Source organism: Sphaeramia orbicularis, chromosome 11 (genome assembly GCF_902148855.1).
Source record: "Sphaeramia orbicularis chromosome 11, fSphaOr1.1, whole genome shotgun sequence".
Classification (NCBI taxonomy): domain Eukaryota; kingdom Metazoa; phylum Chordata; class Actinopteri; order Kurtiformes; family Apogonidae; genus Sphaeramia; species Sphaeramia orbicularis.
In genome coordinates, this window is record NC_043967.1 from 40299542 (window position 1) to 40371630 (window position 72089).

A 72089-nucleotide genomic window follows, 5' to 3' on the forward strand; every position below is an offset into this window, starting at 1 on the left:
CCACCTCCAGCAGCTACAACAGGAACACGTTGCAATGACGATGACACTTCACTGTTGATGACACCAGCTATGATGATGAATCAGTCAGAGGGATTTTGCTATTAATACTCATAAATCATTTCCAAAATTACCTGAAATGTAAGGAGTTGGTCTCTTTGAACGCTTTTAAAGGGATTTTGTAAAACTCTGGAGGCAGAAAGCTATGACTGTAGGTGTTTTGTCTAATTTTTAATATTTAAACTAGTTCTTTGCTTGTATCATTTTACACTTGTCTTGTGTTTTTGTATGATGTCTGGGTTTATGTACTGTATGTTTAGGTGGGCTGATACTCTATAAACTTGTTAATTTTACTGCTGTTTAACCCTTAAAGAGCGACAACTATATTTGTGGTGACTTCTGAATTTATTCTTCTTTACATTTACCTGTTCCTAAGTGATTTATCACCATTTATTGTAATATTATCCTCTTGACTTTCAGTGAAAATCAAGTATTTTTTCTATATAGTGCTACTTTTATGGCAGTTCCCAACACAGTTTTTTCCCTCTATTTAACATTTCTTGAATGATTTATCACCATTTATCACAATATTTTGCTCTCCATTTGGCATTTTTTCAGTCAAAATCAGGTATTTTCTGATATTTAATTTACTGATCATGTCCTTAAATCATGATGCTGAGATTACATTTGAAGGTTACTATACCAAAAACAGAGAAAACCGAAGAAAAAAAGACTTTTTCAGTAAAATATATCATTAACTGAACATAAACCCAATGTGTCCATTCACTGTCATTGATCCAACTCCATGGGTTTTACTGGTGAATCAGTGTTGTAGAAGATGACGGTGTTTAGATGTACACTACGGAGATGTTCATTAAAGCTCAGAGTAAATTCAAAGGTTATTATATTAAAACAGAAAAAACTGAAGTAAAAATGAATTTCTCAGCAAAATATATCAATAACTGAACATAAATACAAGTCTCATTTGTCAGATTGCATGAGTTCTTATTGATAAATCAATGTTACAGAAAATAATGGTGTTTCCATGTTCACAATGAAGCCTCTGAACATCCAAATCTGATGATGATGAAAAGCTAAAAAAACTGCATTTTACTTGAATTATTTCCGTGTATTGATAGGATTAGTAGTACAACAGATATTAAACATTTTGGACCAGTAGATGTTACTTGAAATCTTTAATCTCAGTGAGTCTTTTCTGGTTCAATAGTAGATTAAATAAATAAATAAATAATGATACTTTTACGTTGGACTAATGGTATATTTCAGGGCTCTCAAACTCATTTTCTTTCAGGGGCCACATTCAGCCCAATTTGATCTCCAGTGGGCCGCACCAGTAAAATAATAGCATAATAACCTATAAATAATGACAACTCCAAATTTTTGTCTTTGTTTTAGTGCAAAAAAACCTCATTAAATTATGAAAATACTTACTTTTATAAACTATCCAATCAAAAAAGATGTGAATAACCTGAAAAAAGTGAAATTTCTGAAGAAAATAAGTACAATTTTAACAATAATATGCCTCAACTAATCATTTCTACATGTGCATTATGGATCAGATCTACAAAGACAGTACACACTGAGTAACAGGCAGAAAATGGTTAAAATTGTGCTTAATTTTCTTTCGACATTTCAGGTTGTTCATATTTGTTCAGGTTATTCACATTTTATTGTTACAGGATAGTTTGTAAATGTAAATATTTTCAGAATTTAATCTTTTTGCACTAAAACAACGACAAAAATTTGAAGTTGTCATTATTTATAGGCATAATGTAATATTTTTGTCAAATCAAACCAAGAAGAAAATATGGAGTCGCTATTTTTTGTCGGTTATTCTGCTGTTATTATTTGACTGTAGATCATGTTGGTCTGTATGTGGAACCTGAACTAAAATGAGTTCCACAACCTTGACTGTGGAATTTCTGCACTTTGCAAATTCATCCCATGGGCCGCATTGGAACCTTTGGCAGGCTGCATTTGGCCCCCGGGCCGCATGTTTGAGACCCCTGGTATATTTTGACATTACCTTTTCCTCTACTTCTTCATCACTGTACTGGGTGTAAAAAAAAAATGTATTTGCCTGCAAAATGTAAAGAGTGAAATGGAAATACTCAAGGGAATTACCTCAAAAATGCAATTAAATACAGTTCTGGAGTACATGTATTTCATTACTTTCCACCGCTGATCAAATCTAATTACCATAAATGCAGAAGAATTCGCCGTGCATTATTTAAAGTCCAGTAATTGATATATTTCACTGTGGTATGAGTCAAATGTTAAGAATCCACGCGCCCAGAATATCTTGCATCTATTGGAAACAGACACGGACGATTAAGAAACCACCCTGCAGTAAACCGACTGAGCGGTGGATCTCTGCTGGTCGTTTTATTCGTACTAATGATGCCACCTCTCCTTTCGGATCAGACTGAGGACGTTTCTGCAGCTGGGGCCTTTTTCAGTGTAAGAGGCCCCAGCTGAGTTAAGAAGCTGTAATTTCAGAGCCTGCAAATACTTTACAGGAAATGGTTGTGGTAAGCCGGGGAAATGACATAGATTCTCCAAAGCTGCTCTCTCTCTTTATATATATATATATACATACATATACTTTGTGCTCCTGTTGTTGGCTGTCGGTACTGCGCATTAACTCTCCCATGACCTTTCACTGTTTGTTTGCTCGACAGACAGGTGAGCAGCTGACTTTTTGATTGCCACCCCTGTTGTTGTGTATCACTGCAAATTTCCATCTCAGCAGTCCAACACCTGTTTGGTGTTTCTCGCCTCGACTAGACAGTATCTCATTGGGGAGACAACTGCTCTAGGGGATTTGGACAAAATGCAGCTTCAGCTTTCTGTCTCTGCTGCACCTTGCGTCGTTGTGCAATTGTGGTTAACCTAAACACAGCAATTTATGAGGTGTTTGGCACACTGCCCCGGTGACAGAAAGACAGACACACACACACACACAGGAGCTCCTACTGTTCAGCAGATGTGGATGGACCATAACATCTATTGAACATCCGTTAAAATCGATGCAACTTTATATTTCTTCTCCACATGCATTTGTTTGAATGCTATAGTGTTTTTTACCTTCGCCAGGAGGTACTGTGATCACTTTGCTTTGTGTGTTTGTTTGTGTAATTGTTTGTTTGTTAGCAACTTTACGGGAAAACTATTACAACCATCTTTACCAAATTGTCCCCACAGATAGGCCTAGGCTCTGGGACCAACCCATTACATTTTGGGCCAAGTAGGCCAAAGTTCAAGGTCACAGCAAGGTCACAAAATCTCAAATTTTCCTATCTCTCATCATTGAGCAATTTTAAAAAATTCATAAGAAATTCAAAACGACTCCGATTAGCCTCCAATTTGATCCACCCGTAGCTTATAACAATATCTTGTATCTGGCACAAAGTTGTCTACATCCACAGTGGAATGTGGACTCTGTGGACATGTACATTTAACACTGAAAATCCCATTTACCACACCTTTTTCACTATAAATGAATAAATAAATAAAAACAAACTACAGACCCCCTGTACTGAAGACCTATAGTTCAAATCTTTTAATTCAATTAAACTATAACTATAAAAATTTAAAACCTATAAAAATGTATTACCATGTTTGACCGCAATTTTTCTGTTGTATGGAACAACCTTGAAGCTGTTTAATTTAAGAAGAAATAGTTGATCCACACATGCACACTGTTCGGGGTGCTTGGCGGAGGTTTGCATTCTCTGAACACTTGTTTTTCTGTGTGTCAAGATTAATTTCATTTCATTTCATTTCTTTCTTTCTTTATTTAACCTTTATTTAGCCAGGAAGTCCTATTGAGATTAAGAATCTCTTTCGCAAGGGAGACCTGGCCAACGTAGCAGCCATACAAAGTCCGAACAACATAAAACACATACATGATACACAATTACTAAATAACTGATTTGTTTTGAGCAGAACAAAAAACTAAACATTTTTATGTGTACAAGGTACTAATATCAGAGCAAATACATTAATAAATAAGGGTGATCGAGACAATATAACAATTGTCATGTACACCAGTAATAACAAAATAAATTCAATATGTACTGCTCAAAAAGGAGTGGGAAGAAGAAAACTTATTAAATCCCACCCCTATCTCACATTTATTCAACATAACACATTACTTTTGCTTCCTTAATGATACAGAAACATCTGTTTACAGTCCTAATAATGTAAATAACCGATAGAAAACAGATTAGGAATACTGATGTATTACGCATAGTAGCTATCTAAATGATAGTCTGCATAACTTATAATACAATATATTTCAACAATGATCACATACCAACAATGGTAACGGAAGTGACACATGCCAACATGGTAAACAATGACAAGCACAAACCAACAAGGGTAAGAAAGAGCCATGATTAATTCATAAAGGCCCAAACATTTACTGGTGACCAAAACATTTACTGATATAAAATTTTTAATACCTGTTCCATTAATCCTATCAATACATGTAAATAATTGGTGTAAAATGCAGTTTGTCATCTTTTCATGGTCATCAGATATGACCCATTTGGATGTTCAGAGACTCAGTAGTTACCATGGAAACACTGTCATCTTCCATAACATTGATTCACCAGTAAAACTTATGGAGTTGGATCAATGACAGTGGATGGAGATGCTTTTTTTTCATTTAGTTCTTGATTTTTTTTGCTGAAAATGTGACTGTTTTTTCAGTTTTCTTTGTTTTTATATAATAAACTTTGAATGCACTCTGTTTTCATGAACAAATATAGTGTAAGATTCTGTTGAAAGTTACTGCCCTATAATTTAGATTAGATTGTCTTTATGTAAAACTTATTACATACATATTTATATTTGAAAGTACTCAGATATTATAATTTCACAAGGCCATTTGACCTTGACAGTGTAGGTCAAGGTCACCTATTTTCAATAGCCTTTTGCTCCATGTCAAGATGCATCCACAGTATAAATTTGGTGCAGATATCTTAATTTATTCTTCAGATGATGTGATTATGTCGTTGACTGGACAGATAGATGGACGGACAGATGAATGGACAGACAGATGAATGGACGGACAGACGGATGGACAGACAAACGGACAGACAGACAGATGACAAAACGATTACAATACCCCTTCTGTCAGAAGTTGGCCAAGGTGTAAAAACTATAACTGTTGCTAGTATAACTCCCAGTAACTAGAACAAACACCCATACAGACCAGGCCAGTGTTACAGACACATGATGATCTTATGCAATGTGACTCATTGGTGTGAGTTTAACCTTTTACCTCTACAGCTGTAAAATGCAACATACCGCAATAAAATCCGTCCAAACACATGTATCACATTAAAACACTGATAAGGGCTACGTTACTGCATAATAACCTTTTACTTTGATATTTAAAACACACTTTGCTCGTATTTCTTACTTTTAAGGAAGGCTCAAATGCTGAACTTTTACTTGTTTTGGACCATGTTATATTTTACTTTACTTTAGGGAAGGATTTGAGTACTTCTTCCACCTTCCACCTCTGCCAGGACTAAAATAAGTCTCTGATTCACCCCAGGTCTGAGACTATGTCTCTTCTCGCTTGTGAGATGCCATTATTAGCAGAGAATAAATCTGAAATGGATCTGACATCTCCTGATTTACCGTGTCTGTCTCTCTCATTCCATTACGAATTCCTCTCTTTCCAGTGTCTGCGGAGAGCGCAGAGTGGAATGTGATGGATAATAAAACAGTTAGATTGCTTGTAAGGAGGGGTGGAAGAAGTACTTGGAGCTTTTACTTAAATGAGGAATAAACTAACATAAAATGGAAACACATTATGTACAAGTGCCCCAAAGTTGTACTGGAGGAGTGTTTGAAGAACTGTTCAGATTCTTTACTTCACTGTGAGAAAAGTTGTGGATGGAAAATGTAACTAAAACAGTGCAAAATGGACTTCAAACATTAAAAAAAATCAAAGCATTACTTTTAGATTAATCATGCATCAATGAAAAAAAATGGATTTTACAGTTGTATCTGGTAGAACATAGGAATTTAGGGTAGATGAAGGATGGAGCAAGGGGGCGGGAGATTATCCTATCCTTCCTACTATATAATGCACGTTCTGTGTCCGATCGATCGATGTTGCAGCACAGGAGGGCGTTTGTACTGGTTTTCCTCCGCCGTCACACGCCCGATTGCCGCCAAACTCACCAAATGAATAGAAACATTACCTGACTATCTACTAGGCACAATTTTATGTCCATATTCAAATGTTGTGAGGTATGCTGGGCGATTTTAGCCTCTCTCTACTTTGAATTCTTCATTCCTACCGCCATACTCCATTTTCGGAAATGGTTATGCTGCCGTTCATAAAATTTCTACTGCTAGCAGACAATGGTACAATGTGAAGGCTGCAGTTCACTACTGCTGTATGAATTTAATAATAATAATAATAATAGATTGGATTTTATATAGTGCTTTTCTAGACACCCAAAGCACTTTACATTATTGATCCATTATTCATTCACTCTCACATTCTCCCTCTGGTGGTGGTAAACTACATATGTAGCCACAGCTGCCCTGGGACAGACTGACAGAAGCGTGGCTGCCAATTCGCGCCTACAGCTCCTCCAACCACCACCAAACATTCATACACATTCATACACCAGTGTGAGTGGCACTGGAGGCAAGGAGGGTGAAGTGTCTTGCCCAAGGACACAGCGGACTGACTAGGATAGAGTGGGATTCGAACCGCCAACCCTTCGGTTATTGGACAACCTACTCTACCACCTGAGCCATGGCTGCCCCCCAGTCATTAATCATAATCATTAATTAATCATGCTTAACAGGCCAAACAAATATATGCTCTTCCCTTCATGCCTTACATGTTAGCTCTAATTATTACCTGCACAATGCATGATTAAATGGTAGTTTACAAATGGATAGTGGTGGCAGACAAGTTCTACTTATCATGCTCTCGTACAATGGCACCACGGGTACAATGCCGCTAGTAAATTATAATAAATTAAACTCCATCCTGCTCCTTTTTGAATGGTTTACTTTCTTTTTTATATAATTCTTTTGTTATCTGATTTTATTGCAAAAATTCAAAATAAATTGGAAAAAAAAAGAAAGAAAAGAAGTGGAGCTCATTTTGAATCATTTTATTGCAAATGATTATTATATCCATGATGGATTAATCTGCTGATTAATTGATTGTATAGTTGGTAAAAATTCTGGAAATAATGAGAAATACTATCACAAATATTCAGAGAACCAGAGTAACACCCTCATATTGTTTGTTTTTTCCAATCAAGAGTCCAAAACTGAAATGATTAGAGTTATTTTCCAATCATTTAAAAGAAAAGCAGCAATTCTTCTCATTTGAAGAGCTGCAACTATGGTTTTACATACATGGTTTCATACTATGGTTTTACATGGAAGTATTTATACGCTTTGTGCAAAAAAAGTAAATGCAGTTGAGGAAATAGAGTGATATTTCCCTCTGAAATGCAATAAAGTAGGAGTGAAATGAAAACCCAAGTCTGTCGTCACCTTAATACCGCTGTTTGTGCTTGTGGAAGAATTTTTAATGAGTTTTTCTGATCGGGAGCTGGAAGGATTATTATTGTGGACATCTCCTCCACTCAGTCTCATCTATCTATCTTTAGAGCATCGTCTCCATGGGGAGAGTCTATATTCCACTCAGATTATAATGAAAGAGCGAAAAGAGGGGCAGGTGGAAAACATCAGAAGCATAAAAACTGCTTTTAGTTGAACGTTAAACTCCCAAACTTCCATTTTCCCCTGAGGATGGTACAGGAGGCGAATGTCATTCTATACATTTTACCAATTCACTACACTTTGAACCAGAGAAAATGTGCTGCAGCTGATAGAGCGTCTGGTTCTCACGCTCTACAGAACATGTGCAGCAGTGACTCGTCCTTTATTTGCCCCTCATTACTCTCTATATGTCATATCTAATGTTCCAAAGGCTAAGTGAAGAATAATTTGGCATGAGTGTCTCATCCAGCTGCCCTGCCCCGCTCAGTTGAAGTCCTTTCAGCCGATCTTTGACTAACCTCTTTCATGACGAGGAGCAGCTACTGTAGATGTGATCAGATTTGACAGGAGGTTTTTAACATCCTGCAGGACTCATTAGGACATGACACTGGTGTTTATAACAGATGCATGAAAAACCTAAAACCTGCCAGGATGTGTTATGGTGATGAGGGTTATTTTTTTGATTAAATATTTTAGATAATGATCATTCGTGTCTGTTTTGTGTTTTGTCACTTCACACTGTTTATACACGTAGAGTTTTGTTGGCACCAATGTTATTTATTTATTTATTTATTTTTTCAGTTTTGTACTCTTTGTTTACTTCATTCTTTCTCTTTTTTTATGGCATGTTAGTCTTCACTATAATTAACCCATAAAGACCCAAACATCCACTGGCAACCAAAACCATCCAATGATCTAAATGTTTAATACCTGTTGATCCACTGATCTTATCAAAACATGTAAATAATTGGTGTAAAATGTAGTTCGTCGTCTTTTCGTAGTCATCAGATATGACCCATTTGGACATTCAGATGCTCCATAGTGTACATCAAAACACCGTCATCTTCTACAACATTGATTCACCAGTAAAACCCACTGAGTTTGACAAATGACAGTGGATGGAGACTTTTGATTTTATGCTTACTTAATGATATTTTTGCTGAAAATGTCACTTTTTTCTGATCTGATCTAATAATCTTTGAATTTACTCTGAGCTTTAATGAACATCTACATTAGACGTGTCAAACATGCAGCCCAGGGGCCAAAACCGGCCCACCAAAGGATCCAATTTGGCCCATGGGATAAATTTGTAAAATGCAAAAATTACACTGAATATATTAACAGTCAAGGATGTTAAAATCATTTTATGTCAGTTAAATCTAAAGTGGGTCAGACCAGTAAAATACTATCATAATAACCTATAAATAATGAAAAAAGCTATTTTTTTCTCTTTGTTTTAGTGTAAACAAAGTGAAATTACACAAAAAAGTTTATATTTACAGACTGGCCTTTGACAAAAAATGTGAAAAACTTGAACAATTTAGAACAACCTGAAATGTCTAAAGAGAAGTATGTAGAATTTTACCAGTATTCTGACTGTTATTAAATGTTTTGTGTATTTGTAGATCCACTGTGATCTGTAAGCTGTAATGCACATGTATAAATGATAAGCTATGGTGCAATATTGTTAAAATCGCTCTTATTTTTCATAAGAATTTTCAGGTTGTTCATATTTTTTTCATGCTATGTTCAAGTACAGTTCGTAGATGTAAACATTTTCATTACAGAATTTTACTTTTTTCACTCAAAAACATAGAGAAAGCTTTGGAGTTGATATTATTTATAAGTTCTTATCCTATTATTTTACTGGTCCGGCCCACTTTACATCATATTAGGCTGTATGTGGCCCCTGAAGTAAAATGAGTTTGACACCCCTGATCTACACGATCAGTGACTCATAGGGTGGTGGGTGGCTGTGGCTGAGGACGTTGAGTGGGATGTCCAATAATCAAAGGGTTAGGTGTTCAAATCCCACTCCATCCTAGTCATGTGCTGTTGGATGGTGGCCATTGGGGCAAATTGGCAGCCACACTTCCATCATCTGCAGCTTACCACCATCAGAGTAAGAATGTATGAGTGAATGAATAATGGATCCACTGTACAAGCTTGAGTATGCATTCATAGAAAAGCACTATATAAATCTAATCCATTATTATTATATAGGAAGACACACGATTTACACTAAAAAAAACCTCAAAATACAGAGCATAATATTACAATAAATGGTGATAAATCACTTAAGAAAGGTTAAATATAGAGAAAAAAAATATTTGGGAACTGCCACAAAAGTACCACTGGGTCTTTATGTGTTTATTAACTCATATTACAGTAAAACTATCAGAAACATAGCTCCTTTTTACTTGTTTTTCATCAGCATCTCTTCTCTATATAGAGTTATTTCACATAAATGAAAAGACACAGTCGTTTGTTTAGGAACAATCCTTTACTTTGTGGAGAATCGCTCACACATTGACATTAACATGACGTACAAAGAAATCCACTGTCACACCCAGCAGTAGGACACATCCACGACATTTTACAGGTGAAAATGAAAAACAGGACATCTCATAAGGTGCTTCATAATATCATAATATGCAACAGGAATGTTATGAAAAATGTTCACAAAACCCTACAGAGACATCGATACTGCAGCTACATATATATTCATACCATAATATAAAACAATCTAAACAAAAATATAGCAAATATTTACAGAACAGAAAGACTATTTACAACATTCAAAACAGACTTAATTAAAGATGGGAAGCAATATATATATATGTATATATATATATATATATATATGGACTGTAAATATATATTCACGCTAAATTACTCTGCACATGGTGTCGAAATGTGACAAAAAACACGAGCAACGGAGCTGAAAATCACAAAGAAGCCATTTGCAGTAGTTGTTCTTTGAACTGCTGTGACTGATGTGACAGATCTGTGACTCTGTCCACCATCTCCTGGATGGCAGCCGTGTTGGGGTAGTTCAGAGCGGCCGTCTTGGTGGCAGTCACCACTGTTTTTAACAAGTCACACAACACGTTGCTGGAGTTCATCACCCTGTTGGCCACCTCTGGGGTCGAGGCCTGCCTGGACAGAGTGTCTCCGATGAAGACCAGTTTGTGGGCGCTGAGGATGACGAACTTGCTGTGAGCTACAAAGATGCGGGGAGGCTGCCCAGCGCTGACGCAGCTGAAGAACGCATCAACGGCGCTGAGCAGCGTGACGAAGTGTTGCTCGCACTGTTCGGAATAGAAGACGAGCAGCTGGCGGTCCCGGGCGCACACGTGTGTGGACGGGGAGAGGGATGATGAGGAGTCGGACGAGGAGGCCGAGATCCACTGTGTGATGTCGTTCTCCACGGGTTTGCTCACTTCCTGCTCCAGCTTCTTGAACTGATTGATCTGAGAAAAGCAGAAAGATTTAGATTATTCTCGAGTCCGGCTGATTTGTAGCCACTGGAACGGATTTTACAGAGATACTTCATTACTTTGCAGAGTCAGTCTGCACACATACCTCACCAATGTACATTTACCACACTTACACTATGTATGAAGGACTGCGACTATAAATATTTTGTCTTATGAGCAACAAACTTTTTAATGCTTTCATCACTTCAGCTTGTATATCTCTCAAGTGACTCTCCTATTATTAATATATCTGCTATTACCCATTATCTTAGGAAATAAAAATCCACTTGCAACATTGGTGGAAAAAACTTTTAAATTCTTCACAATCTCAAATATTATCATGAAATATTTGTGGGAAAATCTTGTTATCTATTTCAAAGGTATGTCTGCGTCAGACACAAATGGAAGTGTTTCATCATCTGCTGAAACATCCAGTTTTGAGTTCGATGGGATGGTGCATGTGCAGAAAGGAGCATGTGAGTTCAGTGATTTAAGAGGGACTTTTAATGCAATATATCACAAATGCATGGGGTGAACACAACCCTTTTTCCCACCACTGTATGTCATATTAATGTGAATATAGCTTTTAGGCTTTTTTTCCTTTCATATTACTGTGACAGATGACTTTTCCCTACAGGGATTTCGTAAATTGTCATATATTTTTCTACATAAGGCTTTGCATTTTAAAGAAGATTTACCAGATGTTAAATCTAAATAAACTGAACCTGATCTTCTTTAATAATCCCATCCCTAGTTATCTATTCATAAATGCATATCTATTTTGTTTTTTATGCTCCACTACTGACCTGTTTCTCTGTTTCTATGTATTAAATCTGTCCTTGGGATGATCAGTGGTGTCCTATATGAGGCATATAGGAACTATTATGGTGTGCAATATGTATTTTTTAGATTATAATTCTCCTTTTCAGGTGGACAGATAATCAAAAATCCAACAGGAGCAAACTTTGCCCGTTATGCAATACATTTTCCACTTTAAATATTTGGAATTTGTTAGACTATGAGATACCATCTGGATGAAACATGCTCAGAATGTTTGTGCAAAGAAAACCTGATGAAAGCTGAGCGAGTTCATACCCTGTTCATGTCCTAGATTAACATGTGTTTCATGATCCAAATATGGATGCATGAAATTTGACCTGAGGATGCATTGGCATTTGTGCACTCAGGACACATTTAGGACCTTCCCCTTTTGAATTGACATCCTCTTCTTAAGCTGAACTACTCTTAAATTACAAATGATTTTGACCACAATGTTTGAAAATCTCTAAAGGAAATACATTATATATTATTACATAAGTGTATCATGAATATACTAAGGAAAAGACCCAGATAAACATGGAAATAATGTCTGCATATAAAGCAGGGAAGTGAGATCTGATCTATTTAAGTGTGAACTGGTGCAGGTAAATCATCAAAGATGGATGTTAATATCAGGTGGGAATAAGCCTTAATCTCTGAACCAACAAGCTGTAAAAAGGTCTCAGCTGTGTGCATCTGACAGTGCTGTAAATTACTGTTTTAATATTTATGGCTCAGAGGAAGCCTCACCTGCTCCTGGCCCAACTGGACTTGATTTTGCTTGATAATATTTTCTTTCTCCAACAGCTCCTTCTGCTGGCGTTCAAAGTCTTCTTTGCCCTAAAAACAAACAAACAAAAAAAACAGTCATTCAGTGATAATCATGCACAGTCTCTTTTTTTTTTTTTTTGGTTTCATATTTTTATTGATGTGCATACAAGAAAACAAAAGGTACATGCCAACACCATGGCACACTGATGTCAACATTAACAAGGTTTGTAATGCACAGTCTCTTTAACCGTTTAGAAACATGTGATTACACAGGTTAAAGCTTTAACACTCATATATCTACAAACAAAGACATTAGACACATTTGATAGATTTTATAGTAGAATAAAGGCTTTAACATGATGTTCGTATATTTGTTTTATTTACCTGCAAATGTACGTAATCATAGTCCTCCATCCAGCTTTTAACACACTTTTCACTGTTGTTCATATTGTCTTTGTCTTGGCTGGAGGGCACAGGGAACGGTTTGGTCTGGCCTCCATAGTTGTCATTGTCTGAGGAGGGGGAGCTCAGCGGGTGGATCATGTTCTCATCTGGTGTGCTCCCGACAGAGAAAGACCCATCCATGGGCGTCCGCCTGAACAGCAGCTCTGCGTTGCTGCTGATTGTAGAGGCCAGCTGCTTGGCATCATCTGGCACAGTCCTGGACACCATGACGAAGCGGTCCACATCGTCGCTCTTGTTGTGGTGCTTTCCTGGATTGGATGAAGCCAGGGCGTTCAGAGCCCAGCTGCAGTTCTCCAGGACCTGGTAGATCTGTAGTAAGATCTGCTGGGAGTCCTCCAGGCGTCCCAGTTGCCTCCTCAGCTTACTGTGCAGGCTGCAGTCTGATAGAGCCGTCGCATTTGCAGCAGCTCCTCTACCAAATACAATAAAGTCCCCCAGAGCAGCTCGGACCCGGTCCAGCACTGTGCGGACGTCGTTAGCATGGCGTTCCATGAAGGGAAAAGTCCTCCAGTGAGGGGAAGCTGCCATTGAATGTAAAGCCCCTACTGAGGCCTCCACGGACTGCTGTAGGCGGTACAGCCTCTGCACGGCGGCGTCCACGTCCAGAGCGAGGCGTCCCTCAGAGCTGGAACCTGTAGACGAGGAGGACGTCGACATGCTGCTGCGAGTGCTTCCGGTGCTGGAGAACGACAGGCGGTTCACGCCGTCTGTCACGTCTGCGACTGCACGAGCGTCCTGAGCCGGGATGTCGTAGATGCCTTTGCTCCCGTCTCGGTCGATGGGTGAGGTTCTGTGCTGGGACACCTGCATGCCCCGGGGGATGTCGTATATGTCCCTCTGAGACCCCGCTCCCGAATGAACGGTAGGTGGAGGGACGTCGTAAATGCCCTCATTGCCGTTTGTGTTCTGGTGTTGGTGATGTGCAGAAGGATCTGCACTGGGCGGGAAGTCATAGTTGGACTGGGAGCTCTGTGTGGCCTTTGTGAGGGCAGGCGGGGGTACATCGTAGATACCCTCCTGTTTGTGTTTGAGTGGCTGTGGGAAATCATAGTTTCCTTCCTGGAGGGCAGGGTTGGTCCTGCAGGGAGGCACCGAGTAGACCTGTGGACGAGGACAGTCATTAGTCTCACATCGACACATCCATACCCCCTCCCAACACCACTAATCTGAACTTGTCTCCTCTCAGCCGAAGAAATTCATGTATACTGAGACAAATTCTAACATTTTGCAGGCTCTTGAATATAATAGACAATCTAAAGCAGAGTGGAATAAGGTCACACTTGAACGCATTTCACTAGATTACTTGATACGCATTTCTTACAACATAGCAGTTTTTCTTCCTATATCAGATTTCAGCTATTTTTACAAGAGGCTCTCTTTCCCACAACTTAAAGTGGTGGTAAATATGTTAATTTTTGATGCTGTAAAACTGCTTTGAGAGGAAAAATACCAGGGTGCTGAGACATAAAACTAAAGAATTGAAACAAGTAACTTAAGCCAAACCATGTTGTGGTAAAAAAAGGGGCTTAGCAAAAATGCTAAGCTGGAAAATAAAACTTTGTATAGCGTATAATGTAATTTTCTTTTTATTAACATGAGAAGTTGGCATTGCTAGATCTGGAATCAAAGGCTGCATTGTTATGTTGATTTCTTAAATGATGCACTGCCCTTAAATAGAGCTTTAGATCAGTGTTATTCACCTCTCTCTACATTTTACAGGACACTCTTTGCATGCACTGCAGAGTTGCAGTTACACATACAGGAAGTGAAAGGCAATCTGGCCGCATGTAGATACTATATTTAAAGCCTTAAACTTTCTGCCTTTTGATTGTCAGTGCAAAGCAAACTGCAGGGTCTTGACAGAGCAGAGTGTGTGATGTGACATACATGGCAAAGAGCATGATGGGAGAGCGGCAGGGTAAATAAGATGGTGGCCTCTTAAGTGATTTCCATGCAACTCTTTCTACTGTTAAGACGGGCCAGCCCCAAGTGTAATTAGGAACGACGCAAATAACAGGTCCCAGCATATTTCAGGTTATTACAAACAAACTGATGGCTCTTTGCCTGGCTCGTCTGGCAGTCTCGTGAAATCTTAGAGGGTCTGGAAAGTGAAGAGTTATGTCCTTGACTTTCTTTTCCCGCCGGAGGGTTCAGACACAGAAACATAGTCTTAGAGTTTTGGTTAAACTCCGCTGGCAGGCAAAGCTCTCATTTAGAACAGCCACAAGAATGTCATAAATATGACATTTGACGTATTATTCATTTATTACAGCCAATTAAGAGAAATACTAGGAACTGTATCAATAAACATAGAATAACATTTTCCGGACATAAGCGGCTACCACTTCCTTATTTCAACTGTGTCTGACTGATGTGTCCTTTCATTGTGGTAGAAGTTGAACTAGATGTTGAAATGTTCTCTTACTCCTTGTGAAGCAGGAGGGATGTCATAAACGCCTTGTGTCCTGTGATCCATTTGAGACGGCGGGACGTCATAGACCCCCTGGTTTCGGGCGCTGCAGTGCTGTCCCGCGTACGCTGACCCCAACATCTGACCGGGTGGAATATCGTACACCTGGGAAACAACAGAGCATACAGTATTTATACACAAGCCTGACACAACTGCAGCCAGTTTGATCATATTTGATGTTTCTTGAATACACAGTATCTCCATACATTCATCGTTTCCTGATGAATATTTTCACAGTCATCATGTTTTCCTCTTTACTATGATGGCACTTCCAAGCCCTTTTGGTTCTTTGAGTTCATTTTGGTATGTACTGCCTTTTGAGTTCCTGTTATTTTTTTGTGAATGATTTCATTGTTAATGATCTGGATTACATTTGTTTGATCTGATTAATAAAATCCTTTAAATCATTTAATTACCGTGGTGTCCTTCCTTTATGTTGGGGTCTCCTTTTCTTTTGAGTCAGTTTGCTTTCTTATTGTTTGGAGACCGTAACAGTATCTAATAACTTCACAGCAGGCCACCTTTGATAATATTAGTAATCCTATATACTGCAGCTGTAAATAGTGCTACTATGCTACATGCACTATTATGCATTTTTAAATTTGCTCTACTTCTGTTTCCGTGGTGTAAAATCACCAAATTAGGTCAAAATCACAAATTAGCAGAGTTCTTTAACTTTAACTAAAACAATGAAGGGGATTCGGAACACAAATAGTGATGGAATGCTTTATTCAGTGAGTGATACAGTTAATTCACTAGTGGTTTTGGAAGTTGTAAATGTGTTCTGGTTCACAAATTCCCCCTGCTGTTAAGGGTTTGAAATGTCAATAACCACATAGAACCCCTTTAACTGTTTAAAACCTCACGTGTCATCGCTGACACACCTTGTGCATATGCAGTTTGGATGGCAGTAACTCTTTCACTGTTTGTGCAATTGGAAAAATTCCAACGGTTTCTGAAATCTGAGACATTACACTTTATAGGCTTTATTGGGTCATTACAGTAATTTTAGTCACGAATGTACTAGAAGCTGGAAAAGAAGCCGTTTTAGCAGAATTACAACATGCAGTAAATTGTAAATGACTGCTAGATTTTGAAAGATGTAGAAAAAAATGTGCTCTGGAAAAATGGGCAAACAGACTCACTCACAGCACAGCATATTTTCTAACCTTTTTATAGTCAAAATAAGAAAAAAAGTCCAAGCAGACCATTTTAGACTTAGGGTTTAAAGGGTTAACTCAGTATGGAAACATTATGGAGTGAGTGATTAAAATTAACCCTTCCATTACCAGCTGTAACTTTAAAGATCAACACATTTAATGCATCCACTGAATAATTATAACCCAATAATACATATTATTCTGTGCTTTTATGTATTTTTTTTTTTTTACACTGCAACTATTACTTTTATTCCTTTCACTTGCTCCCTCACTGGAGGTTAAGATAAGGTGACCAGGCTGAACTTCCGCTGTCAAGGACCCTTTCTGTGAACACGAAGGACTCTTCAGAGAACAGGAAATGCAGCAGATAAAAACAGAACATACTGTAGATCAAAAGAGCAGCTTTTGTCATTCCACTTAAATCAACCTGCGCTGTGTTAACTATTAACATTTATGTGTGACGGTGCATTTTTAAGAATTTGGGTGAAAACATGACATGGACAAAATGTTTTCAAGTACACTGTGGTATTATTTTCTTTACTTCACTGTATTTATGATTACAAATCTCCCTATGAAAACCGAACATAAAGCCGCCGAGTGATTATTCATATTATTATCGGATGTTTAACGGGTCATATGGTCGTACTGTGGAAATCGGAGACACCTACCCCCTGTGATCTGCTGGGTGGGACGTCATAGAGGTCCTGCTGGTTGTGCTGTCCTGGGCTGTAGGTGTAGGACTGTCCCACTCTGGTCGGGGTCACCACCTGTCAGATCACAGCAGGAGAAGGGATAAACAGTCAGAGCTGCTGTCTGAAGACGACACCTGGGGCTCAGCAGTGCTCCACACAAATGCTCACAACACAAAGCACAAACACACTATACATACCACCCAACAACAACCAAGTAAACACACATTTTGGATCCGGAGAACACTTTTATATTCTTTCTATTGTTGAAAGTAAAGCTGGAAAATGTGGCCAAAAAGTGAAATCTTGATTTTCTTTAGTGTTATGGAAGACTTTTGATTCCAGTCATTGAATTTCTGGCCATATGAACTGAATAATACACTTTCTGTACTACAACTATATGTCATATTCAACTGAAGAAACAAATTCACAATTAATATATTCCAAGAAGATAAAAGCAAACAGAAGCAAACAAGAAAAGTCTCTAGATTTAGAAATTTAGTGTACAAGCAGAAATGTAATTAATTTGATATATCGCTAAGCCTGAAGGCCATACGACTAAAGTAAAATAAAAACATGAACTAGAAATGCAACCCAGCCCCCAGAAAAAAAATGCTGCTGTTGTGTATTTCCACAAATAACAGCTAAAGATCAGCTACTTTTGAGTTCAAGTCTCTGCTCTTGCACATTTTTAGTTGTAAGACATAAAAGCCCTTGTGTTTAATTATTCCTAAATGCATTTTGATTCATTATTTAGACTTTTTCTTGCACGAAACCATGATCTGGGGTTAATCGCATCTCTGTGTATGTGATATCAGTGCCTAAAGCTAATCACAAAAAAAAAGAATAAATAAAAAAAATCACTTAGTATCTAAATGATATTAATTTCTTAGAGATGTTGTTAAAAAGCACAATGATTAATTAGTCCTGATATATTGAAATGTATTTCTGGGGGGGAATTTTTTTTACATCATATGTATGTGCAATGGAAACTTTCTCTGGGTTATGGGCTGTAATTTAAGTACTGGAAAACAGTCAGAATGTGTCACAGTTCTAACTACATAAAAGCCAACTAAAACATTAAAATCTATGTGGTTTGGTGGGCAGTAAAACTGGCAAAAGTAAATCTGTTTTTGATGAGTTTTGTCTAAAAGGCAGGTTATTTTTATCCAATGTGTTTCAGGTTTCATTTAAAGGCAGGATCTTTTTTATGATTGAAGAGTTCTTAAGGAGTTTAAGCATCTTTTGGCTGGACTGTGTGTTTTTATATCCAGAAATCTAAGAACTGTGTGAAACAATCAGTAGATCACAACGACACAGTGAAATCCAAGCATTAGGATTTAACACATCTTTAAAATATTTGCACTGTATGGCTGAGAAACTGCAGTATAAGGGTGAGTTTAATGCTTGGAAAAAACAAAACAGATGCCAATGCTTCACCTAAGGCTTTGACATTTTCACCTCTGTTAATTTTTTACCACATTTTCCCTCCTCTTTTCCCGTCAGTACTAATCAGTCGCTCCACACCTCCTGTTGCCAGCGTTTCCGTCACCCTCCCCCCTCTCCTGCCACCTCGTATATCCCCTAAAAGCAGAGCTGCAGACCTCCTTGCTGCGTCAGACAGACAGAGGAATGCTGGGAATGTCCTTCCCTGATCCTTGTACTCCTCCTCTGCCCCCATGCACCACTATCACCACCACACTGGAGCGAGCAGGGTTCATTAACGGGGGTTAGAAAATAGGAACCATACGCATGGCTTCCCGTCAGAAGGAAGGGTCTCCAGGGAGGCCTAAGACGTTTAGTCCCAGGATCCAATCTTGAATCACTCTGCAGCCAAGTCAGTATCTTAATACTATCCTGATCTAACCAAAACTTCTAATCTAAAATCTAGCTGTAATGTCTTACTGATCTGGTTTTCACAATAACATTCTATGCAGGAGACTGTTTTAAGAATCTTCTGGTAGTAATTACTTGAGTTTATTTTAGCTCTGGTTGCTTGTAAATGTATTGGCCTTGTGTACAATAAACTGCCCCTTGTGGGATTAATAAACTTATTTGTTTTGTTTGGTATGGTATTTACATGCACATCAAGCTAAATTACCATCAAACTGCAAAAAAAGGAAGAAACACTAGGAAAAAAAAGGCAAATATCCACAAACAGATTGTCTTGTATGAAGCAAAAAATCTCCTAATGCAACAATTTCTATAAAACAGAATAAAACTCTAGCAACTGAAAATTGGATAAAATACCAACATTTAATCTTAATCCAAGCAACAAAGACACACTTAATATTCTTGAAATCTACAGTTCTGTAAATGTGCACACTCCTAAAATAAGGAACACAATCTTATTTCTCTGCTGGGATCTCTTTTTAGCTTGTAACTGCAAAATCTAGCTTTCACCTTTAATAAGACAAACTTAGACATATTCTCTTAAAATAAAACTACTTTTATAATGAAAAACACGCTTGCTTGAGTATTTGATGGGGTGTTTTTGGCTTGAAATTGCTTTTTTGCGGTGTAAGTGCAGAGTTGGCAGTTAGATCCTCAAGTCCATTAACTATTTAGCTCTGGTTTTAACGTCCTGTCACTCGAATTAAGAAAGAAAAACGGATGATGTGCTAGTTTTGAGTTTATCTGACTTCAAATGGATGAGTGTTAAACTACTTTCCCCTAGATTTCTTTTCTTGAGTCAGATATTTTCTTGTCTAAGCGTCTTTCATTTCATTTGGTTCTAGTCTGTATCCTGCCAAATCTTTTTTTCCTTATATTTACTTTGATTTTTGCAGCGTGAGTGCAAAGTTAGCAGTTTGATCGGTGGCTCCTCAAGTCCATTTACTATTTAGCTCTGGTTTGAAAGTCCCATCACTAAAATTAAGATATACAACAAACACAAAATGGGATGCGTTTGTTTTTTTTTACTTCATTTAACTTAAAATAGATGAGTGTTTAACTACTTTCTTTTCTGCAGTCTCATATCTGTCTGGTATAATTATCCCCCACTAGTTTGTATCCTCCCAAATATTTATTTTTTAAATTGCTTTTTGCAATTTGCGCCTCTCTCATGGATGCTGTGGAGACATTTTTCGGAGTGTGACCAGTAGGAGCTGTAACCTCAGCCAACTCTGGATGGGATTAATGTTTCTGAGGGAGAAGCAGAAAGGGGAGAGGAGGCGGGGTTGGTTTGTAAAAGAGATTTATGAAAAAATGTAATCGAGGGGGAAGACGGGAAAGTGAGAGGAACGGAAAATGAGAGTATGTCGCCTAGTATGGAAAGGAATGCCATTCATCTGAGTTGGAGTAACCAAAGTGGGTCTGACTAACAGTAGTCCATATGGTTCTCATAAGCCCAATCCGAACAAGCCCTTGGTGATTTAAGGTGTTCATTGTTGGCATTCCTGTCCGTGCATACATCATCCCAACAGTGCCTGTGGGGTCAGAGCTGAAACATACACTACAAGGCTTTGAAATAAACCAGTGGAAGAATAAATAGACTGGCTGCTCTCTGGCTCTTCTCACGCACTGTCGCTCAAACACTGAGGGTTACTTTGAAACTGTATTTCACTACAGATTACAGAACACATGACCTTAAATGTCATTTGTGGCATTAGATTACTTAAAGTGTAAATGCATTTTAAATAGAAATGAATGATTTCAGTTACTGCGAAAGGATGTAGAGACGCGGTCAGTGTATGTTTTGGTAATTGGATTTTCTTTTCAGACACAAAAGAAAAACTAGTGGTTAATTGATTTTCATTTTAAAATAGAAGAATTAAAGTTGAATTTCAAGGCGTTTTTCTTATTCAGTGTCAAAACAGATAAACCAGATTTTACAAACAGATTGTTTTCTCTTTCTTATAACAAAAAAGAAAGTTACTACCTGACAGAAATGGAAAAATGGACCAAAAATGGCTGTTTTTTAAAATTTTCTAAGACTGGATGCTGTCATTTTCAAGGAAAGCGCGCTAATGCCATCGTACAAAATCTGGACATCGTAGACATGCTCCCTCCATGAATGTCTACAAACTCCAGATTTCGTACGAACTGAAAATTCGTACATACGCATTGTTCATAAGAATCTTTGTGACCTCGATGGATTTAGCGCTCCTTCCTTGAAGAAAATTAATCTGTTTTTTGACAGTGAAAAAGAAAAACACCTTGAAATTCAATTTTAATTCTTCTGTTTTAAAACGAAAATCAATTAACCACTAGTTTTTCTTTTGTTTCCGAAATGAAAATCCAAAAGCTACACTGACCAGACACAAACTAAGAAGCAGTGTGGTGTTTTATCTGCATTTTGTACTGATCTTGTAATTTACTGCAGCATCAAAGCACAGGGATGATAATAATCTATTACTATATGTTACATTTTATTTTCACATTATTCCATCTAAATCACAACAGTTTAATATTGTAACATACACTGCAAAAATAAATATCTTACCAAGTGTATTTTTTTCATTTCTAGTCAAAATATCTCATCACACTTAAAATAAGTCACAATCACCTAAAGAGTAACTTGTAAGTGAGATATAAGAACTTATTTTTAGACAGCAGATCTTAAAAAAGATAATTTTCACTTGTTCCATTGGCAGATTTTTTTTTTCTTCATTCAAGATTTTTTTTGCTTAATTCAAGCAAAAAAAGTGAAAATTATCTTGGTAAGATTTCTTGAAGTAAGATTTTCAAGATCTATTGTCTAAAAATAAGTTCTTATATCTCACTGAAATGTTACTCTTTAGGCGATTATGTCTTATTTTAAGTGTGATGAGATATTTTGACTAGAAATGACAAAAATACACTTGGTAAGATTTACATTTTTGCAGTGTATGCAGACAACCACAGTTCAACCAAGTTAGTCGCTGACTCCGTAGGTAATTTGATCAGCAAGTGTTCAACTGTAGGTGGACAGAAATAAAACTTCACCTCAATTCAACTTTAAAACACATTTAAAGACGTGTGTTGGTCCTTACAATAAATAGTGATGCGTTTTGATTTAGTTCGGTCTTATTTATAAAGCATTAAACAGAATACATGACTATCTCATGGCAGTTCAGGGGCAATTTCAGGATGAAGAACGCTATTGAATCAACTATTTTTAATAATGTAACCCTACTCTGAATACCACCCATAGTAGTTACTCATATTTTGTGTAATGTATTCTACTTGAGGCTGTTAAAACCTCCCACAGTGTATGCAGACACTGCAGATAGCGAGCTACTCTTGTGCAAAGTAACATCTAAGTGATCCTCAGTAAAGGTCAGTCCATCCCGGCTGCTGTCCCCGAGGGTCGAGTCTGTTCGCTGACGATAAGTGAAGAGGATGTCTGGCCTCGGCCGCCTCGTGCAGATGGCAACGAGGTGTCTGTCAAAGACCTCGGTGACCTTTCCACAGGTACATGTCACTGTTCTGAGTAGCACTTTTCCCATGAGTGGCTCCTCTCAGCGTCTGCCAGATGCACGCTGCTCATTTATTTCCCATCTCCGCCTCTGTTTATCCAGCAGGCTGTTGCTCGGCGCTGCTATAATTGCTGCTGGGTAAATATTTACCGCGTCCAATGAGGTTGGCACTAGCATGGCGGCGGCAGCGGCTCTTTCAGAAAGGGAAAAAGAGGCGCAGGGAATGACATCATAAGAGCGGGGCAACTGGGCAAACATTTGTTCCCACTCAGGTGATAGGCTCTTAGGATTCCTTCACGGAAAAGAGGCCGAGAAAACTGAGTGACTAAAGAGGGATCAGGTTTAAACTAGTGCCCTGAGGAGCCAAATAGACGGCTTGTTAACGCGCCTACGTGTTTTGGTGAGTGACTCACGGCTCTTTCAGCAATACTATGTTTACTTAGCATCCTGGCAGGCTCAGGTAGGACTTTTCAGCTTTACTTCAGAGTCATTTGAGAGGTTTCATCATAATGTCAACAACTACCTCATAAGATGGTTAAATACTTGTTTAACATTTTAAGTCCTGCTTGGGCATGATGCTGTGTTAGAAACTATAAATTTGAACTGCTGGTTTGGACAGAACTTGACTCAATTAAACACTAATGGGGAATTTTGGAGCAAAGTGTTAAACAACGCTCTACTGCATGATCTAAATACCATATGTGGCTTGTAGTATTCTTGTACAATAAATACTTACAGTGTTATGTACTTCAATTACAAAATAAATGTACCTGCAAATATGTAATAAATACACTTACAAATCAGCATGTTGGTGAATACAACAGGGTTATATCTGAATGTAATATTGTCAAGTAAAAAGTTGTGTAGAACATTCAGTCTGTTGCAGGGATGCCTTCATCTGGCAGATTTATGGACCAGACAAGGTCATCTGAGGGGTAGGATGTCATACAAGGAGCCGTCTCCATGTCTAGACCGGTTCTGTTCAGTCGGTGGTGTGTTTTTGATTGATTCTGACCATTGTTTGTGAATGGGTCTCTTGTTTTACTTTCCACCGCATCTGATCTGCCATTTCATCAATGTGCTTTGGTCTAAACCAGTGGTTCCCAAACTTAGGCCCATAAGAGAAATGTGGTATTTTCTTGAAAAATTTCACTACAAACTGTCATAACATCCACTGAAAATAAATCCATGTATCAGAGTATTTATATGGTTCTTCAAATGTAAAAAATAAAAAAACAAGACGACATTAATCAATATGAACACAATAAGAAAAATCAATAAAAATGAGCAAAAAAATTAATGAAATAATTAAGAAAATGGACAAAAATGACAAAAATATGCAGTAAAATGCATACAAATTAGCATAAAAAATGTATGTAATGCCAAAAAACAACCAAGCCAATGAACAAAATAATCAAAAAAATTACCCAAAAAATGAGAAAATGACTAAAATATCAAGTAAATGAATAAAAATAATCTAAATTATTCATAAAATTTATTCAGCTTTACAGTGTGAAGTGTGTTAAACTGCAGTGACAGTGCTGTTACCAATGAAATGCATGATGTAAAAGGTATGTTAATGTCTCCACAGTCAGTTACATTAAAAAATCTTCCTCTACAAATGAACATAACAGGACAGAGGCTCTTATTTATAGATGTAAAATACATAATTTATCTCCATATTTTGCTTTCTGCCCATCTAGAAGGCAACATATATTGGTTTTATCTCCAATCATGCTTGAAAAATGATAAAATGTTATGTTACTTAAAAGAAATAACTAAAATAGTCATATTATTAGTTAATTTTAATAGGGTAATAACAAGTAAATCATAATCTTCACATCATTGCACCTTACTAGCAAATATTAGTACAGCCATCTGTTCATCTATCTACATCAAACCGTATCTAAAATCAGTTTTATTACATTTCCATGATGCTAACTGGTCTTACCGTGGTGCATTTTGTAGCGTGTGTGGCCCATTTTAATCTCTTAACAGGAAGTCATCTTTTCACAGCTTTTCATTGGTTTCATAAGCACACACACCACCACTTCCCTCAATAAATGACTCAAATCAACAACCCTAATGCGTCTTTTCACCAAAGCTCAGGTTATAATGACACTGACAATGACACTGCCAGTGAAGTGTGCGACTGGACTCTATTGAATTTCACCCATCCGTCTCCTTATTCACACCTCCTCATCTCCTCCCTTGTCCTGCCGTCACCACTGCCCTCTTATTCGTTGATCTGCATGTTGATAACGTTGACCTCAGTCTGTTTTGTACCTACGCTCACGGAGCACTTTACAATTGAACGACTAAAACTGGGCAATGAGGGAAAATAAAGAGAGTCAGAACGCTGATGTTTTATTCCCTGGTTAAACTTTATAAAGTAATGCAGGGTTATAATAATGTTTTTCACAATTCATCAGTGAAAAAAAGTACCACTTGCAAGCAGAAGTCTCTTTTAACTTCCACGTTTAAAGTTTTAATCAGATGCGTTTCCATGAATTAAAGTACGGTGGTTTTTCCGATAAACATTACATCCTGTTTTTATAAACCAGGGCAGTCTCTTATCATGATTATGAGAAGTATAAATATGCTAACTGGAGTACAGTGGAAAAAAACACAATTAAAAAAAAACAGGATGTTGGAGTTTGACAGCAGTCAAGACATGCAAACAATGGACGCAACAATGGTTTCTCATATCTGGAGCAATAAAGAAAAAGAAAGCGGGTTTGATCTTTTGGTGCTGACGGTTCAGATGAAGAAAAGGCATCGAACACTGACCTATTCGCATCTGTAAACAAGCTACAAGATGCAAATTTAACAGCATTATCAGTAACTCACGTATTCAGGGATAGGAATAATTAGATTCCCCTTGTTCCAGGTAAATGTCAATCCTATATATATATATGATCAGAACAGAATTAGCCTCATAGCTGGGACACCGGTGAGCATGGAAACACAATCCAGTCTGTGGAAAATGTTTACGTGCAAACTCTGAATTTATGACAACTCTTCGAATCCTATCATTCTATCGGCTTCAACATGACAGCCTTTATACGGTACATCAGGCAAGTTTTTTGTGTGATTAATCGCTAAATGTCAGTATTTTTTTTTGAGGAGCTGTTTGTAACATAAGTACTTTCACACAAGTGGAGAATATTTCGCGTTTTATTTTTATTTTTTTGCAACCAGGTCGATTTTTCCAAGCTTTCATTGTATCAGTAAAGGTATCAACTAATCATTTCTTTTTTTTTTTAAACTTATATTTTATTGTTTTATTTTTGAAATTTTACAACACAAACATTTAGAACATAGTGTCATTTGTCATCCTGTATATTGTCCATTTTTTCCATCGATCTTCACATGTTGCTTGCTGTAGTCTTATGATATAAAAAAGTCTCTCCATGTTGTGAATTTCTTCCACAATGTCTCTCCAGTTATTTAGGGTAGGGGGGTCCTCTTTACACCATTTTTATGTGATGGCTTTCTTAGATGCTAACAAGACGATTCTAATCAAATATTTATCCTTCCTTGGTTTGTCTTTTCCTGTTAAATGATCCAAATATAGCACATTGGTAGTTCATATCCCAATATTTTCCCAAGTTCTTCACTGATATTATTCCAATATTGACATTATTTTGTGCACTGCCAAACAACTAATCATTTCAATGAAACAGACATCATGTGACAACAATGATGGAGCAGAATCTGTTGACTTCTAGCCATACTTAGTTTAGTATGAAAGATTAAAAAAAATGATAAAAATGAAGTGAAGGATTGTGGATTATCAAGAATCTGGTCTAGACCACCTTATAAAGTGTTATGAGATAACTTGTTATGATTTGGCACAATATAAATAAAATGCATTGCCTTCGCCCATAAATAGCTGGGATAGGCTCCAGCGACCCCCTGTGACCTTAGTGAGGATAAAGTGGGTTCAGATAATGAATGAATAAATACAATTTGATTTGATTTCTATGGATTTGTGGAGCAGCATCGACAAACAACTAGACCAGGGGTGTCAAACTCATTTTAGTTCAGGGGCCACATTCAGCTAAATTTGATCTGCAGTGGGCCGGACCAGAAAAATAATAACATAATAACCTATAAATAATGACAACTCCAAATTTTTGTCTTTGTTTTAGTGTAAAAAAACTCCATTCAAATATGAAAATACTTACTTTTATAAACTATCCCAAAAAACAAAAAAAAAAAGAAACTGAAAAAACTGAAATTTAAATTAAAAACATAAGAAAATTTAGTGCAATTTTAACAATATTATTCCTCAACTTATCATTTCTACATGTGAATTATGGATCAGATCTACAAAGACACTAAACACTGAGGAACAGGCAAAAAAATTGTTCAAATTATGCCTAATTTCGACATTTCAGGTTGTTCATAATTGTTCAGGTTATTCACATTTTATTGTTACAGGATAGTTTGTAAATGTAAATATTTTCATAATTTGTTATTTTTTTGCAATAAAACGAAGAAAAAAAATTAAGTTGTTAATTCCAGATTTTTTTTGGCTTAATTCAAGTTTTTTTTTTTACTTAATTGAAGATTTTTTTTTTTTTTTGCTTAATTGAAGATTTTTTTTTTTTTTACTTAATTGAAATTTTTTTTTGGCTTAATTGAAGATTTTTTTAACTTAATTGAAGATTTTTTTTGGCTTAATTGAAGATTTTTTTTACTTAATTGAAGATTTTTTTTGGCTTTATTCAAGATTTTTTCCTTAATTCAAGCTATTTTTTTTGGCTTAATTCAAGATTTTTTCCGTAATTCAAGCTAATTTTTTTTTTGCTAAATTCAATTCAAGACAGTGGAATTTTTGCACTTGGAAAAAACATCCCAGGGGCCGAACTGGACCCTTTGGCAGGCCGCATTTGGTCCCCGGGCCGCATGTTTGACACCCCTGAACTAGACTATGAGGATAAAGAGGAGTTTCGTTTATGTCATATGAAACAAATACAGTTATCAGTGTGTCCTTTCACCTGGACATGGACCCAGAGGACCAGCAGATACTGGATCAGATCCACAGGCTCCAGCTGATGTTGACGTCAGTATTATTCATGTCAAATGACAAGAATATAGTTGAATGTTTTTACTGAACAAGCACCATGATGGTTGCAAACTCACATCGCCGCTGGTGTGAATAGTTGTAATTTTATGAATGTTTTGCAGATTTTATGTCATTTTTTCCTTGTGCCCTTGGTGCGTAAATGCAGCCTTGTCAAACTGGCTGCATTTAATATATAATACAGAATTCTCAGGGTTGCCAGTAAGCACTCTTTTTGTCAGCGCTCTCCATAAAAGTAACATGTTGAGGTTAAATATGAAGATGTGCTAGACATTAACCTTGCTCTCGAGTAAGAAAATTGTCGTATTTTAGGTCAGGGTGGCATCCGACGACAACTGCATTTGATAAATGTAGGGTGTGTTCCTGCTCTGTAATAACCTGCCCTCCTCTGTTTTGCTGAATCACAGCATAAAGCTTGCTCTTTTGCAGTGTTGTGAGCCATTTTCTCCCAGCTCCTCAGAACTGCTCTATAATGCTCCCCTCCGCCACTTGGAGCTGCACAAGCCTATTAAAGAGCTAAACTAATTAATGCAGGTAATTAAGTCTTGAATCCTGCGAGGCCCTCAGTCATCTCCATAACACATCGGAGTGGCTAAAAACCCAAACAGACAGCGAGCTTAATGAGGAACATTAAAAGGGAACACACTGATTTTAGACTAATAAGGATCATCTTTCATCCTCTCTGATCAAAGCGGCCTGTTAATCCGGTGGCATAAATATCTGGAAAGACATGGATGGATCTGACATTTAGTGTTTACTTTCTTAGAAAAAAGTATCACAAGAAAATCCCATGAAATCAAAAGGTAAAAAAATGGAATAATGGGGAAGGATAAACGTCCACGGTGACCCATAAAGTATTCCCTGTCGTCTCTTCTCCTATCACAACTTCTAAAGAGGAGAAAAAAGTATCAGTATGCAAACGGCAGAGCTGATACAACTGATTTATGACCTTGCCCTCCCGGTCAAAACTCAAGGCCCAGCGATTCATCACAACTGCGACAATGGCGAGCATCTGAAGGCCTGCTCCAGGAAGAAATAACTCACTTATCTGCTGCTGAGATTGTCGTGCACATGATTTAGCCGAGAAAATACAGCCAAGGCAAACAAACAAGCCATTCATTACACATAAGGTGGTTACTTCCAAAAGCAGGAGTTTTATCAAGGTAGATGGCAGTCAAGCTCATAAACAGTTATCAGAGTACTTCCTGGAGTTGTATGGGAGTTTATTAATCCTTTTGTTGCACCCCCCTACATCTTTATGGCACCAATGAACAGATTGGATCTATGGCTATGTCAAAGCGAACGCAGGAAATGCCCATACAAGGATCAGACCTCATAAAGCAGGAAGTGAGGAATGAAAAGGCCGTCTGGTGGGAGTAGATAAGAAGCTCTGCAGAGGCCTTTGAACTCTGAACCCAAACCCGTCTTTGAATGCATCGCCTGAGTCAGAGGGGGAAACACAGACACACCTTTCACAGAAGACGGCGGCGAAGAAAGCGGAAATCAAGAGCAGCGGAGGAGGAACAAGATGATAAAAAAATGGGGGTAAAGCTGCTCCTGGTCTCTGTGTGAGGAGACTCTTTGTGTGGCCGAGAGCTCCAGGCATCTGTCCCACACGGGCCCGGATCGGAGGCCTTGAAGAGGAGGAGGGGGGGGGGGGGGGGGGGGGGGGGGGGGGGGTTTGTAGTAGCTGTGGAGCGCTTTAGCTCACCCTCCGAGGCGGGTCACCCAAGGACAAGGCTGCAGCATCAAACCAAACAGCCAGAGAGGAAAAGAGTGCCAAGCCTCAGTGTGCCTTTATATACCGAAGCCCCACACCACATGAAGAGAAAATAACCAGTCGCCAATCTGGATTTGCACTGAGAGGATGGCATGCAAACCAGAGGAGGCATTCTGCAGGATGTGTGCAGACATGAGCGCATGCATGAAGAACTGCGTGCACACACACGTTATTATTGTTTAGAAATGTTCATTCATTTTAGTTGTAGTTAGTTACTTTTCACAAATGTTTGAGTCTTTTTATTTTGAGTAACTGATGAGTTTTGTGTTTTTGTTTAGGTATTATCAGAAAAGCCTCGATGCAAAACAATGATACTCAATACAATCAGCTGACTAAGGAAAGTTTATTGCACATAACTAAACAAGCAAAACTAAATCTATTAAAAAAACTATAAATGAATGAATAAAAGTCAGGTAAAAGTTATAATCACATAAAAAGAGTTTTGTAACAAATGGAATTCATATTTTGCTTTTGGTTGGTACTTTTTCTTTGCATTTTCTCTTTTTTTTTGTCCCACTTTTCTCTGTACTTTTATGTTAATTCTATATCATCATGTCACTTATTTCCTCCTTTGCAATCTAAATAATAATAATAACAACTAGACAAAGAAGAAGAAAAAGAGATGAAAATGAAACTCCAGCTGTATTTGATTTTAGTTTTCAAATTTCTTTCAGCTGTCACCTCTACTTTTATTTCAGTTAACCAAATTAAGTTTTCACTTCTCGTTTCACTTTCAGTCTTAGTTTTTATTAACTATAATAAGCCTGACCCCCCCCCCCCCCCCCCCCCCCCCCCCCCCCCCCCCCCCCACACACACACACACACACAGGAACCACTGACTGTAGAAGGGGATGAAGGCTTTAGAGTAACATGAGAAGGGATTATCAGTGTGGAAGCCTGCATCAGCCTCCATAATCGTTTGGAGAGAGAGTGTGTGTGTCTGTGTGTGTGTGAGTTTGCGTGCGCTTACATGCACATTTGCACTTGACAACAAGAAAATGGCTGTTTTCCTTCAGCTCTATTGGCTCTGTGCTCATTGAACCGCATACAGCATGAGTCAACGCTCAGAGTCTGTCATCAATACCACTCGTCAAAGACAGTCAGTAGTAAACAGGACTGAGTGGTTTTTAAGAGAAAAAGGTCAAGGTTTTTTCATAACAACAAATATCATCACTATAGATACAGTTTAATAAGTTCCGTAAATGAGAATGAACATTTTAGGCTTCGGCTTTGTAAAAAAAATGGCTTTAAATTGTGGATTTTGCTTCTTTTGTTGCCACAGGAAGCAACAAAGATAAGTTGGAGCAACGTCAGCATACTTTGTCACCCGAAAGTGAAGAAAACTGACACATCATAGGTGTTTAACTGCCCAGACATGTGCTTTAACTTGTAATATCTGCATTTCTTTTGCAGAGTTTAATGGATTACAGTTAAACGAGGTGAGACCCACGGATTTAAGAGAAAAAAAAAGGACTGACATTGTGAAAAAACCCCAGAAAATTAACTTTTACTTCAGCAGCCCTGGGCAATAACTACCACCGCTTTGCTTCTCTTCTACTTCTGCTGAATTCGCCTTTTGCAGTTTCACTACAGTTATTGTCGTTTGGCTTTAGCTGGACTGACTGCGGCCACAGGGACTGAGGCTGGTTCTGTCCAACGCTCAGACGTCACTGGAAAACAACAGAGCTACTCATGAGAGATGAATACAAATACATCACACACAGTTAAAATCTCTCTGTTTAACATACAGGAACAACCACCCAAAATTGCACCACTTTGATAACCACAGATCGGAGGGAAAATTAAACATCCAAGACTTAATTTAATCTCGCCAATAACATGATTACGGCACAAAACGCACTTTCATTAGCAGCACATTTAATTTTCCATGTTATCACCAAAGCTTTTTTTTAATACTACTCCTTTTGCTAAGCCTCGCGGCTCGGTAGCAAAGAGGAAGGTGTTGGTTATTTGGGCGGCTGTGTGATGTTATGTGTGTGTGTGTGTGTGTGTGTGTGAGTTGATTGACAGCTCACTCCTCTCAGCCTGCTGGCTCCGACTGACTTATCGCACTCGTTCCCGTTCAGCGTATCACGCAAAGTCCTCTAAGCTCCAGGCGCCTGCTCCCTATTTACCTACTAAAATGCACACCTTAGCTCATTTCTTTGATGGCTGGAGCTGATTTGTTAAAAGAAAATCACCCTTAGGACGTCAAAAGCTCATTCAGCATGTAATTACTATCCGTCTCCTGAAGGGATGAGCTCTAGACTGAGGTGCTAAAACTAGTTAACCGGTTGAGTAAACAGGAATTTTTAAGCACAGGACCAAAGATCATTGCGCCAGGCGTCAGCAATCTTTATCATCTAAAGAGACGTTTCTTAGCCAAAGTGAAAAAAACATCTGTTTGGAGCTGCAAAAATATATCCAAGTCTCTGTACAGTTACCACAATATCATTTGGTGTTTTAACTTTGCATTTCCATGACAATAATGTAATGTTTTTGATGACATTATACAAGTACAGTAGAGAAAAAAGTGGAGATTTTTGAGGTCTACATAGAAACAGTCTACCTAGGGATGGGAATCGATAAGAATTTAACGATTCTGATTCCATTAACGATTTTGCTTATTGATCCGATTCCTTATCGATTCTCTTACCGATTCTCATTGGGTGAGGGAATAAAAGAGTACAGATGGGTGCATTTGCATTAACTGCCTTTAATATTTCCATCTCTACACAGGAAATATAGCATATACAGTATGTTCAAATAATAACAGATGACGCTGGCCCCAGTGGTGGTGTGGGGAGTGGGGGTGGCGGCATTGTCGTCCAGTGAAAGTGAAACTAAAAACGCTTTACTAATTCCTCTATTGCCGCATATGCAAAAACAAAAAAAAAACAACTAAAAAAAAAATAGTTAACCGGTTGAGTAAAAAGGAATTTCTAAAGATCATTGCACCAGGCGTCAGCAATCTGTATCATCTAAAGAGACGTTTCTTACTCAAAATGAAAAAAAAAATCTGTTTGGAGCTGCAAAAATATATCCAAGTCTCTATACAGTTACCACAATATCCTTTGGTGTTCTAACTTTGCATTTCCATGACAATAATGTAATGTTTTTGATGAAAGTATACAACTACAGTAGAGAAAAAAGTGGAAGTTTTTGAGGTCTACATAGAAACAGACTACCTATGAACAAATGCATATTAAGTTTGTGCTGATGAGTTTGTCTTAAAAAGGAACCAGGTCATTATGTAGTGTCTGACACACATTTTAGGTCATGTTTTTATTCTGTGTTACAGGCTGTACATTTTTACAGTTAGAGTAGGGATGGATTTACACTGAAGAACAATGACAGCAAATTGATTATTAATTAATTTCTGGACAGAAGCTGAGGAGTCACATCTGATCCAGCATTTTTTTTTTTTTTTTGTATATTTACTGCTGTAATCTCAAAGTATCCAATTATTTCACTGGGTCAAAAAACACAAAATGTAAATGTGTATCAATGAATCAGGTGTTTATCAAGAACATGAGAAGACTGCAATTAGATTTTTTTAATCTTTTTTTTGTAATTTTTCCCTCTTCCCATTTCTAAATCTGCTACAAGGGCCCTAATCTTACTAAATCTGCATTATTCTGACACTTTTAGATTTTAGATAAATTAAAGACTGCATGTGCCTATATAATTTCTCTGTATGTACATGAGAATAGATGTGAGACTCAGCAGAAAACTGTGCTACAACAGCAGTTTTACGCTTTAAATGATACACAATCCAGCCAATAAAGCAACAAATACACATAATAGACATGCTCACCGGATTTATATATATATATGTCCATACTGTAAATGGTCATGCCAACTACTTTGGGTTTGCATTTTACATTTAAATATAGCAAAAAAACCCTTTCAGGCAGCTGGACTCCACCAAAATCCAAAAACCAGCTCAGTACTGTTTGCTTTTCCACAAGTTCTTCCCATATTCACTGCCCTTCTGTGGCTTAGACTGGCTCTGCGCCACACACTGTGCCAGTATACAAGCAGAGCCAAATAGAAGCCCTGCACAAAAACACTACCCTGCTCTGTGGTGAGAGCCAGGCCCGGCACACCCAGTCCACATTTCACATCGCAGACCCACAATCTCTCCGCCGGTCCCTGTGCAATCACTCCGATGAGCGTCGTGGCAGTCTGGCCGGATAACAGGTCACAGTGTAAATGTGTAAATGCCATGTCCTATCACGTCTAATACCAGACCACACCCACCCGTTGATGTTAACGCTTTAAATCCGCTCTGATCCCACAGGACTATCTCCAGAGGTCAGAGACTGGAGCAGTTTTCATTTTCTCTCTCTCTCTCTCTCTCTCTAAACCCACTGTTTTTCTTCTATTTCACTCCTTCATACACCAGACCCTTTCTGTTTTATTTGAAGAGTAATCCTTTTTGAGATCATTTTCACTGATTTTTCAAAACATGTATTTCTCTTTTTCAGGCTTGGGGATTTAAGAAATTCAAAGTTAATTTAGAGTGATTTTTCTCTCTTCTTTTTTTTTTTTTTTTTTTTTTTTTTTTGACTTTTCTGTAAATATGAACCAGTCCCACAGTACCACAATACATCTCATATCATTGCTGATGCCCCTCCTTCCCAATAACACTGTACATATTGTAAAAAAAAATACAAGTGATGATTAGTCAGGGAGTTATGTGGGTTAACATGCCAACATTAAATTTAAGTTTATACTTCTTCCTACTCCTTTTCGCTCATGTAAATTTTGAAGCTTATGATACTGCAGTTTTAAGTTACCATTTCGTTTTGTTCTCATTCTCTTGATTATCATTTATTTGCATTTCTGTCTTTAAATTGTCATTTACATGATCAAAACAAAGATATCAATCAATCAATCAACATTTTATAACAGTAATATCTTAATCTGACACAGTATCATGTGGTCTGACCAGTTCCCAGTAGCTCAGTTCCTTGGAATCGTTTGTCCGCTTGCTTAATGATTATCTTTATCGGCTCATGTCAAATGCATCCTTCCATCATTTATGTATTTTGGTTCAGAAGTGCTCTAAAGTATTGTTGTATTTCACCAGTAAAGACACTAGAGTAATTTGCAACACTTGTAGAGCTTCCACTACGATAAAGACGGAAATACCGCCAACATGCAAAAACATTTAAACACAGTAATCCAATTAAAATGCACCACTGTAACGTCTTTGATTGGCTGCTTAGTGATGGTGGCGGTGACCCTTGAACCCGAGTGTGCAGCAAGGTGTCCTCTGTCACAGCCGGTAACATTAAACTCCTCCAAGTTCTATCCGTACTGTTAATAATAGCATCATTTCAGTGTGTCAACCTGCTTTTACTATTGTTTATGAATAATCTCTATGTTCTTTAATTTACATTTAGATGATGACGAGGCTGCAACAGTTAACTCTCACACTCCTTTAACTACACCTTTATGAGTTTTATTAGAATCAAATGCAAAGTGTTAGTTCATGTTTTAAATCAAAGAGTTCATTTAAGTCACTTTATCCACCTGCTGAACAAGATTGCACTGTAAAAACCCATTGATTTTCTCCACATTGTATATTGTATATTATATATTTTGCAATATTGATTGTCCACTATAAGTCTATCTTACTTGTTTATTTATTTTATTTTTTACAGTATGCTTCTCACCTACTCCATGTTCTATGTATGCACCAAACCACTGAAGCAAATTCCAAGTAATGTGGAGTCTGTTTACTTGTAACATGATTCTGATTCTAATGTAAACAAATATAGTTGTACGATAGTTTATTCCCTAATCCAATGTGAGAATCAATTAGGAATCAAACTGATAAGTGATATCGCTAAGTTGTTATCAATTCCCATCCCTAGTTGTGAGTACAGTACTAATTTGTATTCTGTGAGGATATTAAATCTACAGTGCAGGTCCACTCTGTCAGTATCTCTCACCTTGCTTGGTGTGTTATCTGCAGCCAGAGTGCTCCTGGGTGGGACTTGGTAGACGTCTTGTCCTGGAGGAACCTGGTAGAGGCCTTGCTGCTGTGGACTCTGCAGGGACTGTGGTACCTGGTAGAGCCCCTGAGCCCCCGACCCGGCCTTCTGCTGATAGGCCGAGCCCTGTGGAGAGGACTGGGCTGCAGCGGCGGCAGTGGCGGCAGTGGTAGCCGGCGACTGGGTCTCAAACATGGGTCCGATCAGCAGCTTCAGGCGGTTGCCGGGGGCGATGCCTTGGCGTCCGTGCAGGGAGCAGAGCCACCAGCCCTCCAGGCCCCCGGTGTTCTGCTCGATGACGGTCAGGATGTCCCCTTTACGGAAGGCCAGCTCCTCTGGGGACTCTGGAACGTTGTCATACAACGCTTTGGCCATTAGGTTCTGCAAAAACAGAGGATTAATTACAACTATTAGATCATTTCAGCAAGTTTTACTGCTTATAACAGAACATAAATAGTGATAAGGGATGGATTATGACAGCTACTTTTATACTGATCAGAAGAAAAACATTAAAATGTACTTGTCGTGGGGTTAATGTGCTTGCCTTGAGGTAAAGAATGCAGCAATCTGTAACATTAGTCTATTAGACAAAAATCAATGTCCACCAAAGACTAGGGGTGTAAAAAAATATCGGTTCTGCAATACATCACGATATTTCATTTCACAATACTGTACTGATATTAAAAAGCACTGTACCAATATTTTTTGGTATTTATTCAAATGTAGATATTGTGGAGGTTCATTTTTGTTTTTTTGTTTATATTTTATTTATTATTATTTAACACTCTTTTAATAAATAATGTTAGTTCCTTTGTTGAGATTCCACAAAAATAATGTTATGATGTTAATTCTGAACGTATAGAATATGAACATTTGAACAGGATCTTAAACTGTAGTGTCTGTAAAACATAATTTAAGTTATAACACAGGAACATGCTGTGATATAGCATTGGATCCTGTTCTGCTCAAATAAAAATGTGTTTAGTATTTGTGCATATTTCTGGTGTAATTCGATTCTTCTAGGAAATAATCATTTAAAAAAACAAACAAAAAAATTGCCTTTTTAACAGTTTCATGATATATCGTATCATGATCCTAGTATTGTGATTTGTATCGTATCACCAGATTCTTGCCAATACACACCCCTACCACGGACTGAATTTATCCAGCAACTTATATAGTTTGTTTTGTTGCAAATACACAACTTTATGTCCATGATAATAGTAAAGTCTTTTAACCAAAGAATCACAGTTGTAGCCAAAGACTCGTTTTCAGTTTAAGGCTTAATCAGACGAGACATTAGTGAAATCTCAGGATGATGACCTGTTCTGTTCACTCACACGTTGACATGGACATTACACAGACTGTGCAAGCTGAGTAGTCTGTTTAATGTCCAACCCGACTGATTTGGACATTTGCGTTCCCTCTGGGTAACGCCCGAAGCGTTTCAGGGTAGCGACATGTGAGAAAGGGCCTATTAGTCTGAAGGACCAGGAGTCAACAGGATGCATTTAAGCTTGATATAAGATGCAAATAGAATCTGACTTCATGCTGCATTCAAAGACTGGTACTTTCTGAGCCTATTTACGAGTGTTGATGATGACAGAGGAGTTCAACATAAACAGCACTTTGTTAAAATTGCTTTTGTGAATGAGATGCTGGTGAACTTCTTTCTGCACCTTAAATTACCATGCAGGACTACATTAGCCCCCAGCCCCAACACCAGATGTCTTTCAAACCAATCTGAACTTGATGGGATTTTCTCAGCTCGCCCGCTGCTTCAGGGCACAGTTATCTAAAGGGCCAGTGAGGGTTGAGGGATAATGACTCCAAACCGCAGATTTTAGAGATAGGAAAGCCCTTGAGTGCGCCACTGCTGTGTCTGAGAGAGGCATTTACGACTAATTGCCTCAGTAAATGCATCAATCTTTTCCCTTTAGCCTTTATTCAACCAGGGAAGGAGTTAACTGAGCATGAATAACCCTTTTCAAAACCAAAAGTAGAGACAAACATGAACTCCTGGGAGCTGCCCTACACAAAAAAAATACACTGCACCTTCAGCCATGTAAGCCCCATAAAACAATTACCGTTGCTCAAAGGCACCTCAGCATGTGATACTGAGGAAGAACAGTGTCTTTGTTGATACTTTGCCTGTGTTCGATCCTGTAAAGACAGTACATATAGTCATGGATAAGTAATTCCTCACATTTCAGATTAAACTACAGATTTGGGATTAGTTTGACACTGAGTGAAGCCAGTTCTGGTCCGACTTAAATCTACTTTTCTTCTTCATAAACTCTCATTTAGCAACACTATGAGCTGCAGCGGGGATGAAAGCCACTTGTATCAGATAAAATGAGCCAAGCAGAGAATAAAACAGGATTCTTAATCCAACTACATGAACGTTTGGATCAAAAGCAAATACATTTAATGAGGATTACTCTCAAAATGTTTCCATGATTTAGCATTTGTTAATTTGTCCTTCTGAAATAGTTTACTCTCATTTTAATGAGTTTTCTTGACATTTCCATTTTTGTATCCTGATCCACTTAAAAATGTAACCTTTTTTAAATTGCTTTCCGCCTTACATTGGCCACTTTGCAGAATAAATAAAAAAGAGATTAGGTTAAAATTGATAAGAGGACCCTAATTTATTAGCATTGTTAGCATTTTACACTTCATGTGTTAAGACTACAATATGTTTTAAAATAGCATTAAAATGTTAAACATCTACAAACGAACAGGCCTATACATGTTGGTGCTTTGTGTATTTACATCACATCCAGTAGTCTATATCTAACAATGTTGAATTTTAGAGAAATCTGTAATTTTACTCAGTAAACTCCTGTTTCATTTGGGATTCCATGACAAATGCTCACAAGACAAATACCCACAACCTCAATGAAAAAAGAGACAAATGCCCTCAATTTGTACAATATGAAGCATGCAAATACTAACCCCTAACCCCTAACCCTAACAATGTATATAATTTTGTTACTTTTGTGGCTACTAAAATATTATGAAATAAAGTTGTGGACATTTGTCTCTTTTTTCATTAAGGCTGTGGGCATATGTTTGCACACCTTCATTTGGTCATCTGTTAATAGTGTTATATTATTACTAACATCATTTATGAAACAAAATTATAAATGTGCTTAAAGCGTTAATGGACACAGGAAACCACTATTCTTTTTATTTTATTTTGACCAGTAACCTGCTAAATATTAACAGTCAGACTCCTAATCAATGAAGGAAAAATACAAACATCTTCTCCAGGATTATTAGAAATATGTAAACAAACGTCAGCTGTTCCAAAAGCACACAGTCTATCAGTTTCACTTGCCTTAGTAGTATTTTTTCTTTTTTTTTTGTCAGTGCCCGTTATTAGCGCCCCACTCAACAGAAGCTCACTGTGGGAATCAGGAAGCTGACTTGTGTTTGAGGCTTTCTTGAACCGTCTTTGGCCTTCCTCTTTCCTACTGAGTCTGATTCAGGCAGTTCCCATGTGAAACTCTCTGCTACTAACATGGTTATCTCTCACTGCGGGTGTGGCCTCCCTGGCTATTGTCTACTGTCAGAGCCATTTAACCAGCAACACCCGACGAACAATCGCATCCATACAATCACCCCCCACCCCACCACCACCAACGATGTCCCACTGGCTCGCAACACGTTCGATAGTGACCCCTGAGGTCACTGTCGACCTATCAGAGTGGACCGGAATGTCTGCTTGTTTCAATAATTTGATCAAGGCTGGCAGAGTCATCCATGAGGAAACAAATGCTGATTACAACCGAAGCCCCAATTATAGCATGAATATATTTGCTCTGAGAAATGAAGGACAAGTTTTCAGCATCCCACTGAACACAGAGAAGCTGAGGAGACTCGTCTATTGTGGTGAACTGCTTTGTATTTCATGCTCAGGCAAAGAAATTGAATCAACACACAGACAGAATTGCAGATATCATCGTCCTGTCTTCTCCTTTGTCTCTGCTAATTACAGTCATGGCTGCAGCCGAATCAAAAATGCCAGTTTCACTGACTATATGCACACACATTCATAAACCCACGCGTGCATCAACACACACTTAGCTGGTACTGAAAGCCACCTTTATACAAGCAAAGCGGTAATTTCAGCCGGCTGGAAGAAAGTGTGAGAGCAACTGTGATGCATCCGTCGACTAAAACCACACTGAGGTGCTGCATACGTCCCACAAATGTTGTCACTTCAGTAGCACACAAACATATTCACACCTTTTACAAGCCACAGAACATGTTTTAAAGGTTCACATGACAGTGGACAGCAAAATAAAATCAATGTGTTTCCAAGAACTAATAGGAAACATTATTTAAATCTTTACACATATGTGATGACTACAATGCAAGGCAAGGCAGGTTTATTTATATAGCATATTTCATGTACAAGACAATTCAAAGTGCTTTAAATAAATCATTAAAATCATTACAGCAGGGAAGTAATAAAAAGTATAGGCATGAGAAAAACAAAACAAAACAAAAAAAACCCCAGATAAATAGATAAAACAGATAAAAACTTCAAGCTTAAAAGCGACACAATTACCAACAAATAGGAGGCACGTGTACCGCATGTTAGTATTTCCATTATATGCATCTTTTTACTTCTACTTCTTGGAAACAAATATTGCCATTTTTTCCTCCACAGTTTTTGTTACTTTGCAGACTGCAATTTTTTATCCCCTTTCCTATCATGTCAAAACAATTACATCTCCAAACTGATTATAACAGTTTGTGATAATGTAAAGAGTTTAGTTTTAACTCTCCATTTCTTAAAACAAAAATAAATGTTTTAAAACCTTCTTAAATTTGCTGGAAAATATACTGGTACAAAGTCACAAACCAAGCCTGTTTTGCTAAACTCATGAAAAGTTGAATTAAAAAAAAAAAAAAAAAAAAAAAAATAGATGGCTCTCAGTAACAGCAACAAGATATGATAATTCTATAAAAATGAGTCAAATTGAGTCACATTAAAGTAGAAGTCAAATGAATGACAATGAAAATAAAACAGAAAGTACATTAACCTAAATATTCCCACATATCTAAATAAAGTTACAAAAGCAGAACCTACATCTGTTACTATGGGCAACCACAAACATAAAATACTAAATACTGGAGTAGCCAGGACATTATAGGTCTATAATCACCATAAAATTCACTTTAACCAACTAATCATCATTATCACTTAGTCAGTCCATATGTAAGCGATTCGGCAGAAATCTGACTTCACTCTGACACTGAGGGAAAAAATGCTGCAACAAACATGAGCACATACAGAGTCATTCGCTGTGGTAGATTAAGGGACCACAAAGATCCCAAAAAAGAACCATTTGACACATTTTCACACACTTAACCTTCTTCCTCAATGTGGTTTTGTTTTACTAGGGCTGAGCTTGTGGGTAAATAAACATCCAGGCGATATAAATAGAATCACGATCATATTGAAAGGCAAACAGGGAAGACTGAACACATAAAGATGGTTATTTCATTGTGATTTTTTTTAAAAGAAATCAGCTGCAGAGACTGTTTGAAACACAAGACATCACCTCTAATCATATTGAGCAAACAGGTTGTTATCCGTAATGGCTAACAGAAACATGCAGACCCTTTTGAAGTGATGCAGGGGGAAGACTCAGCTCCTGTTGTGTTGATTTTGTTTGCCTCTACAGCATATCATCAGAGCAGGTGAAACTGACTATTAAAGCGGGCGTCAGATCTCTGGCATAAACACCGGTTAGTCACAACACGGTGACTCCATCACTTGCCATTGATCCTCCTATAAACACATGTGTTAGCCATTTGTTAGTGGGCAGGGAGGCAGCTGGGAGGGCCCGACTTCACCCACAGATGAGTCCCGCTTCCAGGAAGTTATCAGTTATAAGTCGGTGAGGCGAGAGGCGATCTGCTGGTTCGTAACGTCTGGTTTGGTTCTGACCTCAGATCGGAAAATAAAATCTGGCAGAGGTGTTTGAAATGGAAAAGAACGGCGAAAACAAACTCTAATATCAAGGTTGTGCTACTTAGTCTGATGTAAGTCTGTACATTGAGTTTTTTCCTGGGATAAAGTCTAAAAAAATGTCTAGACAGAGGCTGAAGGTTTGGAAAAACATACACAACTTTATTAATCATTTATTCTGTGTTAATTTCTGTATTTATTTTCCTTTGACTTGATTAATATTTACCTTTTTTTTGACAGACTGCAGGCTTGTACCTTTATGCAGTCATTGCCCTCACTTTAGGTAAGATAAGATAAGATAAAATAAGATTTATTTACTTATTTTAACTTTATTTAACCAGGAAGTCCCATTGAGATTATTTCTTTTGCAAAGGAGACCTGGCTAAGGTAGCAGCCATACAAAGTCCAAACAAAATAAAACAAATACATGATACACCATTAAGAATAAACACAATAACAACTATTCAACCATAATGGCATCAAGAAAAACAGTGACATTCCTCCTTCACTGCATTTTCCATGATACTTTTAAAATCATTATATCATAAATCAAAGATAAGATAAGATAAGATATTCCTTTATTAGTCCTACAAGGGGAAATTCCAGGTATGATTACAGGTATGATCTGAGATTCAGGGGAAATTTCAGCACATATTGATGCCAAACTATTAATTTGAAGACATTTTATACTCCTGTCTTCGTATACATAGTCTTAAGGAGTAGGGGTAGAATTTTTGTGACTTCTATTTACAATGACATGCAGCAGAAACTAAGTCACACCACCCTTAACCACCCAGTGATGCCTTTTACTGTGGAAAACATCTGAAAACTCCCAAAACGGTATCTTTTAACACTAATTTGGCCTAAAAAGGGCAAAAATAGCCTTAAAACACATTTTTCCCTCTCACATTTAACTCTCACCTCTAACCCTAAACATCTGCGTCATTGTTGCCCTGTGTCTCATGTTTTTGTCATTAGAAAGCTGGAATCGTGCAAAGCAAAGTGGTCCAGACCCACACCTGGAGGGCGATATATACAGCCTGCAGACCCAGCTGTCTGGCCCCCTGAACCCCTCTCTGCTCTGGGAGACGTTGATGACTCACAGCCCTCGACATCAGCGAGGCATTTTCCACCGGCGTCTCGCCTGAACACAAACAGTATTAACGTCCTCTCATTTACGTGGACTGTTCCAAAAATAAAAAAAAGAGAGGCCCTTATGTAACTTCACCGCTTGCTGAAAGGGCTCCACCTTTAGCTTTCAGTAAGAGCTCTCTGGGTGGCTTTGGCTCGGCGTCTGTGGGGTTCACATCAGTCTAATAATAATGAAGGTGGCTTTGGCTTAAACAAGCTTGCAAATGCTTAAATTCCTCCCAGCTACTGCATTGACAACCACACTATAGAGCACAAAGCTAAAGACTGCCAGTCTGCTTCCAAGGAGGCAACACAAACAACCTGCTCCCGAAAAAGTGGTACGCTCCGGCTTCGGCAGCATCATGCAGCGCTTCATGAGAAAATTAGGGCCGTACTACCTTTACATGTGTCCCGGGGTGGTTCGTAGAATGGGTGAACCAGCATTTGGCCTCATTTTTGCACGGTTAAATATAGAAAATAATTATAGTAATGACGATAATGAGGACCTGATGACTTTTACGAGCCGTTCCTGTGCTGTTGCGGGTGAGAGCCAGTTCAAATAAATGGGCCGTGTGAAGGGTTCTGGGTAGGAAAGGCTCATGGGAAGCAGTTCAGAGCTCAGAGTACATGGTAATTTCTTCATTTGGACAGTTTTCAGGAAGGTTGACCCACTGATTACAGCCTCCTCATGGGCTCTGCCAGTGGCCGTGCATTAACATAATTACACAGCGGGCTCGGTATAACTTCACCTCTGCTGTTTACTGGGGAAGAAAAATTAAAAAAAAAAAAAAAAGTTTGTGGAAAACTACCATGTTGCAAGTTTAGAGTTTTCAATTTAAGCCCTAACATGCAGAGAAACAGTCCTAACACATGCACTGACTAATTCACATCTTATGCAAGCGGTCGTAAATCAACATTTACAGCACAGTTAAAGTGGCTTGTGGTGAACTGGAACTAACTATAATCAATCAATATCATTATTCAAGCCTCATGGTCATCTGACTAGCTGTGGGACCAAATATTGATACTGGAATATAATTCTAGTACTTCCTCTAATGATACTGATAGAAAAGCACCAAATATCAATATTGCAAATGTCTTGGCTCCACATTATTCTGATTTGTCAAATTCTGCTAAACTGACACAACAATGCAATGAATGACTAAATACATAATTCAGGGGTATTTTCCTTTTTTTCTAAACAGACATTATGATGCATTCTAAATGATCAAAGTGCCACAGAACCACTACATCATGATATTGCTAGTGTGAGCACAGTATTGTAAGTTCTGTCATATAACTGCAATTTGATGTTTTTTTTAAGCTGAATGTCACAAAAAGAGGTTAAAAGCTCTCCAAAGGATGGGTATCTCTATTTCTTTTTTATCCAAATAGCACAAAACCTGAAAAAAAATCCAATTATTCACATGTTAAGAGCTAAATAAAGGTAAAGGTGAACAGTCAGCATTTTATCCCAGAGTCATTACATGTGACAAATGCTTGGAAAACGCCTGAAAAGCCTGGCTTCATTAACCAGCTAATCACTGAACCTTAACAGTGGGATGGATCTATTCAACAGGATGACATTGACAACAATATGGCTTGTGACACTAACACTGCAGATGTGATCAAATTCGCACCACTGAATCCGACAGTTATCTGGGCGAGTGTGTGGCCGATGCATCCAAGGCTCCATTTGACAAGTCAAATACTCACATGCATGCTAGTTGTAAATTCAATGCTTTTCCTATACACTGTGGTCCAGGTAATCTGTTGTGATGTGTACATAGGACAATAACAATGAAATTATCAATTATCAGTCAGTATAGTAGTAGTAGAAGTAGTTTATTCGGCTGTTAATTACTTTAATCAACAATAAAGAACAACATATCCATTGTTCCATATATAATGTGGCCAAAAGGGTTTAGGCTGAAGTTAAGACTTATTTTGCCTAACCTCTATTTACAATTAACACAATGTTTCCACATGAAAAGAAAGAAACAAACAAATTTTCAGTGTTATCATTGCCTGATATACAACAGAAGACAATACATATTTAATTTAATTCCGGTAAATCATGTCCTCATCTCAACTACCAATAATGATCCTAGTCTTTTAAACAAGTATTTTCTTTAGTCAATCCTGAGCTCTATATTTTTAATGACAGTTAATTTGCACATCTTTTTAATTGTTTTAGACTGTTTGAATCGATCTTCCATACATGGCATAGTTAAATATTTGTTCATAAGAGGCCATGACATGTGTTTAGTGGGTGTTTTTTTGTGCTTTTTGTTCTTCTTCCTGAGAGGATTTTCACTCAACCACAAATATCAAGATGCAGTGTAAAAAGCTCCTCTGAGACATGGCTGACATGGCTCTGTTCACTCTGCCCAGTGCTGCATAAAAGACTCTTGTATCCCCTGTGTAAATATGACACCCACTACCTTCCCTCTTGCTCTCATTTGTGATTCACAAACTGCAGCACTGCGAGAAAATCTCCACACCCTAAAAGATCAGCAGCAACAGCATGGCAACCGTCTTCAACAGGATATGATGTGCCATGTTGCGTCTAACCACAGTCTTATCTGTGTCACACCACTAATGCTGTTGCCCCATTTCCAAGGTTTGTTTAGTGAGTGAAAATCTATGACTAAATCGTTGACATTATCATGGGTTTTCCCTTAGAACATCACATAGAAATATCACAAATGAACCCAAAAGCATTAGAATAAGCCTCGGGCTATGAAGTTGTAAAATGTATGATGTAAATCAACTGCAACACAATCACCCTCTGATTCACAGGAAGTACTTTGGGTAACTTCTACTTTAAATGTCTGTTGTTTCTCAGCTCCTCCTTACTCTGTCCACTCATCGCCGCCGCTTTATTTCTCGTAAAATGCATGGAAACTTGACATAACACCCTGCTCAGTTTGCATCACACTCCTTAGCTTGGAGCACTTCCTGCCTCCTGCAAAGTGATCGAGGCTACGGCCCATCCTTGTCTTATCATCACACATCTTGGGCTCCGTCGCTCTGGTCCTAAACGCCAAGTACACCCTATAATTAGACGAGAAAGCCACACTGGAGATATTCTGTCCATAGTGTATCAAATTCTGTGAACTAGAAAGGCTGCAGGGCAGAAGTATTGTGCAACATCGTCTCTCATATTCAGTCAAGTCATTTCAGGACCTTCTCAATGTGTGAAGCAGCACTCGAACTGAAACTCCGCAGGAACTTTGCAACTGTTTTGGCATGCATTTATGTCTCTAGATCAAACTCCACAGGATTCATTTGGTGGCTGACACTGACCTCTGACTTGAATAGTTTGTATATCTACAGGGGTCAAGAAAATCATCAGCAACAAAGTAAACAACAGTATGGATGGTTTTCATGTCGCTGAAGCCAAGAAGTGCTTAGTTTTGGCAGCAGAGAGCAGTGGATTAAATTCAGGCTGGATGTCGATGCCAAACGAGGGTACACGAGTGTACCGTGGTAACCCCCGGAGACGTGGGCTAATCCCTCCAAAGGGCATTAGCCAAGATGTGAAATATGTCTCATGGTATCTCTGCAGGGCCACATTGAATGGGTTTTACATATAGGAATAGTTAATGAGATGGAGATTCACTACAATGTCCGCCTGATTTCACGCTGAGGAAAGATCTCACAGACATAAAAAGCTGAACAACTTGAAGCTGCCATCTTCGTCCTTCAAACCATGAAAGGAATATCTGAGATAAAGGAGAATCTTTTGTTTAGTGGGAGGAAGGATCCATACTTTGGAGGATCATTTGGTGAAAATTCACCCTTAGCAGAAACTGGAAATAAATAACAATGATCAGCTTTACATGTGACTTTGGTCTTGCAGCTGAAATGGGGTTGAACAGCAAAAATGACCTCAATTGATCTAAGGTCTGGTGTCAGCCTTTTTTTTTTTTTTTTTGGAGCCTCTTCTCCACCGAGATTCAATAATTACACAGAGAGAGCGTTCACCGAAGAGATTGCAATTGCTTCGCCCTCTGTACTCCCAATATACCACAACACTGTGATGATCACTCTCTGCACTTGCACCTGCACAAATAACATATAAGTGATTGAACCAAAGTAAAAGCTCTTACTGGGAAACGCTTCAGAGGCAAAAAATGAGGGGAAGTATAGATTTTCATCCTCCAGTAGGAAATAACCGAAGGATTACCAAATAAATAGCATTTATAGCATAGCTTTTCCTCAAATTTCTGTCATTTTGCAGTAAGAGTGTGCAACACTTGTATTTTTAGTAACATTTCTGCGTGTAAAAATGCTGATTATTATACTGTAAAGCCAAAGAGAGTGCCTAAAAGGTTCCTATTTTGCACAACAAACCCAATGTTTGCACAGTTGACCATTATATCCGACAATTAAATGCTGAATGTTTGGGAATTTGGCTCAAAAACAGCTGAGACACTGCATTTCTAAACAGATGCAGGTTCATTTTCTAACTCCTAGCTTCCACAAACATCAGCCAATGCACTTACAGGACTATACATCCCACATTCAGCCACCTAAAGCAATCCACAGACTGATTTATCGGGTTGCCCAAACCACACAGTGACAGCCCTCTTAGCACATTTTTCAAAGCCCTAACATTTCAGTGCATGTTTTGTGTACTAATTCAGCCTGCAGTGGCATTAAACACTTCTTCTCCAGTGTCTCCAGCTGTCAAAGCTCTTCTAATCTGACACACCGAAGTGACAGAGGTCCGCTACGTTTTGAGAGATGACCCTGCAAAATTGTTGGCATTCCTCAGGGGAAGGTAAAGGGGGGGAGACCAGAATTATTTCCGCCAAAGGTCAAACATGGGAATGATTAAAAGCTTTGTTGCTGATGTGGAGAATTCTCTCTCTCACTCTGTTCTTCTGGATGAAATGAGCACACAATATAGTCTGTCTCAGTGCTGACTGTTTTCAAATGTTAATGGCTGGCTCACGGTGCGAGGGCGCAGCAGGGGGGTTGGAAGGGGCTGCTATTCATCCTCACTGGGGGAGGAAGCTCTTCATGCTCACTGAAAGTCCTGCACACAAAACTCTGGGAACATGTACAGAAAAACCTCATGTAACACATATTTGTTTCCTATCAATTAGTATAATGATACTTTTCCAAATTAATCAGCTGGTTACTGTCAGAACCCGAGTATAATACACATCAAAACCTTTTAAATCATTTTCTACTTCTTAAATGTATCTCATTGCCTGCTTTGGATGAATAGAAAATGTACTTTAATGCAGCAATTTGGTCCAAACTTCAACATGTGCATTAAAATAAAAAACAGAAAACATGAAATATGTGCTATTACAGTTTACGCAATCACAAAAATACAACAATTATGCAGATTTCACAGAAGAAACAGATTGCAATTTCTCAACCAGCTGCAAGAAAAATCAACAAATTGCCTAAATTCTGATCTCGGAATCATTTCATTGCATCATAATTGAAAACTCTGCATCACAGAACGATCGTTTTTAGCAGTAATCATCTGTTCTGAAACCTTAATTGTGTCTGATTGTAAATGAGAAGAGTGGTTTTCCTTCCTTTCTCTGAATAAACTCTTCTTCCTCTGGTAGAATACAAATGTCTGTTTCTCAAAGTGCTCGTTCTACACAATGCACAACCTGAAAAACAGCACAGAAAAGAAAAGACTTCGATTCTCCGTGTGCCCCCGCTGCCAGACAAACCCTCATTAACAATATAACGGGGCACCTTGAAACAATCATGTGCATCTTCTGAACAACCTTCCCATGCACGATTGCCTGGAATGCTCTCATTCTCACGGAGCACTCCTCGACCTCCCGACTCCCATCCCCCCCCCCCCAAAAATACACCCAACTCTGTTTGCCCTCTCGTTCCCCCCACAACTTCCTCTCCCTTTCATTTTCTAGGCCTTTCAGCATCAGAAATCCTCCTCCTCCTCCTCCTCCCTCTCAGAACAATGTCTGCTTCACTCTCCTCCAGCTCTTTTGCTTTTGGACCAGTGCCTGGAACCTGAACCCGTTAAAAAAAAAAAAAAAGAAACACTGAGGAAAACACGCACACATTCATTGGCCAGAATTTGGGATCACCTAATCACTTTTCACTGTGGCTGTGAAGCTATTTCTGCAACGGTTATGTCAGCTCCTAAAGTATGAGTTAAAAGGCTGTGGAAGTCTCTAGGTGAGGATTCACATAAGTGGCCTCTATTTTTTTTTTCGCTGAATTTACCCCCGAAAACAACCTCAGGTATCATCTCTCTCTTTCTCGCTTAGCCTCACTAACTCTGAAAGAGATCTGTCTGTGTACAGCTCTATCAGGGGGATTATACGCATTAGGTGACCTATGGAAGACAAGCCTTCCCTTCACACCTGAACACCTGTTGGAAACCATCTCTGATGTCGAAGAGAAACTCCCGCGGCGGCTTCGCCTCTGGGCATGTGACAGGACGCCAAACACCAGAACGACCTTGTTAAGCTTCTACTGAAACACTACCGGTCTGCGAGGAAAGGAGTACTTAATATAGCAGTAAATAATTAAATGTGACTAAGATCAGGACAGAATGCAGAGATACAATAGGGGACGTGATAGACCTTGCGACTATTCAGATTTAACAACACAGCTGACGTGCAGGAAATTCGATAAAGTAGCACTGATACAAACAGGACCATTTAACCAAGGCTGAGCTCTATTGCTAACTTCGTTTTCTATTTCTGTCATGCACCTTTCCTCCGGCAGTGTTGTGCAATTGGACTTAAAGGGCACTCAGAAAACTTTCCTCCTTTTCTTCTTGCGTCACAATACTGACCAAAGATTTTCCTCCTTTTTGTTATGTGGTGCCAGTGGTTTATATTGTTTATCAAAAGCTTCATTATGTAATGTTCACATGGGCTCATTTGTGTTGTGTTGGGGGGGATTTGTTGACATTAGCTGACTCTAAAATGGTTGTTAAAGATAGCTTGAACCACCTAGAACAGAACCTTTATACTGTTTTTCTTAGTTGCCTCAGTGTTGTACATTGTGTTTTAACTTATTTGTGTTTTTAGATTAATTTTCTCCAATTGAGCAGATGTCATACTGAAAACATATAGTATATTTGCTTAAAGTAAAGTTATTTTTGTGAACACCAGTATATATTTATGGCTTTACATACTAGAAACCAAAATGCTCAGTTCATCTGTGGTTGTTTCATGTTACTAGAAACACCTAAAGATAGCTAAAGGTAGCTGGTGTCATACGTTGTTGCAGAAGAGAGACATTGAAGAATAAGGGATGTTCACCAAAATATCCTCAACTTAGAAATACATCACAACATCACATTTGAGACAAAGGTAGAGTGAGTCGTCCGATAACTGAAGGATTGGCGGTTCAAATCCCGCTCTGTCCTAGTCATGAGTCCTTGGGGAGGACACTTCACCCATCTTGCCTCTAGTGTCACTCACACTGGTTTATGAATGCATATGAATATTTGATGGTGGTCGGAGGGACTGTTTGGCATGAATTGGCAGCCATGCTTTCGTCAGCCTGCCCCAGGGCAGCTGTGGATACAAACATAGTTTACCACCACCAGAGTGTGAATGTGACAGCAAATGAATAATAGATCAATAATGTAAAGTGCTTTGGGTACCTCTGAAAGCACTATAGAAATCTAACCCATAAATATTATTATTATCGCTAATGTCATCATCATATCAAAATCTTAAATGAACTAACTGTTGACATTGTGAATTAGCCTGGGGTAGGGATGTAACAATTACCGGTTTAACGATAAACCGTGGTAAAATTACAGATGGTTAGTATTACCGTTTAAATTCTAATTATCATGATAACCTTGTTTGATTACCGCACTTTTAAGGGAAAAAGCCCTATGTAAAGAGATGACTGAGTACAATTTTAATTTATTACAATTTTGATTTTATATACCTAATATTTGGAACCAATATTCACTTTTAAAGTCTTTGAAAAGGTTTGTTAAGCATCTTTGTGTTATTTATGCAATAAATTATATACATTTTTCAAATCGGAATTTATATTTTTGGTGTGTTTTCTGGCCTTTTATGTTGATACAGTAGGTTAAAGTGAAAAAAGTAATAGGCAGTTGATATAAATGAAGTTGTGCTGAAAAAAAAAGATCCCAAACATGGGTATAGTAAACATTTTTTTATATAGTATATAAAGGCAAAATCAAAAGGACTGAAAAATGGACAAAAGAGGCTCAGACCACTAAGGCTTAATATTTGAATGTTTCTGCAACAGAAGGTACATTGTGCCTATTATTTTATTGGGGTTTTTTTGGGTTTTTTTTTTCAAAATACATCTTGGTTTAATTATTGTAGTGTGTGTCTTAGTACTTTTTGAACATTTTGAGCACAATTTCAACAATACTACGATAATGATAACCGTGATAATTTTGGTCACAATAACCTTGATATGAAATTTTCATATCGTTACATCCCTAGCCTTGGGTTATCCAATACTAACAAAGGTCAAACCAAATTCAGTTCAGTTTCATTTATATGGCGCCAATCATAAGGCAATTCGCCAATTCAGAACAAGGCCTCAAAAGGACTTTACAAAGAGGGAACCCAACAAATCCAGAACCAGATTCTGTCTAGGTCGAGGGAATGACTCTTGGCTCATGACCTACACTTACACCCGATTCAATGACAACTGGCACAGTAGTTTTTACATAATCCTGCTTTAAAAATGAACAAAGGTGATTGATTATATTTATCATAAATGCTGGCTACGTGATTGCTGAGCTCTCACTATCTCTTCTGGGCGTAATAGAAAGGCAAAGGAGGCAAACAAAGACACACAAATCTACGTCAGAGAGGTTTCACACTGCACAGATAACAGCCTGGAAACACTAGAACAGATCGATTCTATTATTATCCTCTGATCAATACTCTTGTTTGGGGTGGATACAGTGATCATGGAGACCGGGGCCAGTCCAGTCACAGAGTGTTTCCCTTCTTTAAAGACGTCGCTACGCTGACTGGACCTCAGCCCAAACCATCCCCCTAAGATGTGTTCCTGTTCTCCGCTCTGTGAACTGTGTACTTAACAGGACAATGAGTCAGTTTAGGAGAATGACGCATATACACAGCGTGCACACCCACCAATCCAGACCAAACCTTAAAGAGTAAAACCAGGCCCAGTAGTAGGAATTCCAGCTTTTAGTGTGTCAAGTCCAGAGTCTGAGCCAAACCCCTGGCAAACAGTAACTTCACACTTTAGAAAACAGCTAGTGGATAACTACAGCTACAGCCACTGCCCTGACAGAGAGAGAGAAAAAAAAAAAAAAAACAAACTGAATCACCACAGTTCTGCATGAGAGAGTGCAGTTTTGCTTCCCTAAAATGGTAAAAAAAAAAAAAAAAAAAAAAAAAAAAAAAAACTTGAGAAGTAATAACAAGTTGCTCATGATACAAAATGGCCAGAAGACGACTAGTGTCAACACCTCTGCTGCTGGTACGGTGTTAAAGGCTTTAAATAGAAAACAAAAGCGTGGTCTAGTGAGTTTGAGCTGCGAGTTGAAGGGGGCCGCAGACTCCAAACATGAACTTTCCACAGGAGTCAATCCAAAGCATCCTGTGCACCGAGCTGTAACGTCTCAAAATACATCCAGCACTGACACCAAACAGAGCTGCTGCTTTCTTACACGTGGACAATAAATGGAGTTACCAAGACCAGAGAAAGCAAAGGATGATTCATGTCTTGGTGAAAGTGTCAAACAACGTCATTATAGTACATTCTCTACAAAGACTTTACATAACAGCCTTTACTATCACATGACATCCATGCATTATTATAGGAAAATGGAATTTCACTGAACAATACAGCAGCAGTTTCACTTTTTCATCTGAGCAGTCAACATATCAATATATCTTGATTGAAAATATAGTATACATATTATTCTTTTGATGTTTGTGGCATTAAAAAAGACAAACCAAGCTTTCAGGAAGCCATTAAAAAGCAAATAAGGCTGCATGTAATGATTATTTTCACTGTCTATTTATCTGTTGATTATTTTATTCATTAACACATTGGGTTTTTTAATCTGTAAAATATCAGTAAATAGTGGAAAAAAGAATATCTTCAAATGTCTTTTTTGGCCAAGACCCAATGATGTTCAGTTAATTGGCACAAATGAAGAAAAAATGTAAAATTTTGCAGAGAATTTTTACATTCTTTCCTCAAATCATCACTTATCAAAATAAGTACTGATGGATTTATTAACTGATTGATCTAAATAGACTGAATACATGTCACAAAGCAATAATATAAATACAGTTGTGGACAAAAAAAATGATTCAACCACCAAAAGTCATCAAAAAACAATGGTTATGCAATCAAGTACTAACTCCTGTGTGAATCATGTGACTAAAACAGACAGAAAAGAAAACATGGAATGCCTAAAGGCACTGTTTTTGGCAGTACAATGCCATAGCAAAAACAAAAATAAATTAATTGAATAGCTACTGATGTAAAAACTTAAGTGATTTTCGGTATTATCAAGAAAACCATGGAAAATGCATAGATATCAGCTCTGTAATTAGACTGTTATGAGCTGTTTTTGTTGTTTTCATTATATTTGTCCAAACAAATGTACCTTTAAAATTAAAATAAATAAGAAATTGAGGAAAACAAGGGGTGGTCTAATATTTTTTTCCTTGACTGTACATCCCCACAGCATAATTTGAAGTTTTTACACTGATCCAGTCATTTGCCTGTGGGGGCACTGTTACGCATCACAGGTACATGGGGAAAAAAAAAAACAACTCACAGTGCTTGATTATTAGGCAATGTGGGGGTAAGGAGGAGCGGGATTCTGTTGCATTTACTGCATATTTACGCCCCTGTGATTGTCATGAATGTAAAACAGTGAAAAAATGCGCTCCTGACGCGTAAAAAGACGCACTGAAAAACACCGACAAATGAAGAACCACTGAAGAAAAGTGACATCTCCTCACACCGCCGCTGTTCTTATTCTGCAGTTTCCCCCTTTTTTTTTTTTTTTTTAAACCGATGCAATTATTTTTAACATTCATTTACAGAAGTTTACAACCAAATAGGGAACTTCTAAATACACATCCACTCCTTTTACGCAAAAATTCTCCAAGAAATTACAGCTTTTTTTCAAACAAATCCAACCTGTGCGTTTTCACTTACTTTGTATTTCATCTTGAGATCTTCTGTTTGACTCCGGGAAAGTGTGAAATATCCGCTTTATCGCATCAAAGAGCGCACATCTGAGTCTCTGCTGCGGGTGGAAGTGTGTTTTCTGTGCGGTTTACCCAGCCATCCAGGTTTTTCACAGACGGAGAAACACGCACCAGTGTGAATGTGTGGATCCGGACTGCTCGTTCCACTCCTCTACACCAGACTGTTCCCCTCATCACACTGACGGTCCACCAGCTCATTTGCATCCCCCCGTCTCTGATTGGTCAGAACGTCCTCGGCCACGCCCACCGCTCCCTGCGCTGCTGCAAAGGTGACGTCATTTTCACTATGAACAACAATAGATTAATTCCAGAGCAGATCCTGACATCATTCACATCATTTATATCATGTCTCATGGGGAAAAAATGAAAAAACAAAACAAAAGAAATCCACTGCTATATTTAGTTCTTTGAGGAATCTTAATGAGTGGATATCCGGATTTTTTACACATGATGACACAACAGAACTGGTGGGTTTTCTGGGAAATAGTGAATCAGCAGTAATGGAATGTAATTTAGTACAAGCCATTACTTAAGTACTTCAGTATTTCACTTTCATTCCTCTTTATGCTTACTTCTGAATTGTATACAAACCATAATAGTTGACATATCTGTGGTTTTTCGATAGAATTTTACAACTGCGCTCAGAAACACAGGCCTTGTTTCATAATATAACACTGGGTTACAAAAAAAAAAGTTTTTTGCAAGTTGTCTAGGTTTTGTTTTTTTTTTTTTTTTTTTTTTTTTTTTGTATGGGCTCAGCTGGCTGACAGGCAGCTGTCTGTACTGATAAGGCAGCAACCGACACCAACTGTACTCCCAGTCATCATTGCCCATTTTTCTGACATCTTTGCTTGTGTATCCTCTTTTATTTGGACATTTTACCAGGGAGTATCTCACACTACTTTTTTTTTTTTTTTTTTCCCTACTTGTCTTGTCTAGCGTCCTAACAGCAGAATGGTAGTCTGGTTCCTAGGTTGTCTAGGGTTTTTCAGCTGAATTAGGACCATTTTGCACCGCTAAATCCAAAAATGACATCTGTTTTTCTCAATCAGGTCAGGTTTTTTTTGCTAATTTGATTTTGAAAAATTTGATCTTCTCACAAAATTAATTACATTTTTGTGACTTTATCAGTTGATTTTTTAATATAGTTCTCACCCAAAATAGGTTTTAAGGGAAAAAAAATCATTTTCTAACAGGATTCCTGTAAGGTACAATGGTGTATTCACCGCAGATGTAGCAGAATACGTCAGGCTTATTTTTGCAAGATCTTCTAGTCGAAGCCATTTCATTCACCTGTAATATTAAAAAAAACCATTAATCATAAATTGGCAAAAGTAAAATCTTCAGAACTCGTTTATTGCAAGAAATATGAAAGAATTTTGTATCATATGATGTGAAAATGCCCATAAATGTAAGCAAAAATGTTAAAAAGCCAATATGTAGCATAGTTCAGAAAGTTGATCTGATTGAGCAAAATGAATGTGATTTTTGGATTCAGCACACCAAAATTATCCTAAATCAGCTCAAAAAACTTAAACAATAAATTTGTTGTTGACCAGTGTAATTAACCCATAAAGATCCAAACATCCACTAGTGACCAAAACTATCTAATCATGTAAAATGTTTAATACCTGTTGATCCACTAATCTTATCAATACATGTAAATAATTGGTGTAAAATACTGTTTCTCATTTTTTCATGGCCATCAGATATGACCCATTCGGACGCTCAGAGGCTCTGTTGTTACCATAGAAACACTGCCGTCTTCTACAACATTGATTCACCAGTAAAACCCACGGAGTTGGATCAGTGACAATGGATGGACACACTCGTTTTGTGTTTAGTTAATGATAGATTTTACCAAAAAAGTCAAGTTTTTTTCAGTTTTGTCTGCTTCTGATATAATAACCCTCAATTTTAATCTGATCTTTAATGAACATCTACATGATCAGTGAATTAGATATAGGAAAAAAGCTGATTTTTACTGAACCCCCCCCCCCCCCAAAAAAAAAAAAAAAATACAGAAGATAATATTGCAATAAATGGTGATAAATCACTTACAAAGAAAAATTCATTTGGGAATGGCCACAAAAGTACCACTGGGTCTTTATGGGTTAAACAAACAACTGCAATACCATTAAACCTGTTACATCTTCATATAATTAGACAATAAAATTATATATTACAAAAAACATTGCAATAGTATTAGTGTCATATGTTGAACTTAACCCATAAAGACCCAGTGCTACTTTGGTGGGCACTTCCCATATGCTTTTTTCTCTCTGTTTAACCTTTCTTAAATGATTTATCACTATTTATTATAATATTATCTTTGTACTTTACATTTTTCACTGTAAATCATGAATTTTCCTATATTTAATATCCTAAATTCAATTCTGATGTTCTTGAAAATTCAAAGTGAATTCAAAGGTTATATCAAAACAGCAAAAACTGAAGAAAAAGTGACTTTTTCAGTCAAATATATTCTTAATTGAACACAAAAGAAATGTGTCCATCCACTGTCATTGATCCAACACCATGGGTTTTACTGGTGAATCAATGTTGTAGAAGATGACGGTGTTTCCACGTTCACTACGGAGTCTCTGAACGTCCAAATGGGTCATATCTGATGACCATGAAAAGATGACAAATTGTATTTTACACCAATTATTTACATGTATTGATAAGATTAGTGGATCAACAGGTATTAAACATTTTAAATAATTAGATTTTTTTGCTTTGTAACCAGGCCTAGAGCATTAGTACAGTGTTAACAAAGTGTGGAGATGTGGTCTGGATATGCAAGGCCACCCGACTCACTCAAAGCATCCCACAGTGCATTATGAAACACTGACCATGGCATGTACTCTATGTCCTGCTGACAATCCCACAATGTTGTGTTGCATTTTACAGATATGAAAATGACTGCTGTGCGATTCCACCGCTGTCAGTAATGAGTCACAATGACAAATCTGTTTACTATCTGTGAACTATCAAGGCAGTAGCAAAAGAATGAACGGGGGGGTGGGGGGGTGGTTTTGGCCAGTGTTGTCCTCATTATTTCAGTTTAACTAAATGTTAATGTGGGAACAGAAGTTTTAGTATAGTTTCAGCTGGTATCAGGGTGTTTGCTCTTCATCCGAATAAAAATTCCAGACTTTTTCGGACTTTTTTGAAACTGCATTTTTTTTCCCCCCATGACCTTGACTTTATGTACTTTTATACTTGTGTTGTGGACCTGTTGTGTGTAGTAGAAAAGTTAATTTTAATAAATGTATGAATGAATGAATGAATGAATGAATGAATGCATAATTCATACTAAAATATGCTTTACTGACAGAAAATCTTTCAAAACATAAGAAAATCACAAAAGTGCATGGATATCACAAACAAATTTCACAAGAATCATTCCAGTACCGGTATATTTTTTAAGTGCTTTCTTCATGTGTTTCTTACTTTTAACTTTCTTAACTTATTTATCATTTATTGTCCCTTGTATTATATAGTATTTTATCATGTTTTTATGTTTTATCATGCTTTTAACAGGTTTTATATTGGCATTTTAGTAATATTTTTTAGTAATATCTAATGACTTTTATTTATTTTAGTCTCTTTTAATTATTTATTTTAGTCTGTTTTAACCATGATCAATGGGAGAACTGTTAACGTCTTTGTTCTGTGCTGTTTTTAATCTGTCCCTTGTATGTGCCCTGTGGTTTTAATGTTTTTTGTAACGTTTGAGATGCCCTCTCCAGACTGCAGAATAAATCCGCCTACAGGTATCAATAAAGTCGCCTTGAACGTTGAAACTTGAACCTATCTTACACGATTATGTGCCTTTGAGCACACTCTAAAGTTCAACTATGACAGAACATTTTTTCCATACTTTATTAAGACTTTCACCCAAAATTCCAGATTTTTTAAGGTCTGGAAAACAGCGTTACCAAATTCCATGTTTTTTAAGACTTTCAAGACCTGCGCAAGCACCCTGTGGTATTTGACCAACAAATCTTCTCTTGAGTGTGAAATAGGCTTCACACTTCCAAACTACAACGTTTAAGATGCTCTTACATGACATCAAATATCTATAGTGGTATAAGACTTGAAAGGAGGGTCATAAGCCTAATCTTTCTGTGACATTCGTCCTTTAAGATCAATCCAACAACACATTTTTCCTCCATGATGAATAAGTTTGTTCAGGATTATGAATAGAATTCCCAAAATTAGGCTGGCCAGCATCATAAATATTCTGTGAAATCTTAGCTCCATTTCTGTCATTGACCCTGGTGAAACTGGGTCTACTGACCAGCTCCATCCAATTTCCGAGAAGTCTCTACTACAGGCATTAACCTGAGCCAGTTCTGGGAAATCTATAATTATTCTATCTGAACCATCATGTAGTTCCACACCCTAGTTCAAATATTTCAAGTGTTATCCTAACTTGTGCAAAAATCAATGCCATTAGAGTCTACAAACGTAGGTGTAAATGGCATTTTTAACAGTCTAATGATTAGACTGTTAAAAATGCCATTTACACCTACGTTTGTATACAACTTGGAGAAAATACAGTCATGCAGTAGAAAAAATATTAAAAATAGAACCAGTTCTATCCCAAAGCTGAAATTTTGTGCACATCTTGAAACATATATGAAGACATGGTAAAAATTTCAAAATTTTCATTAACTGGCCACATGGTAATTTGGGTGCTCAAATAAAGAGTATTTTTGTGAAAAATTGAAATCGACCCATTTTACAGGGTGGGGAAGCAAAATTTACAATGAACATTTAGTTGTTTTTTCTCAGCAGGCACTACATCAATTGTTTTGAAACCAAACATATATTGATGTCATAATCATACCTAACACTATTATCCATACCTTTTCAGAAACTTTTGCCCATATGAGTAATCAGGAAAGCAAACGTCAAAGAGTGTGTGATTTGCTGAATGCACTCGTCACACCAAAGGAGATTTCAAAAATAGTTGGAGTGTCCATAAAGACTGTTTATAATGGAAAGAAGAGAATGACTATGAGCAAAAGTATTACGAGAAAGTCTGGAAGATACTATTAAAGAAGAATGGGAGAAGATGTCACCCCAATATTTGAGGAACACTTGCGCAAGTTTCAGGAAGCGTGTGAAGGCAGTTATTGAGAAAGGAGGAGGACACATAGAATAAAAACATTTTCTATTATGTCAGTTTTCTTGTGGCAAATAAATTCTCATGACTTTCAATAAACTAATTGGTCATACACTGTCTTTCAATCCCTGCCTCAAAATATTGCAAATTTTGCTTCCCCACCCTTTATTCATTGCCTCACAGCAACAGTTTTCATTGAACTGTAGTCTTTTTGCAGTATATTGTTGCATCTTGACCATAAGAATCCATGCGAAAAAAAAAGAAGAGGTCTCTACATTCCATCCATTATGTCACAGTGCAAACCTGAAGAGAGAGGACGTTTTGAAGAATTTGCCTTTTCGCCTGATTTCAAGGCCTCATGGACCAAACATGAAGGCACCTACAATTATTTTGATGCAAAATATGGTCTTTTCAGGGGGATTTCACCCCAGACAATAAATTTCAGCAGTGTGACTTGAATACCTAAGGAGATATAGCTCGTCAAAGTTGGCCGAAAAGCAAATTTGCAAAAAAAAAACCAAAACATTAATTTTCAAAGGGCTGTATCTCCTAAACTATTACAGATATGACATTAAAATTTTGGATGTGTTTGTTTATCTGGTAGGTGAACAAGTGTGAATTTTTTTTTTTAGAATTTTCTGAGGGGGTCATGTGGAGACCATTGGTTGAATTGCTATGGAATGACCCAGGAGCCAGTCATAGTGGCATCACCTGCACTAAATGCTCATCATACAGAAGGTTTGAAGGCTTTGAATAGAAAGCGAGTTTGTCCATTTAGTCTGAGCTGTGAGCTAAAGAACCACAAGCTCAAATCATCATCTTTCCTCAAGAGTCAATAAAAAGCTGAGCTGTTACATCTTAAAATACATCCCGAAGACCAACACTGATCCAAAACAGAGCTCCACATATGAACCGTCACAAACAAGGATGATTCACCTCAAAGTCAGTCCAAATTATCTCCACTATCCCAATGTTTACTACCGCTACAGCTTGTTGACTAATCCACAATTGTAATAATTCTAGTTGTGCATTTGTGGACTGAACATTTCTTCTACCTCTGCCCTAAAGGAAGGTTTTCTTTTGTTCAGTTTCCATTTACACAAGAGAAAATTACAATGCCCTATGCTGCTGTAGTTCTTTACCTCAAAATCCTCCCTCCTCCTTTTCAATGAATAAATAAATACATGAATAAATTAAATACAAATACAAATGCTTATCTATTCTCTAACCGTGTATTTTCTTGCTGCCCTCCAGGACTCTGAAGACCAAAACATGTCCTTAACTTTAAAACTACTGATTCAATTTTCACGAATGCTGAATTTATACATGTTTATTTGCTGACACTTACATCGGGTTGAGCATAACATATAAGCCATGCAAGAGTAAAACAACAAAAAAAAAAAGACATCACTTCTCACGTGCGCTTTACTCATACACTATGACAGAGAAGGAAGTACTTTTTACAACAGGAAAGTGAATATGTGTCAACAGAATCTGAAATCTAGGAGCACAAATGACTGTTGCAAAGGTTGCAATATTCTGAGCCAAACAAAGGTCACCCCCAGACTCTGTTCAAAAGTATTTTTTGATATGGGAAAGCAGGTATGATTTCAGAGGGGTTTGTATGTTTACGGTACAAAAAGCTGTTAAATGTATAAAAAAAAAAAGTACAATTATTAGACCATCAAAAGTAATCAGAAACAATGGTTATGCAATCAAGCACTAACTCCTCCTAATGTTTTTTTCCCCAATTTTTAATGTTTGTTCGAGTGTTAATCAATGAAATATGATGAATAATGACTATGAAAAGTTAAATAAAGAGGTGACGTATGGTGACATTTTGTATAAAACAGTCACTGTAGATTCCACTTAACAATTATAATAATGGATTAGATTTATATAGCGCTTTTCTATGAACGCATACTCAAAGCACGTACAGTGGATCCATTATTCATTCGCTCTCACATTCACACTCTTGATATTGTATTACTTTTATACAGTCATGGGAAAAATTATTAGACCATAAAAAATCATCAGAAACAATGGTTATGCAATCAAGTACCGACTCCTGTGTGTTTCATGTGACTAAAACAGACAGAAAAGAAAACATGGAATGCCTAAAAACACTGTTTTTGTCAGTACAATGTCATAGATATTGATGTAAGAACTGAAGTGATTTTGGTTATTATTAAGAAAACATGGAAAATGGATAGATATCAGCTCTGAAATTAAATTATTATGCGCTATTTTTGTTGTTATCATTATATTTGTCCAAATAAATGTACCTTTAGTTGTACCAGGCATTAAAATGAACAAAATATTGAAGAAAACAAGGGTGGTCTAATGATTTTTTCCCCGACTGTATTTCTGTTATTGAAGTTAAATTATGAAATGACATAAATATACCTTTAAAGATGTGTAATTCATTAATGGTTTTCAAAACATTGGTTTGTAAAGATATTTTCAAGGGATACAAGCAGGAATGATTTTTGATGTATTGATTGGTGCCTAAAACTGATTTCGATTTGAATGTCGGTGAAGCGTATATGAGCATTTCCCTTCTGCCTAAGTCTGTTCAGTCTCAACAGAATTCACATTCGGTTGACTTAAAATCACCTTCATTGATTGTATGTTCTGTATTATGGAAGATGACAGAATAAACTTAAACCTTAAACCTTAAACCTGAATTACTGCTGCTTCTTTAAAGGTGTTTCTAGTAATGTGAAGCAATAACAGATGAACTGAGCATGTTGGTTTCAATGCTTTTAGTGTGTAAAGTCATAAATATATAGTAGTTTTAGTATTTTTTCAAGTATTTATTTATTTGCACATCACAAAAAAACAAGAAAAAAAAAATCATGCAAGTAACATTATTGTGCAGGACAGGAGAGGATAGAAGCCAAAAAAGGCTTATATAAATACTTCCCTGGAAATAAACAATGCACAAAAAATAAATAATAATCCAGAATAAAAATACAATATAACTGAAATAATAATTAAAAGTAAAAAATACAAATCAAATGATATACAACCTTACATTTTTTCATAAATTAGAGTCCTTCTCAGATGCTTTTTAAATAATGATAAAGAAGATATTGATTGAAGTTCAGACTATTCCAAAGATGTGGTCCACGATATTTTAGAGAATACTGACTGACACAAATTCGTCAGTACGGAATATAAAATTTGCTTGATGATCGTGTAGGATAATTGTGAATAACAGAAGACAACATAAAAAAAAGTTCTGGAAAACTTTAGGAAGGACATGAGTTAAGTGAACGTATTTGTACATGACGACACAGGTCTGGTAAACATTCGCATCAAAAACTGAAAGAAGTATGAATTTTTTGAAACTAATTTTTTTTTCACAAAAAGAACTTTAGTTTAAGCAAATGCACTGTATGTTTTCGGTATGACATCTGTTCAATTGGTGGAAATTCATTTCCAAACACAAATAAGCAGTTAAACAGAATGTACAAGCAGTATGAAGGCTGTTTGTGGTGGTTCAATTTAATGTAACACAGTGTTTTGGACAGCTGCACAACGGGCCTTTTGGGTTTTGTTTTGTTTTTTCCTCTGGTGCCATGTTGTGGAACAGCCTCCTGCTACACATCAATGTTAAAAGGGCTTATAGAAGTTTGTTCAGGGATTTTATAGAACAAGGAAACAGATTTATGAAAGAAATGTGATAGTATGGGTTTTTGGTTTTTAGGAGAGTGTATGTTTTGTGTTAAATGCACCTTTTCAAGGTGTTGAAGTATTATTTTTTGGATTTCAGATGCTAAGACAAAAAGATGCTAAGTAGGGGACAAAAACAATGTATTATTGTGCACAAGAAAATCCAACTGTTAACTTGATTAAATTGATTATATATTGGGAGAATCATCTTAATTATAAAAAGTATGTTCAATAAAGAAATATTAGAACACTGTGGTTGCCTATACCTGTGGCTTAGATCAGTTCAGATCACATTTTATGATAAATTCATGCAGCTATGACTATAATTTATGAGTATAAAGTATGTATTTTATTCTCATTTGATGATGATTGGATTTTTATCTTACTTTCAGCCAACGAGACACTTCATACACCATCACATCAACAGGAATTTACACTGTGGTCTTTAAGGGAAGTGCAGCTGATGTTGAAGAAATGTCACCTCAATTTATGCACTCAGTTCAGTTTCTGATAAGTGTGATCAACACCCCAGCTGTCAAAGCGACTGAAAGTTTCTACTCTGCTAACACCTCTTTGATGCGAAGTGTGCAGAGTTTGCTGAAGTCATGCATCTCACAGCATCTCAAAGGAAAATGAAAAACAAGACGTGTATCCTTATTTCCTTTTTTTTTTTTTTTTTTTTTTGTTTTTTTACACTCAGACAGGCTTGATGTGAGTCTGTCTGTTTGTGTTGCTGCCTCTGCTATCAGAGCACGTTTAACAGGGCAGAAATCATCTGTAATTAGCTTCCTCTCATGTGTTTCCGAATGCTCTAATTTGTGCAAGCTCATTTATCACAATCACAGGGACCCTATCGGCCCCTTTGTCCCCGGTGAACAGTCATATCCTCAGATGAATGCCTCTTGTAAAGGTACTCAAAACACTCGTTTGTGTAATATACACCCTGCCCAGATGGAGCCCATTCTCTGGGCCACAAGTGGGTATGGGGGCTATTCTTCTCTGTGTATGGCATGTGATTATGTGCATATGCGCACCTGTTTCCTATGACAAATACAACTGATTTTCCCGTCTGTTTATATCAGCACTAGGAAGAAAACAGCCTGAAATAAGCCAAAAAGGTTGTTTATCCCACCCCCCAGCCCCCCTTCACAACATTTGGCTGGATTGAATCAGTCCATTAGACTTCAGTCTCTGGTGGCGTGTCATTTCAGCTGGTATCAGCTCAAGTCTGACGTGCATTATCAGCTTATTGGTCGAAATGAAAGGTTTAGACAGGCTCTTGTTTGGCCCTTCAACTTTGCAAAAATCATCAGTGGCAGCTGAGTTAAAGCCCAGAACTCTTTTGCATCTCAGTGGTGAAATCAAGTGCACTGTGCAAGATTTATAGCATAAATGACAGGAAAGTATTGCCATCGTGTTTGGAAACTGTCCAGCTATTTGAGCGGTATTTATTTATTTATTTATTTATTTATTTATTTATTTATTTATTTATTTTACTTTTTTTATTTTAACCCTTTCATGCATAGTGGTCACTACAATGGACAGTTATTCTACAGCTGTTCTATTGTTTATTCATGGGTTTTGTTGTTTTAGTTCCATATCAGCCAACATAGTAGAGCATATGCATCATCCCAAACACTGTTATTCATACAGTTATTGTAACTTTGCTGCTCTTGATAAACCTGATCTAGAGTAACATGTTTTCGTGTAAATCAATTGCTAATTGTTATTAGACTGTAATTAACAGTTTTCTGAAACAAATTGTTTTTTTTTTTGCATATCTTCCTGAGACCCAGCAATGCATTTTGTCCTCTGTAGGGGACAAAAGTTTAACAGTTTAACTTAAAAAATACTGTCCATTGCAAAGGACATTCCATTAAAAAAAAAATCAATCAATAAATAAAAATAATTTTTAAAATGTATCTGAAAAAATTGTTGCATTATGCAGTTTCCAATCAAGACAATTTTTTAATGTAAAAAAGCTAAAATTGTCAATTTCCTGTGTCTCAGGAGGATATTATCTCAATGAAATGATTAACAACTAGTATTAGAGTATGAAAAAAATGTGAGAAAACATATGGTTAGCACTCATTAAAAATGTTTTTATGTCATATTTTTCCACACAGTTTATCACTTTCTGATGATGAGTTTGAAATGCATGTTTCTTTGCTTCAAAAATCAAATGCATGGTGTCCAGCTGAGTGGACATTTTTGTAACTCCACGAAAAATAGGTTCATAAACAACAAAATTTCAATTACATTGCTTTTTTCATGCCTAAAGAGGAATAAAAACACTCAAGAAAAAAATATTGACTAAGGTTCTCATAATTCATGCATGAAAGGGTTAACTTGATCAGGAATAAACAAAATCCAGGTGTTTTCTACAGTGGCCAACAAAGGTCAAACACATTTCAACGGCCCAATGAGTCTCAGTTAGAGAAAACAGCTGCAAGTACAGAAACGATGCAAATTCACAAAGTCAAACACAAGTCTAAATGAGGTACAAAAAGAGGAACGTGGTGCAAATGAAAAAACAAGACACAAAAATACATGCATTATCATCAAATGCTATGCAAATAAAGTTCCAGAAAATGAAAGTGTTTCTATGTTCAGTACGGAACCTCTGAACGTTCAAATGGCTCATATCTGATGCTGAAAAACTGATAAACTTTTACCTGATTTATTTCAATGTATTGATAGGTTTAGTGTCTCAGAAGTTATTACATATCGTAGATCAGTAGATACTTTTGGTTACTGGCTGTTGTTTAGGTCTTTGAGGGTAAAAATCAACCCATAAACACCCAAACAGCCTCTGTCAACCAAAATCATGTATTGATGTAAAATGTTTCATACATTTTGAACCACGAAACCTATTAACACATTAAAATAATTGGTGTAAAATACAGTTTGTTATCTTTTCATGGTCATCAGATATGACCTATTTGGACGTTCAGAGGCTCCGTAGTGAACATGGAAACACCGTCATCTTCTTCAACATTGATTCACCAGTAAAACCCATAGAGTTGGATAAATGACAGTGGATGGAGGCACTTCTTTTATGTTCAATTAAGAATATATTTGGCTGAAAAAGTCACTTTTTCTTCAGTTTTTGCTGTTTTGATATAACCTTTGAATTAACTCTGAGTTTTCATGAACATCAGAATTGAATTTAGGAAATTAAATCTAGGAAAATTCATGATTTACAGTGAAAAATGTAAAGTTTAAAAGATAATATTATAATAAATAGTGATAAATCATTTAAGAAAGGTTAAATAGAGAAAGAAATCCATATGGGAAGTGCCCCAAAAGTAGCACTGGATCTTTATGGGTTAAGTTCAACAAATGACAATAATACTATTGCAATGTTTTTTGTTATCAGTTATTGATATCTTTGCTAAAAATGTCACTTTCTCTGTTTTTGATGTAATATCTGTCAACCTTAAACTGAGCTTTTATGAACATCTACATGATCAGTGAAATAATATAAGAAAATACTTGATTTTTACTGAAAAAATGCAAAATACAGAGGATGATATTATAATGAATGGTGACAAATTTCTTAGGAAAAGTTAAATATAGAAAAACATTCATTTGTGAAATGCCACAAAAGTACCACTTTGTGGATTAAAAACCTAATTATGAACAGTCAAAGAGCACCGTAATTGATGATAATGTGTTTAATTCATATCAAGAAATGTTGATATAGTTTAGTTTTGGGTTGATTTACACTGGGTTCTGAGCTCTCATCACCATGACAACCACCACCACCACGGCTGCAGTGTCCACGGCCTCACCCCTACTGTATTACCCCTACAGAAAGGTGGTCAGACTTTACAGGCGCAGGGGTCTTTCAGTGTTATTATGGCACATTTCAGCACGGAAATCTCGAGTAATAGTGCGAGTGAAAAATGAGCTGCTTGGCTTTCATCTACGCCAGGTGTCTGATGTCTGCGTTACATAAGCACCTCTGCAGATCTGACCCCAGGTTTAACAGAGGGCAGAGCCGCCATACGTCTTCCATAAGTGGAGATCACAGAGCGCTGTGAGCTTACAGAGCCAGACGCAGAGGCCATGGCTGCAGCTACAGTGGACGGTGTGGTCTGTAGCTGCTTTGGATTCAACACCATCTTCAATTAATGCAATTATTACATGTAACAGTCTGAATGTAGAATAAATGTGTCATTCATTTGATAGTGATACCAGAGGTGGCAAAAGTAGGCAAGGGAAGGCAAGGCAGATTTATTTGTAAAGCACAATTCATACACAGGGCAATTCACAGTGCTTTGCAGAAATGTAAAAGAGACAGGTTAAAAACATACAATTAAAATTAAAACATAATCAATAAAACATAAATAATAATCAATTAAAACAAAGTAAAAGAGAAGAGTGCAGATAGAACCCTTTCAGTTGTTCTATGCACAGTAGAACAGAGACATTTTCAGCCTGGACTTAAACATTGTCAGAGTAGAGGCCTGTCTCACGTCATCTGGAAGACTGAAAAGTACCTACATTCATTAGTCAATCATTAAAAATATAGATGCATGTGTGTAAAGAAAAGACTGGTGGTGAATCAGCTCCTAAAAACTGAAAACGTTCTGAAATGTACTTAAGTAGCCATTTGAAGGACATTTCTGCTGATTATTTCAGTGCAAATTCAACAAAATTTTTACATCATGACTAAAAATAATGAACACCGACTCTGATATAATGTGTAGGTTTCAATATCACACTGCAAAAATCTAAATCTTACCAAGTGTATTTTTCTCATTTCTAGTCAAAATATCTCATCACACTTAAAATAAGACATAATCACCCAAAGAGTAACTTTTCAGTAAGATACAAAGACTTATTGTTAGACAATAGATCTTGAAAATCTTATTTCCAAGATAATTTTCACTTGTTCCATCGGCAGATTTTTTTTTTTGCTTAATTCAAGATTTTTTTGCTTAATTCAAGCTGGGCGATGCATTATCCAACGTGTTAGCATGCCTCACGTTAATGTGTATAACAGTGTTTTTCAGCCTTAGGGTCGGGACCCCATGTGGGGTCGCCTGGAGTTCAAATAGGGTCACCTGAAATTTGCAGTAATTGATAAAAACTAAGAAAAACTTACGAATAAAAATATATGGTGAGTTGACAGAGACAATCCCAATCCATAGAAGACATGACAAACTGTGAAGCTGAAACTGCAGCACTGTGGTTCTGTTTATCTGTCAAATGTTAATTGTGGTCAGTTCCAGATGCTGCAGCTCTTTCATAATTCATAGTTTGAGTTCTTGTTTGTTCAGTATTAATTGTCAGCCTTGTAAATCCAAGCTGGACTGACTGTACATATCCTGACCAAGGAAAATAAAATTCTCACTTTGTGCAGTAATCTACACCTGGCTTTTCTGCCTCAATCCATAAGAATATACATTATATAGACTAAATGTCATCTACAATTAATGTTTATTTGCAAGATAGTATAGCATGATAAAAAATTAATTAATTTTAGCAAAACAAAACAAAAAAAAAACCTCTCCGTTTTGAACGTCTGGGGTCACCAGAAATGTGTGATGTTAAAATGGGGTCACGAGCCAAAAAAGGTTGGGAAACGCTGACCTAAAGAGTAACTTTTCAGTGAGATGTAAGAACTTATTTTTAGACAGTAAAGCTTGAAAATCTAATTCGAAGACATCTTACCAAGATCATTTTCACTTGTTCCATTGGCAGATTTTTTTTTTGCTTAATTCAAGATTTGTTTTGCTTAATTCAAGCAAAAAAAAATCTGCCAGTGCATTAATCAGATTAATCATTATGATGGATCAATCTGCGTTAACGCGTTAATTTTGATAGCCCTAGTTATTTTAGATTAAAAATGTATGTTTTCTGCTACTCCCGGACGTGGACAGTGGATGGACAGAAGCAGGCGGTGGAGGTGGAGGTATTAAGAGAAGGCTGACAACAGCTCCTCTGTGCAGGCTGCATGGGGGATAAAGGTGGCCCCTCACCACTCCCTGTGAAAGACTGTCTCTCAAACTCTCGCAAACCAGCCCGGGCAGATTTATGGGACCCCCCTGGCCCCCAAAAAGCACCACCACCACCCTTGTTGTTAACTCCACAGCCGGCGCTTAGACAGGCGAGGCCCCCCGCTCGTCCTCAGTGTCTCCTTCTTTGTGCCCTGTGACCTTGTGCAGCCTTGTGGCCCGGCAGCAGCACAGAGGAATGCACAGATCACACAAAGTAAAGGAAGTGGACTGAGAAAATATGAGTCTGACACACAGTCGGGGTCGTGGAGTTTTGGTGCCATTTAGATTTACATGCATTTAAAGTCACCCTGTGCTCGAAAACAAGTTTGTGTCTTCACTACAAATCAAGGAAAAACACAACAATATATTATTATTTAATATGGGGTGTCAAATATACCATGAGCTAAAACTGACCAGCCAAAAGGTCCAATAATAAGTTAAGACATAAAATTGCTGAAATTGTATTTATTTTTCTTTGGAAATTTCAGATTGAACCTGAAATGACACCTGGTATAATTGAAGTTAACTTGAAAATGAGATGAAATAATGGAACTTAATAATATAACATGACTGTCTTAACTCAAAATGGCATTAATTTAGTTGAAATGAAACTTGTCTTTATATTTTCACTCATGTTTTGAGTTGGAAATTTTATTGACGGCTGAACCACATGGATTCTTTGGATGTCATGAATATTTTACAGCTAGTTGTGACCTTGTTTGTAACTGTGTGTGAATGAAAACCTCCACTGTAAAGAAGTCTTCCCGTATCAAACAGTTAAATCTGAAATGAGTACATGTGTTGTGTGTCTCCAACTCATAGAATAGAATAGAATAGAATAGAATAGAATGCCTATATTGTCAATATACATATGCACAGCGAAATTAAAAGAGACAACTTTTATCATAGTAGTAAAAGTTAATACATGGAATCTCATTTTTGTGTATGTTTGAGACTTAAAATAGATTTGTACATATAACAGCAGCGGGCACATCCCTGTACAGAGACAGGAAAGTAAAGACAACATGTGGTTATGCAACTGGGACCAGTCTGATCCTCCCCCAAAGTCAGAGCTGTTTACTTTTCCTCCTCTCATAAATTCTGGGTATTTCAGACTAAACACTGCTTTGAAACTGCAGAGATGCCTCAGGTATTTATTTTCTGGACTTGGACTTTGGAGGAGGAGTGATTCACTGAGATTAACTGAACTAAATGCACTCAAATGTGACACACTGTGACCGATGATTTCTCGGTAAAGTGCTTCGTAAATGACCACCGACCCACGGAAATGATAAATCCTGATATTTTCTAATCACCTGCAGTGCATGGGATCGGATATATGTGAAGATGGGGGAGCAAAGTTGGAAAATCATTGTTTTGAGGGACTGGGGGAGAAAAACAAGAACAAGATAAAAAGAAAAAAAAAATCTTTTTTTTTTTTTTTAAACTTGTCTTGCCCATCATCATAACAGCAGAATGGTTGTCTGGCTCCTTTTTATGCTGAACAAATTTGCTTTGCCAAGGGAAACTTCATGAAGTATATGAGGCTCCCCTTGATATTCTATTGTCTTTATTTTGAGTTTTGTTGAACCACGTTTTGATGCCGGACCTGACATAAAGGAACAGGGGGAAGGAGAAGAAAGGGGGAAGAGAGACGGGGAGAGAGTGAAGGGGGGAGAAAAAGGAAGAAGGTGGCGAAAACCCTTACGAGAACATATCAACAATACTAACTGTGCTTCATACCATGTATTTGGTGATGAGCAAAATAAAATAAAATGAATGTTTCAATAGAAATGCTCATTTTTAGCTTACCAGCCGACAGGTCGTAAGCTATTGTCGTCATGTGGCGTCCGGCGGCGGTGGCATCTGTCGTCCGTTACAAAACTTTCAATCATCTTCTTCTACGAAATTACAATTCTGAATGTCTTCAAACTTGGTATACAGCTTCTTTATGATGATGTCAACATAGGGTATTGAAATTATTTGGATCTGGATCTGATTCTGGATTTGGTGCGACTTTGAAAAATTTCCCCATTATAAGAGATAGGAAGTGGATCGATGCAATATCTTAGTAAATATAAATGATATCCAGTGTAAATTTCTACAGTTCAGCCCTGATGGGGAGATGACCAAAACATAACGTCCACATGCTGATCAGGATCTTCTTCTGGATCCGGGAACTTACAGAAAATTTAACATGGACTCTTATGGGGAAAAAATTTCAATCGCCTTCTCCCAAACTACAGTTCTGACTGACTTCAAACTTGGTATACAGCTTCTTTATGATGATGTCAACACAAGGTATTGAAATTATTTGGATCTGGATCTGATTCTGGATTTGGTGTGACTTTGAAAAATTTCCCCATTATAAGAGATAGGAAGTGGATTGATCCAATAAATCAGTATCAATGATATCAAGTTGGAATTTGAATTTTTTACAGATCTGATTGGAATATGACCAAAACATGGGCTATTTCTGTAATATAATAAATACACATAACTGGGTGATAATAAATGGCATCTGGATACATTTCACAAAGCTTTTAATTTGGCCGGTAAGCTCCTATTTTTTATATATACAATCACGGTTTCACTAAAATGATTGTTGATATGATCACCCGATTGTGGGAACTGTACGATGATACATTTATTTTTAAAATAACAACAAGTGGGTTAGCAAAACCATAATTGTGCTCCCCTTAATTGGATGCATTCATTTAACTTACTTCACCGCTCAGACGCCCATACTCCTGGATTTAACTCCTTCTGCGCTTGTTAGAGAAGAGTAAGTGTTTCTGCAAACAGGATATTAATCTGCCACAGTCTATAGCCAGTGACTGCACATATGTTACTTCACTAAACAAGATCATGCAAATGAGGAAAGTCATTTTAGATTTTCATCTATGCAACGCCACGCTTAAATGATCTCATCTCACACTGACATTACACTGCTGCAGTCATCACATTTCCATATCTCTGAGTCGTCCTCAAACATAATGTGCTGTGTTTAATGTTTTCAGTCACACTGCTCAAACATTACAGTAGATTGATCCCCATTCTGCATCATTAGCTGAATTAACCACATATCAGAGGGAACAGTGGCCGCACTCGAGCTCTGTATCCTTTAGCAACCACTCCTGGCTCCAGTTTGACCAGACTCACAAACATGAAGGGTTTCATTTACGTCTGATTGTCACAGTTGTATTTCAATGAC

The 72089-nt window shown here is 37.4% G+C and overlaps 1 protein-coding gene across 1 annotated transcript; it reads right to left on the reverse strand.

The window, feature by feature from the left end:
- Positions 1–10049: 10049 nt before the first annotated feature.
- Positions 10050–54210, reverse strand: nedd9 (neural precursor cell expressed, developmentally down-regulated 9). Its single transcript, XM_030147734.1, has 7 exons — positions 54000–54210; positions 35663–36085; positions 17408–17506; positions 15535–15684; positions 13029–14210; positions 12624–12713; positions 10050–11048 (listed from the first exon to the last, which is right to left on the reverse strand). Exons 1-7 carry the CDS (start codon positions 54009–54011, stop codon positions 10524–10526), a joined length of 2481 nt encoding a protein of 826 aa, XP_030003594.1. The 5' UTR covers positions 54012–54210; the 3' UTR covers positions 10050–10523.
- Positions 54211–72089: the final 17879 nt, after the last annotated feature.

Coding starts and splice junctions, on each gene's coding strand:
- nedd9 (XM_030147734.1), bottom strand. Junction 17,507..35,662: donor CAGATAACACACCAAGCAAG/GTGAGAGATACT, acceptor GTGATCTGACAG/GTGGTGACCCCGACCAGAGT. Junction 14,211..15,534: donor TCCCTCCTGCTTCACAAGGA/GTAAGAGAACAT, acceptor CCTCGTCCACAG/GTCTACTCGGTGCCTCCCTG.